Source organism: Lactuca serriola, chromosome 6 (genome assembly GCF_051521515.1).
Source record: "Lactuca serriola cultivar US96UC23 chromosome 6, Lser_US96UC23_V15, whole genome shotgun sequence".
Classification (NCBI taxonomy): domain Eukaryota; kingdom Viridiplantae; phylum Streptophyta; class Magnoliopsida; order Asterales; family Asteraceae; genus Lactuca; species Lactuca serriola.
The window spans coordinates 73536706-73608794 of NC_136413.1; the positions used below are offsets into that span (position 1 = coordinate 73536706).

A 72089-nucleotide genomic window follows, 5' to 3' on the forward strand; every position below is an offset into this window, starting at 1 on the left:
TATATATATATAGGCTTAGGTTATTTTATTCAAAGTAATTATTGTGTTATTGTATGCATAAATGTGGGTTAATCATTTTACTTATTTTAAGAAAGTGATTAATACATACTATTGAATTAAATATAATTGATAAATATCATCAAATTTAACTAGAAAAGTATTTTAGTCAATTAATATAGAATTAATAAAGGAAATTTGCATATTTTAAGGGATCATAGATTCTATTAATTTTAAAAATATTATTTTACGAATTATAATGTTTTTAATTCGAACATTCTGATAGAATATGTTTGAGTATGTTCAAAAATAAAAATATTCTAGAACCATAAAATAATAAAAATATTATTGAACACATTTCTTGATCATGACTTTAAAAATTTCTTGTAGAATAACAAATTCTCGAACCAGCAATTGAAGAATTAAAACTAAAAATTACATTATTTCTTATAGAATACATGTAACAATTGCTAGGAATTACATTTATTGTTAAAGAATAAAACTAAAAACTTTCAAATTAGGAAAAAAAGCATCAAAATCTAACAAAGACAGTAATACATTGTAAAAGAATAATGTTGCTAAGAGGCGTCGTTCAAATTTCTCGATCCGTTCTTCAAACGTTAGCTTCTATGGAAACAAATCCAATTAATAAATTAGTGAGAAAATATCCATATTCCATTCCAACATAATTGGAATTCTGATAGAATTGGAATTCCATTATGATAGAATTGGAATTCATTTATCAATAATTATATTAATTATGGGCATTCTAATAGAATATGTTCATGATTATTATAAAAAACATTTTTTTCTGATAGAATACTATAAATGAAGAAATGTCATTTAGTTGAAGCATTTTAGCGAGCGCTTGGTGTGCATCAAAACAACTTTCAATTTCCTGTAAAAATTAAACAATCAAAACAAATTCCCAATTCACCAAAAATATTATACCTTGAAAGAATTAGACAATAAACCTAAACACATCCAAAATTTCTTTCATTTCTGTCAAACAATCAACCCAAACATCCATTCTATATATTGAAATCAAATCAAATTATAAAACCCATTTGAAGATTAAACTTCATTGGTTTTACAGTAAATCAGTCAAAATAAGAAGAAGAAGAAAGAAATTGTACCCATCAACCTCCTTGTCTCTCGTTCCCACCTCACTAGAAAAAAAAAAGGAAGAAGTGGCAGAGCCGCCTATTGGCACCGCTGATTTTGCTTGTCCCTGCCTAATCGATTTTGTTGTAATGGAATACATTGTGGTGTAGGGAAATGATCAATAAGAGAGCCACTGGAGAAGGGTGCCTGCCCCTCTCTTTCTCGTCTTTTCTTCTTCCTGTCAAACACAACAATTGAACGCCCCTGGATCGGTGCTGTCTCGATGCTTCTTCCCTCCACACCTCCTCGTGATTTCCCAACTATCACAGAAGCTCCGTCGACATGCCCTGTTCCTTCGTTTCCCTTACCGTCAACGTTTTCGACTGATTAGAGGGGTAGGGCACCGATCGATAACTGCTTCCTTTAAACCAACTGCCGCCTCTTCATCCCGTCGATTGAACCACCCACCTCTCTTCCCTTCACACACTATGTCGAAAAGTGGAGAGAAGCAACCGAGAGCTGCTTGATTGTTAAAGGTTGATATTTATGTTTAGGGTTTTAAAGTTGTAAATGTAAACGATTTTGCCTAAATTAAAGGGTTTATGATTTGAATAATTAATTACCAAAAATAATTAAAATCTAAGATTACAATTTTACTCCTATCTAGGTTTTCAAAATGATTGGACCACATTTATGCATACAATAACACAATAATTACTTTAAACACCTGAACCTATCTATCTCTTTCTCTCTCTCTCTCTCTCTCTCTCTATATATATATATATATATATATATATATATATATATATATATATATATATATATAGGGCTAGGTTAATTTGTTTTTTATATTTATTATGTGCTAGAATGCACTAATAGGAATTTAGTAAAATTAACTAATTCTTTAATTAAATAAAGATATATATTAAATGATTTCCATAATTGTATGTATATTAAATGATATCCATAATTATAATTCTCTTTTTATGGAAACTAATTAAATTTGTCATTAATGTCAGCAATAACATTCTTTCAGAATGAATTCATACCTAGGTTTTTATGTATGAGTTCGTTGTTTGTTTAGGCACTCACTCACTTAAAATATAATAAAGTTGCATGGAATATGAAGAACGAGAGTGCATTCTACTAGAATAGACTCTCATTCTTCTAGATACGAATTCATTTTGAAAAAATATTATGGTTGACATTAATAACGAATTTAACTAGTTTCCAGACAAATGAATTATAAGTATTGATATCATTTAATATACATATAATTTTTACTAAATTTTTATTGGTGCATTCTAGCACAAAATAGATGTGAGAAACATTTGAACCTATATTTCTTTCTCTCTCTCTCTCTCTCTCTGTATGTATATATATATATATATATATATATATATAAGAAGGAAATTTTTGGTAGGAAGGTAAAAAGTTTTTTTTTCTACATATTTTTTTCGCAAGCAAACAAAATGAATCATTAGATGATTCAATTGTTATTCACTAAAATTATCATAAAAGTGAAATTTTTCTTAATTTACTTAAAAATGAATCATAAAGATTTTTTTTGGGAATTTTTTCTTATGAATCATCTTACAAATGAATCATCTAGTGATTCATTTATTTTGTTCATCAAAAAAATATATAGAAAAAAAACTTCTTACTTTTCTACCAAAAAAAATTTCATACCGAATCTATATATATATATATATATATATATATATATATATATATATATATATATATATATATATATATATATGTGTGTGTGTGTGTATGTGTGTGTGCGCGCACGTGTGTGTGGGTGTGTTTAATTTGTATAAATACATTTTCTTTTATAAATACCTTTAAAATGTATTTATATATTTAAAAATATATTTATATGTTTATAGACCTATTTAAAAAATACATTAATAATAATAATATTATTATTATTATTATTATTATTATTATTTTAATCACGTTAAAATTTGAATTTTAAGTCTTCCAGTATTTTAAAATATATATTACAGGTAACAGGACATAAAAATTCCTTTGAACTTAGTGCTAAAGTTCTTAGTTTTTATATGGGTGGTTGGTGGTTCCAATCCCACTAGGGATGAGCAAAAGGACCGAACCGGCCGGAACCGGCCCGAACCGGACCGGAACCGGGAACCGGCTTCGGCCAAAATCAAGAACCGAACCGGCCCGGCGGTTCTACCGGTTCTGGTTCCACCGGTTCCCGGTTCCTACCGGTTCTTGTCGTAATTTCAAATGTTGGAACCGGTCCTTGAAAAATAACATCATACGGTTCCGGTTTTTGCCGGTTCTACCGGTTTCGGTTATATTGGTTCCGGTTCCTACCGGTTCCCGGTTCTAAAAATCCACAAAAATAACGTCCCGGTCCCGGCCCGACCGGTTCTATCGGGTAAAACCGTCAATTTCTACAAAACTTAAGAGCTTTTATGTTGGTATCCCAAATTAAAAAAATCACATACTTAGGTCTGAACAAAAACATGGAAAAAACAACATTTTTTGGTCAACCACGTGGACCATTTATGCAAATTACTTAGAAAACAATGATAAAATCCAATAATTGCTCGAGAAAAAGAATGCACAAGCCAAGATCTCAGGGTTAAGTAGCTCAATTTGCTAAATTTATTAAAGTTGACACATATTGAATAATTTTGTGTATTGCGGTTATTATTTTTTTAAATATAGTATCCTCCGCAATACATGTGATGGATTCTATTGAATGCATTGGTAATTGCTAAATATTTTACTACACGATTTTACAATTTCTTCTTAAATATACAATTAGCATAAACTGGTATAGTCCAAATACGCCAAGCTATAAATTGGTATTACAATCTTTGAGAACAATTAACATAGAAAATGGACAAAGTTAGTGTTTTGTGAATCTGGAATACTCATTTAAACGAATTATTGTCAAGTGACACTTGACTTGTTTAAAAGTGTTGGATACGAGGAACAAAACATCCTCAAAGCAATCTTCAAAGTGAATGAGGGTAGACTAGAGCTAGGGTCAAAGTAAATGGGTATCCGCAAAAAAAAATGGCGTAATATAAAATAAGATAAAAACAAAAACCGCAATTTCATTAGACATAAAGTTCAACTTCCATAACAAAGTTATATATATATATATATATATATATATATATATATATATATATATATATATATATATATATAGAGTCAAGATCAAATAAGAAGGAAATTTTTGGTAGGAAGGTAAGAAGTTTTTTTTTCTACATATTTTTTTCGCGAACAAACAAAATGAATGATTCATTTGTAAGATTATTCACAAGAAAAAATTCTCAAAAAAACATCGCGATGATTCATTTACACAATGATTTTGTTGTTATTCACTAAAATTGTCACAAAAGTGAATTTTTTTTCTTAATTTACTTAAAAATAAATCATAAAAATGTTTTTTTAGGTATTTTTTCTTGTGAATCATCTTACAAATGAATCATCTAGTGATTCATTTCTTTTGTTCGTCAATAAAATATGTAGAAAAAAAAACTTCTTACCTTCCTACCAAAAAAAAATTCTTACTGGATCTATATCATATATATATATATATATATATATATATATATATATATATATATAGATATATCAATCCTTTTTCACTATAGACATGTACAATTAGCAATAGTAAGCAAGTCAAATTGTTTATCTTTTGAGGTAATTTGAGTTTGAACCAACTTTACGACCTAAAAATCATTTAGGTAATCATTATATATATATATATATATATATATATATATATATATATGTCACACCCCAAAACCGGAACGGCGGAAACGTTCTGGGGTGGATGACGTCATGTCAAGTATCACAACACATGCATTATAATAATCAAAGTACAACAAAACATTGCATTAATAGTAATAGTTTTACATGGTTACATTACAATACATCGAAGTAATACAAGTAAATATAATAAGTATAGCAAGGTACTAAGCCATCTTCATCAACAGCTCCGGAGGTGTACCTGTCTAATTGCTGACCTGAGAACACAAGTTATTTGAAAAGCGAGTATCAGCATTTTTACAAATGCTGGTGAGTTCATAAGTATTTAGTGACATTTATTCAAATAACTTTATAAAGTAGTAGTTTAAGTGTTTATAGTGCATTAGAGTTCTTTCCAGAAAATCCTATATTTTCTTTAATAAAAGCAGCCTTCTACCAAGACTGGTCAGTGTTGTGTGGTAAAAAGTAGTTTTCCCTTAATTGCTATGATTATCAAAATACTGAATTTGATTAATAAAGAAAGCAAGATGACCTAAGGGAATATCATATGCCTCAACAGTGAGGACTGCTGACTAAGGCAAGGAATTCATAGACTCCACGAGAGTATCGAACAAACGACACGCTTGGTTCAGTCTAACAAGTGGAGACACAGACCCCAGAAGGTACCAAATGAAAGGTACAGCTGGTAAGGTCTAAAAACAGTGAACACAGACCCCAGACAGTACCAACTGAATGATATGTCTAGCAAGGTCTAAAACAGTGAATACAGTGGATACAGTGAATATAATGGATATGTCTTGTAAGGTCAAAACAGAGAAAACAGACCCCAAACAGTATCAAATGAAAGATACGTCTTGTAAGGTCAAAACAGGGTGACTCTGAAAATGAATTACCAGCATACAGTGTAAATTGTCGGCGAAATACCGTTACCTTAAGGCCAATGAATTATAAGGTAACCCGGGATACTCGTAACCATACTGACTAGAGTACCAGACGCCCTACAAGCGTCTAAAATATGACATTTGTCACCCGTTGGCTTGGTAGGCCGGGACTGTAGCTAGCAGTCTGGGTGCGGGGTTGTCAATCCCGTATAGATCTATACACACAATGTCCGCTCTCCCTACAGGAGATTCTGGTTACCAACTAGACGACGGAGAAGGCTGTGTCCTGAAGATGCATCCCAAATAGTGGGTAGAGACTTCCGAATAGTGGGTAGTGTGTAAGTGCCGGACTAAAGGTAGAGACTTCCAAATAGTGTGTAGTGTGTAAGTGCTGAACTAGAGGTAGAGACTCTTAAATGAACTGACTAGAGCATTCCTGTATGTCCATACTCATATACATACTATATAACTAATGAATCAAACGACCTTCGGACGGCCATCCGATCCCACCAGACCACATCTCAACGAAGAAAAGGAAATAGGGCGGACGAGCCTTCCTAAGTCTTTCAATCATTACTTATATGTACCTATATAAGCACATACATACATCTAACTACGACTGAGTGTGTATCAAATAGAAGTGATTCTTGTGAAGTAGGAGTGTCGAACAAGTATAAGCGTATCACGAAGTAGAGACGACAATAAGTGAAGTAAGAGCGTCTATCAGGTATAAGCGACTACAAGTATAAGTGAAATAGAGACAATAACAGGTATAAACTCATCACGAAGTGATAGCGTTATCGAGTAGGAGTTTGAAACTAAGTGAAAGCGAAGAAGCAGTATTTAACAAGTAAAAGTATATAACGTGAAAGAGAACTTTGATGAAAATCTTGGAAAACCTTTATACTTAGGAAAATCACATTTGGTATCCTTCGTAAAATGAGTTTGAAAACCTTTAGAAATTCTTTGAAAACTTTCCATAAACCAGTTTAAATGAACTTTGACAAAGCAGTATAAGTGAGAGTTTTGAAACAAATGAAAACCTTTTTGAAAACCATTATAGTGTCCTACTCGGTAAAACAGTGTACAGTGTGGTAAAATCTTGTGCATGCGGGTTATCAATCACATATGATTGATATGATAACTGGCATGTTTAACTTGTATTCCCCCCCCCCCCCACATAAAACATGTAAAAGCATTAAAAGGTTCATTTAGGGATATGAACTCACCTGGTGTCAGTAGGTCCGACGAAGGTGCCGTTTGGGCGTTCAGTGTCATGTAAGGACTCGAACACACTCATTGACCTATTTAACATATGATAACATATGTTCACATACAATTAGTATATTTAATACTAATTAAACAAATATACACGCTCAAAGGAGCGGAAAAACACTTTAGATAAGTGTTTGGGTGTCCCGAGTAGCGTTTAAAGGTGTGTATGGCTTAGGAATGGAGTTTACTCTCCGAGAGTAAACTCTTATCTCTTAGTTTACGGCCCAGGGACTACTCACCATGAGTTTACGGCCGTAAACTCATGGTGAGGGGGTTCTAGTGTGTTTTAAGGCTCTATCTTGTTAGTGGAATTTTTCTAAGTCCAAATCCAAAAGGCATGAGTGAGTTTAAGGTCTTTAAGGGCTTCATTAGGGATTTTATGGCCCAGGGACAACTCTTAAGGGAGTTTATGGCCGTAAACTCCTATTCCTTGAGTTTTGTGATGTTTCAAGCCCTTATATCACTTCTAGTAATTATTCAAGGCTATAGGGGTGTTTGGGGTTCCAAAAGGGCACTCCTTTAGAGTTTATGGTCCAAATGACCATCCCTTGGGAGTTTACGGTCGTAAGCTCTATGGCTTGGCCGTGAACTCTCATACACCCACAACCCTTTGATTTTAAGCCCCTGTTTCCACCCTAGCATTTTCTAGTGAAAGTATAAGGCCATTTAGGGGACATTTACTATCATTTTGGCTTGGTTTGGGGAGTTTACGGCCTAGGCACTTGCTTGGGCCGTAAACTCCATGTTACCCCATATTTCCTTGTGTTTAAATGATCTAAACCCAAAATACCAAGTCCCTAAATTATGTATGAAGCCTAAGGGTGGTTTGGGAGTGTTTTTGGGGAATTTTAGCATGGATTAGAGGTGTTTACGGCCTTGGCATATGCCTGGGCCGTAAACTCTCTTTTATGCTCCAAATCCTTATGTTTTAATGTTTAAACACTCCTAGGATAAATCCCCAATTTAATTCCAAGCCTTTAGGGACATTTTAGGGTCATTTTGGCCTCTATTTAGGGGTTTACGGCCTAAGGATGAGCTTAGGCCGTAAACTCCTCTTTCACAACTTCTAAGTCCGATTTTTGGGTTACAAACACGAATCATAATGTTTAGAATAAGCTAGAGTAAGTGGACTTACGATTTGGAAGCGTTTGGTTGCGGATTTGGGGCGAAAACGAGCCTAGAGAGAGAGAGAGTATAGAGAGAGAGGGTGGAAAACCTCCAAATGGAGTTTACTCCCCCCCTTATATATGGGTGGGAGTTGGAGCTCAGTGGAAATCTACTCAATACTGCCGTTAGACGGGGCTTTTGGTCGCACCCGATTTAGTGGTCGTGATAATAAACTAATATTTTCCAATTTAATGGAAATATGTGTTATGTGTTTTTATTTCTTTTTATCACGACTTAACGGCATATTAAACATAAACAATGAAATGTTTATTTAATTGACGACCTCTAAATAACGGAACTTTTATACAGTGGAATATTCCGTTAACGGTAACGGGGAAATGTAACGGAACAACTTGGGTTGTCACATCATCCCCCGTTAGAGGGAATTTCATCCCGAAATTCAGGTCTAGGCAAGGAAGTAGGTGTGAATGACCGAGTAGAGGTAAGATGGTACTTCCTATTCTGTTTGTCCTCGCATTCCCAAGTGATCTTTGGTCTGTGTTTGTCATTCCAACAGACCCTCACGTACGGGACGCGGATTCTGTCTTGTGTAGCTAGTGGGTTCCAACTGGTGTGTCTACAAGGTTAGGGTTCTCAATGGATTCTATCAAGATGAGTGAGGCATGAAGAGTGATGTCAGGAGATCACATATCAAGTCTAAGAAGTGGATCGATCGGGTGTGAATCTTGTGGTATATCCGAAGGTAGTAGCGGCCTGAAAAGGGTTGGACCAAGTCTCCATGGCGATTCTCATATGGTCCTAAGCTCTCGGAATGGTAGAGCTTTTTAGTACTTAGAACATAGTGTACTTCTATGGCAAGATCATCACTGGCGTGATCGCCATTCCGAAGTTCCTAACGTTCTCACTCGTACTGTGTGTGTAGTCCTTCAGGTTGGTTCTTAGAAAGCTCGAGTGGTCTTTGGTCTCGTGTTTCCTATTAACTGGTTGATAGAGACTTTCTAGATCGTCGAGTGGGTTGTGTGACTATGGTTATCTGTTTGGTGTAGAGTGTCTATCTCAAGCCTGTGCAAATGAACCTGCACTAACGAATCTTGAGATACGGAAACCCTGAGGGTCGGGGAGATAGGGTTTCACCAGACGAGCGTTGGACTATCTCAGGAGATGGTTCTACTATCTCTACGTGAGATGGTATTCGTGGAATACCTAATAGTCCAAGGATTCTCCAAGACTTTGTTTTATTCTAGTGCGGAAAGCGCATGTTCCTGCATAACCCTTCGACTAACACCAAGGTTGGTGTTAAGTCTATAATCTCTTCGGGATCTGGGTCACGATGCTTAACGCAATTACTTTCGCACTTGATCAAGTATTCTTGGCCGCGAAGGTTATCCTGTGGTTCTCGGTATCCTAGTGTTCACTTCGGAGAATGTATTTTATCGTCTACAGGGCGACGACGGTTTCCTCCATGCGAGAGGGTGGAGGGTGATAGGCACTACTTGTCTATAATAGGATGGACGAAGTGTCTGAGTAGTGCGAGCATCTACTGCCACTACTCTTCCGAAGGTTCTGAGTTTTCTCGGTCTAGGTCAAATCTAGTGAGTATAGGGTCTCATCACTCGGAACTTGAATAGATCAATTCGCAGTGATTCTCTTGACTCCAACTCTTATTATATGGAATAGGATGAAGGGCTTTTCTAAGAGGTTCATGGTAGAGCTCATACTTAGCTTAACCACCAATACTTGGTGTATGCAAGCAGTATACAATTGAGTTCGGCAGGATGTTCAGCTGTGCGACTTCACCCCAAACCCACAACCCAACGAGGAACAAGGAATAGGGAGGAAACACACACCTTAAATCTTTTTTATCTCAATTATATGCCACCTTTATGCATATACCTAGTTATAGTGGTCAGTCTCATGAGTTCTGTTCTCTGGGTTCACGAACCAGATGTGCGAGGTGCGAAGGGTCTCCCGGGGGAATCTACGGAGTATGCTCCAGATGGTTATCGTCTACTGGAGTTTCTACAGTGTCCTTCGCTTCGGTGTTCATCTGACTACGAGGGGTCAGTCGACGGCGCGTGGTACCCTCTCTTAGGTACTTCGGAAAGTTTGAGACAAGAGGGACGATTGGCGGATTGCATTAGGTTTGATTATTTGTGTTAGGTTTAGGTTCGGAAGAACCTTTATTTGTCGACATGGCTATGGAGAAAGTTCTTTTTACACAACACTAAGGATGTACACATGGTTGCACGAAGTCGAACCACGATCAATAGAGTCGTCGAAGTTGGCACACTCTGACATGATATATAATGAAGATCGATAGAGTCATCTGCCGAACAGGCACACAAGTTCTAGGCGTCTCGGGTTTCGTCCTATGTATCACTACCGCGGATACTTGGACCGATAGAGTCGACGCGAAACTATAGAGAGTCCTAAGTGTTTCAGAATAGAGTACCTTTTCATGAATGGATTCTCACGAGGCATTTCTATAATCACCTCACATATACTAGTCATGTATATTTAAGGTGGGGAGGACTGTTGACTGAGCGACCCCGCCCTAAATCCACAACCAAACGAGGAACAGGAAATGAGGCGGCTGATATGTGTATTTTTATATAACATATCTTAATATTTTAGCCTTTATTATTATTATTTAGAACTAAAATATACTTAATATGCTTTGAAATATTTAATTACAGTTAAAATGGGAGATGGAATGCAAAAGAAAGAGAATGGAGCTGAAAAGATGCAAAAAGGATATTGTTGGCAGATTGACCCCTCTTCAGTGTTTCGGGTATATCTGCTGACTCACAAGTCCAATTGACGAGATTCAAAATGTTCTAAACACTAGACGAAATTTCCTACGACTTATGTGAGAGGGACTTTTGGCTAATTCGACACTTATCTTATCGAAAATCGGCCTTGAAGATGAAGCATAAAAGTTGGACGGAAATTCCCTCCAAGTTACTTATTCCCCAAGCACCACTTTCCTTATCTTTATTTGCTTAATCCCTAAGCCACATTAGTTTCCTTATTCCAATCCAACTCTAATATTCCATATAATTCCATCTCCATCAACTATAAATACCCCATATCGTTCCACCAGTTTGATAATCTATGATATTCCACTTCGACTTGTGCAACAAGAAAACTTCATAGTTGCCGTTTTGAGGGTCTAGGAGGCGGCCGGAAGGCCGTTAAGCTAATGGGAGCGGAGATCGGAAGGATTGGAGAGCGGATACGTGTCGGTAATCATATGGGTTGCTAACATGACCATGTTTAGCATTCCATTGTGGTACTTTTCTGTATTTAGTTTCTGATTTGGGTGTAAAAACCTTTTACTTTGTGTTTATGATTGAATGAAGCTTTGATTATTAGACTAATTGCTATATTGAATTGTTTATTTATGTTCAATTTATCTTGCCAAGCTTGTTAAAAGACCCTTATGTATTAATGATAATTATTTGCTTTTAATTGTTAAGTAAATTGAGTTGTATGAACATCTGCTTGATTGCTTGTCTCTTATGATTTTGATGACCATCGAGATTATAAGTCTAGGAATAACGAATGTGAAACTAGGATTAACTTGGGAATAAGTAAGTTAATGTGTGAGCCTTGTTTGATGACCATCAACAAGAGGTTAATTGAATGACTAATTTGATTAACTATATTTACAAGTCTTGCTTGATACGAACTGAACACTAGGAAGCATGTTAGTTTAACCAACTGATCACTGTTTGAATTAACTTGTTTGCTAAAGGATTAGTTATAGTGAACGCGAATCTAATCATTTTAGGAATCGGTGAACATGAATAAATGAATTTGTGTAGGCAATTGTCTATGTTTTAAAGGTGTAATTTGTCTAAACCAAAGTACCTGAAGAGATTTGCTTTCTTGTTAGTTTATCGAGAGTAGTTAATTAATTGTTAGTTTGATATTTATTTATTCTTTTCGTGTAACCTGTAACCTATAATTAAATATATTAAATTAATCCACCGTTCCCTGTGATCGACACCCGACTTACCTAAGTTATACTGTAATCTGACTAGGTACACTGCCTATAAGTGCATAGTTAGTCTAAGTTTGTTAGGTTATAAATATTAAAATTAGTGGGTACTTTCGTGCACATCAGCGGCCTTCACTCACTCTAGGTCTTTCCATCTTAACTATACATGGCCGTAATGTATATGTTTAGCCATTATAGTTTTACCTGATGAATGTTAAATTTTTATAACAGTGCTGTGACTTTCGCCTTAGTGGGGAAGTATTTACATTTTGAATTAATCTTTTATTGTTTTTAGTTTAGTTATCCGAGATCGAGAGACGTAGCATAAATCTACCGAGTTCCTTGACGCTTCTCCCTAAGCTGTAGAGTCAGGCTCCTCCTGTGTCCTTGTCTTTCCCTCCAGTTGGGCAGTCCTTCTTGAAGTGTCCCATTTCACCACATAGGTGGCAAACTGTACGGGTCGCCACAGTGGTGGTTGATGTAATGAACTCAACCGGGGTTCTGCAGACGAGAGCAGTATGCCCCAACATGTGGCACCTAGCACAATAGAGCTCCCGGCAGACACCATGATGATGGTAGTTGCACTTGTTGCAATGGGGAAGGTTTCCTAGGTATGGTCTCCTAGGTGTAGGGATGGAAGGGTTGGTGGGGAATTTGACCATCTCAGCTCGTTGCCCTTCAGAAGGTCCTTGAGCCGAGGTACTTCCCTCCTCGATCTTGAGTTTTCTCTTTAGTGGATTCGATTGAGCTTCCTGGGTGACTGGGTATGAAAGTGTTGGTTGTTGTTGTTCATTGCCAGGATCGGAATTCCCGACAGGGCCCTTGCTAACAATTGCGGTGTTAGCATTCAGGTGAGCCATGACAGCTGCTACGGCTGCTGAGACTGTAGCTTGGAACGTAGCTTCATCGAATAAGAGAGTAGGTTTCTTGCTTGTGGACTGGTTGCGTTTCTTTGGAGGCATGGTTTTCCTACATGGAAAGGGATACAAGATAATGAGAGACGATGGCTATCCCTAGACATATCTGTCCTGACTGTATTAGGCATAAACTTTCCCGTGCCTCGGGTACTGGTTGTCTGAGTGTCGACCTACATCCCTATGATGTAGTCCTGGTGATCAAGGTAGGAGTATGAGTATCAGAAAAAGGCCATAAGATGCGAGTCATTCCTACTACGTTACCTTTATACTGGGAAAGGTTTCACTCTCCGTCCTGGAGAGATTTGAGAACAGTTCGGAACGAAACCGCGGAAAGAGAGGCTCATGAAAGCTCATGGCTAAACACTCTCAATAAAGGTGCGGGGATCCTCCCTAATCGTGTATCTGGCAACGGGAAACGACGATTTACCTAACACATAGCGTGAGTAGTGTAACCACTAACTCACTAAATTGTATTATTTTAAGGGTGTATTAGTGTGACGAACACGAGGAAAAGACAATTCTCAGGTTCCATGTACTGGCTCCCTCTGTCTGCCTCGTATCTTTGGCTGGAATCGGCGTTGGTTTCTTTCAGGTAGTTACCTAGGGTTCTCTCCTCGTATGGACATATTGAATCTCTACTCCGCCTTACCTTCTGAATCTGACTGTGGGTGTCATCACTTCATGATGGGTGACTGGAAATCTCGGAAGTTTAGGCGAATCTCTCACCACTGTCCATAAAAGATATAGGCACTTGGTGAATTCAATAGTATCAACCCAGTTCATTTATTTCCAAACAGGAAATCTTCTCAATGAACTTCTTCGGGGTCGGAATCAACTCTTCTGTCAAGCACCGCAGAGGGTAGGGTTTTCTACCGGGTTCGTGCGAGAATTGGAAATGTCTAAAGAATCCTAAGAGATTATTATCATTTCACTGGATGATCCATATCGAGTCCTGCTACGATTACACAGGGTATACAAATCATATATAACTTAGATCCGATAGGCCTTCGAATATGTGATACTACTCTATATCCACATCCCAACGAGGAAAAGGAAGTAGAGCAAAACCACACATTCTTAGCCTATGGGATCCTTATTATATATAACCTTGGGAGTACACCCTCTGTAGTTGTAGGTATATCAATAAGGATCTTTTTAGTTCTTCACACAAGGTTAGTTATGGATCCTAAAATACCCCTATGGTATTTTAATTCTTGTTTGTTTCCTTATCTTCTAAATATGAATTCTGGGATTAGTGTGAATCTTTTAGCGTTCTAAAATACTCCTATAGTATTTTAACTTTATGTTTGGCTCTAGCAATCCTAGTTGGTAAGTTTCAGACCTGTTGTACACCACTATCACTCCCAAGCACATGTTCATCGCATCTCGGATAAATGTAGTTGATCAGGTTACATTTATCCCAACTTACGATTACATAACTGCCCAGGTTTGACGGTAATGCTCAACATCCGAAGACTTCTATTCTTGTTGTTCTTGTGATACTTGTGTTCGAGTGTTTAGGTTCTGGATGTTCTTATACTTTGGTAAAATATGGTTATATTTTAAAGTATAATTCTTGGTCAGAGTGTTTTATCCCTTTGTGTTTATAGGTTGTATATCTTTTATGAATTGATATACTTAGCTCACTATAAACAATGCTCTGATACCAATCTGTCACACCCCAAAACCGGAACGGCGGAAACATTCTGGGGTGGATGACGTCATGTCAAGTATCACAACACATGCATTATAGTAATCAAAGTACAAAAAAAACATTGCATTAATAGTAATAGTTTTACATGGTTACATTACAATACATCGAAGTAATACAAGTAAATATAATATGTACAGCAAGGTACTAAGCCATCTTCATCAACAGCTCCGGAGGTGTACCTGTCTAATTGCTGACCTGAGAACACAAGTTATTTGAAAAGCGAGTATCAGCATTTTTACAAATGCTGGTGAGTTCATAAGTATTTAGTGACATTTATTCAAATAACTTTATAAAGTAGTAGTTTAAGTGTTTATAGTGCATTAGAGTTCTTTCCAGAAAATCCTATATTTTCTTTAATAAAAGCAGCCTTCTACCAAGACTGGTCAGTGTTGTGTGGTAAAAAGTAGTTTTCCCTTAATTGCTATCATTATTAAAATACTGAATTTGATTAATAAAGAAAGCAAGATGACCTAAGGGAATATCATATGCCTCAACAGTGAGGACTGCTGACTAAGGCAAGGAATTCATAGACTCCAGGAGAGTATCGAACAAACGACACGCCTGGTTCAGTCTAACAAGTGGAGACACAGACCCCAGAAGGTACCAAATGAAAGGTACAGCTGGTAAGGTCTAAAAACAGTGAACACAGACCCCAGACAGAACCAACTGAATGATACGTCTAGCAAGGTCTAAAACAGTGAATACAGTGGATACAGTGAATAAAGTGGATACAGACCCCAGACAATATCAAATGAAAGATACGTCTTGTAAGGTCAAAACAGAGAAAACAGACCCCAGACAGTATCAAATGAAAGATACGTCTTGTAAGGTCAAAATAGGGTGACTCTGAAAATGAATTACCAGCATACAGTGTAAATTGCCGGCGAAATACCGTTACCTTAAGGCCAATGAATTATAAGGTAACCCGGGATACTCGTAACCATACTGACTAGAGTACCAGACGCCCTACAAGCGTCTAAAATATGACATTTGTCACCCATTGGCTTGGTAGGCCGGGACTGTAGCTAGCAGTCTGGGTGTGGGTTTGTCAATCCCGTATAGATCTATACACACAATGTCCACTCTCTCTACAGGAGATTCTGGTTACCAACTAGACGACGAAGAAGGCCGTGTCCTAAAGATGCATCCCAAATAGTGGGTAGAGACTTCCGAATAGTGGGTAGTGTGTAAGTGTCGGACTAGAGGTAGAGACTTCCAAATAGTGTGTAGTGTGTAAGTGCTGAACTAGAGGTAGAGACTCTTAAATGAACTGACTAGAGCATTCCTGTATGTCCATACTCATATACATACTATATAACTAATGAATCAAACGACCTTCGGACGGCCATCCGATCCCACCAGACCACATCTCAACGAAGAAAAGGAAATAGGGCGGACGAGCCTTCCTAAGTCTTTCAATCATTACTTATATGTACCTATATAAGCACATACATACATCTAACTACGACTGAGTGTGTATCAAATAGAAGTGATTCTTGTGAAGTAGGAGTGTCGAACAAGTATAAGCGTATCACGAAGTAGAGACGACAATAAGTGAAGTAAGAGCGTCTATCAGGTATAAGCGACTACAAGTATAAGTGAAATAGAGACAATAACAGGTATAAACTCATCACGAAGTGATAGCGTTATCGAGTAGGAGTTTGAAACTAAGTGAAAGCGAAGAAGCAGTATTTAACAAGTAAAAGTATATAACGTGAAAGAGAACTTTGATGAAAATCTTGGAAAACCTTTATACTTAGGAAAATCACATTTGGTATCCTTTGTAAAATGAGTTTGAAAACCTTTAGAAATTCTTTGAAAACTTTCCATAAACCAGTTTAAATGAACTTTGACAAAGCAGTATAAGTGAGAGTTTTGAAACAAATGAAAACCTTTTTGAAAACCATTATAGTGTCCTACTCGGTAAAATAGTGTACAGTGTGGTAAAATCTTGTGCATGCGGGTTATCAATCATATATGATTGATATGATAACTGGCATGTTTAACTTGTATTCCCCCCCCCCACATAAAACATGTAAAAGCATTAAAAGGTTCATTTAGGGATATGAACTCACCTGGTGTAAGTAGGTCCGACGAAGGTGCCGTTTGGGCGTTCGGTGTCACGTAAGGACTCGAACACACTCAATGACCTATTTAACATATGATAACATATGTTCACATACAATTAGTATATTTAATACTAATTAAACAAATATACACGCTCAAAGGAGCGGAAAAACACTTTAGATAAGTGTTTGGGTGTCCCGGGTAGCGTCTAAAGGTGTGTATGGCTTAGGAATGGAGTTTACTCTCCGAGAGTAAACTCTTATCTCTTAGTTTACGGCCCAGGGACTACTCACCATGAGTTTACGGCCGTAAACTCATGGTGAGGGGGTTCTAGTGTGTTTTAAGGCTCTATCTTGTTAGTGGATTTTTTCTAAGTCCAAATCCAAAAGGCATGAGTGGGTTTAAGGTCTTTAAGGGCTTCATTAGGGAGTTTACGGCCCAGGGACAATTCCTAAGGGAGTTTACGGCCGTAAACTCCTATGCCTTGAGTTTTGTGAAGTTTCAAGCCCTTATATCACTTCTAGTAATTATTCAAGGCTATAGGGGGGTTTGGGGTTCCAAGAGGGCACTCATTTAGAGTTTATGGTCCAAATGACCATCCCTTGGGAGTTTATGGCCGTGAACTCTCATACACCCACAACCCTTTGATTTTATGCCCTTGTTTCCACCCTAGCATTTTCTAGTGAAAGTATAAGGCCATTTAGGGGACATTTACTATCATTTTGGCTTGGTTTGGGGAGTTTACGGCCTAGGCACTTGCTTGGGCTATAAACTCCATGTTACCCCATATTTCCTTGTGTTTAAATGATCTAAACCCAAAATACCAAGTCCCTAAATTATGTATGAAGCCTAAGGGTGGTTTGGGAGTGTTTTGGGGCATTTTAGCACGGATTAGAGGTGTTTACGGCCTTGGCATATGCCTGGGCCATAAACTCTCTTTTATGCTCAAAATCCTTATGTTTTAATGTTTAAACACTCCTAGGCTAAATCCCCAATTTAATTCCAAGCCTTTAGGGACATTTTGGGGTCATTTTGGCCTCTATTTAGGGGTTTACGGCCTAAGGAGGAGCTTAGGCCGTAAACTCCTCTTTCACAACTTCTAAGTCCGATTTTGGGTTACAAACACGAATCATAATGTTTAGAAGAAGCTAGAGTAAGTGGACTTACGATTTGGAAGCGTTTGGTTGCGGATTTGGGGCGAAAACGAGCCTAGAGAGAGAGTATATATATAGAGAGAGAGAGAGTGGAAAAGCTCCAAATGGAGTTTACTCCCCCCTTATATATGGGTGGGAGTTTGAGCTCAGTGGAAATCTATCCAATACTGCCGTTAGACGGGGCTTTTGGTCGCATCCGATTTAGTGGTCGTGATAATAAACTAATATTTTCCAAATTAATGGAAATATGTGTTATGTGTTTTTATTTCCTTTTATCACGACTTAACGGCATATTAAACATAAACAATGAAATGTTTATTTAATTGACGACCTCTAATTAACGAAACTTTTATACAGTGGAATATTCCGTTAACGGTAACGGGGAAATGTAACGGAACACCTTGGGTTGTCACTATATATATATATATATATATATATATATATATATATATATATATACACACACACACACACACACATCCCATAAATTTTGGGCCCCCTTGAGACTTGGGCCCTGGGCGGTCGTCCGGGTTGCCCACCGTCTGGGCCGACTCTGGCTACTTACCTATTCATGAATTTTTGAGACATGGTACCAGATCTTAGAGAAGATATGAGTTATGATCAATATTAGGCTTGAATTAGGGATTTTATAGTGCTGATTTCTCTTTTGCCTGGTACTTCTGTTTCACTTTCACAAGTTCACCCTCACCGATGCCTTGGTAGCGGAAATTCATCGAACCAAAAAACAATAAGACGAAGTGGCCCGCAAACAGTCTAACCTGTTCTTGCTAGGAAAATGCGTCAGGGGCCATGAAATTCAAGCCCCCTACATAATGAATGATTACAATTACTTAGCAACAAAAAATATGGGCCATATAGAAAGAAAAAACTACCACCACCTATAAAGAAAAATGAGATAATTATACTGGCTCATTCAAAAAAAAAAACAAAAAGGTTAAAAACTTTTTATATTGATTATGGGCAATGATTTTGTCAAGTAAGTCTACTTCCACTTTCTAAATATATTTTTATAGTTCAAACCACTTAATTTCTAAGATGACCATTTAGAATTTTTTTTTTTTGTTATTGCTTTAATTTTATCTATTGAGGATTGGGCCATGATTGTTTGATTATCTTGGATTTATATGTATTTAATATTTCTTGAAGTCGTAAGTTTTTTGTGTGTATATATATATATATATATATATATATATATATATATATATAGCCGGTTTATTGATTTTGAAGGTCTTATGCGAAAAGTGAAAATGAGCCCCCTAAATACAAGTTTTTTATATATAAGAAAAATAAATCTTAAAATGAAAAACTAAAAACTAAATTAAATTAGTTAAAAATGAAATTATGCAAATTTATAAAATTTGAGGTGACTAACTTACTAAAAGAACTGACCTTATGAGGGACTTAAATGTAACTTTAGAAATGAATTACCTAAAAAAAAAAAAGCATGCCAAATGTAACACTATGGAATCAAACTGCCATTATTTGCCAAAGGATAAGGCGCTTTCCCAACTGAACTACAAATGTTTCTTTTTACATAACTTGCAAATGGTTTTTATCTTTAAAAGCAAATAAAATAGAAAAATAATAAAACATTAAAAATTTGAGGTGGGCCTAGGCTTACCCATACCATTGTATTTTTTTTTTGTTTGCTGTTTTTCTTCTATGGGTTTAACCACGCCATTTGGATTGATTTTCCTTTTGAGGGAGAGAAGTCGTTTTACAATCACAACTACCAAGACCGAAACAAATCTCGTATGCACATTAGCAGACCCAGACCGGTCTAGAAAATGTTCAGTCTTTTCTAATGATGTTTGTGTACTTCTTTCTTTGTTGAGTCAATGTGGGACACACAACTATCCACCAAAATGCTACACATGCCCTTTGATCTCTCTTCACATGTTTTTTTTTTATAATTATATTAATCACATTATTTAGAAATAAGTAAAGATGACTCTTCTTATATATATATATATATATATATATATATATATATATATATATATATAGACTAGTCGTTTACCCGCGCAAAACGCCGGACGACAAATAGTTTGTTTCGACAATTAATTTCTTTTCGATGGAGAATGATTATTTTCAATTCAATCATTAGTTTGTTTTAGGAAACATGTCATATTAAAAATAAAGAAAATTAATGAAATGACCAAATTATAGGGTGTTAAGTATTTATTTGATGAAAAAAGATCTGGTCAAAACTTTGGAAGAGAAGATTTATAGGAGTTTGTTTAAATTTTAATATTATTTTATTAGTGATTAATTGTATAATTAGTTTAATGATTTGGACGTCTTAAAAAATATTATTATTTTATTCAATCTATTTTTAGAAATAGTGGGATTTGTTTTATAAGATAGTAAAGATATATAGTGAAACTTTCATTCACCCGCTGCTGCAAGGAGGTTATTTTTATATTTTGTATTTTTTTTATAATTTTGTATTTAATTATAAATAATAATGATGTCATCCGGGTTTTTGGACCGGTCCGACTGTTTGACCATCGAACCACTAAGATGACCAATCCAGTTTTATAAATATTGGCTATGATGGATTAAATAGTAATTCAAACATTTTAAGATTATTGTTTTTGTGATTATTTTGTAAATTAAATACTAGTATCATATAAAAATGTCAAAAAAAAAAAAAACTTTTTGGGAGGTATTATAACTAGAATGATGGCTATCTAATCATATATCTAATTGTTACTTGGAATTTGGATATATTTTTCTAATAAACATTCTTACCTTACAACACAAAGTGTAATTTGAGAATATACATAGAAAGACATCTTAACCTCATAATCTATATGAAATATAGTCTAATTTGAGGAGTTCCGTATTAAACCTAATGCATGCCAATTAAATTCAATAAAAAAGACATAATTATTCTAGTATATAATGAAATCCTGCTTTCATAGAAAGTCTAAACTGAAAATCCCAAATTTAGAGTTCATGTCCTTTGTTTATCGATCAGTTAGTCCACTTTAGCCAATCTTTTGTAAATTACCCACAAATTAAAGCATGTGAGTAACAAGTGTATATGGATGGACCATATTTTAGTATCACTTCCACAGATAACCAACATTGAGATTTGTCCTATAAAATTGTTCATTAAAAATATACAACATTAATTAAATAGATTTAAAATATAAAGTTTTCAGGTTGCCTTAGTTGACACAAATAGAGAAAGGCCACCCATGGTGTTGGTGGTAATTTTATTGATATTAGGGACTTAAAAGTTAAAACCCTGTCAAATACAAGTGAAGCATGATTTAATTACCATACTATCTATGTTCAACCCTTCGCAGATTTGCAAAGAACACCATCACCTTCACATAAACCAAATCTTTGAATCTATCGTAAAAATGAAAAAAAGCATGTCTCCCACGACGGTTGAGAAGTAAAGCACCACATGCAATCCAGAATCCTGTAACAAAACCAGTGCCTTCACCAATATAGAACCACCCCCAAAGTTCATCTGTGTCTTCCCCACCATCCTCACTCTCACCAATGACAGGTGGTGCTTCTGATTCTTCATCTCCATCATATTTTTTGGTTAGGGGAGGTCCATATAGTCCCGGGTTTCCATAGTATCTTGAAGGATCAATAGACTGCAGCTGAGTGCTGGATGGAATTCTCCCTGACAAGCTATTATATGACACGTCAAGAAGATCTAAAAAATTCAAACTAGACATGCTTAATGGCATCTCTCCAGACAAATTGTTTCTAGATAAATCCAAAGTTTCAAGTTGTTTCATTTGACCAATTGTTTCAGGAATCTCTCCAAGCAGACCATTCTTTGACAAGTTGAGTGTATGCAGTCCATAGAGATTGGTAACTTCAGATGGAATTTGTCCTGTTAGGTTGTTGCTTGACAAGTCAATGCTCTTTAACAATCTCAGAGTACTGGTGAGTTCGCGTTCATATCCTTTCCACTCCATCATTGCATGGTCAACATACTTATTAGGAAGTACAAAATACATACCAGCTACTGAGTAAAACCATTCGATTGAATAGGAATGCACATTATGTGTTGCTAATGAACCTTCTTGAACCATGTTTGTAAGATTATCCAAACACGAGGGGATGGGTCCATGGAGATTGTTCAGTGACAAATGCAGAATTTGAAGATTAGCTAACTGACATAACTGTAAAGGGATGGTTCCAAAGAACGAGTTTGACCTTAGGTTAAGGACATACAACCTAGATAAGTTTTCCCCAATCCAAACAGGCACGTTACCAGAAAACTTGTTGGCCTCCAAATTCAAAAAACTTAACCTTTTGCAATTCTTTAAAGACAAAGGCAATTCTCCAGATAAGTTGTTCTTGTACAAATACAATACCTCTAATTTTATCAAAGATCCAACAGAGGTAGGAAGCGTTCCAGATAGTTTGTTGTGTTCTAGATTAAGAATTTTTAGTTCTTTGAAATGCCACAAACAGTCTGGAAGTTGTCCGCTTAGAAGATTATGGGAGAGGTCAAGAACAAGTAAAAACCCATGGACAATTTGGCATAAGAAGGAGATTCCACCATAGAATTTGTTTCTAGAAAGATCTAGTAATGCCACAGTGGAAGAGACGTTTGTTATTGGACCATAAAATCTGTTGGAACTCAAATCTATGATAGAATTGTTGCCAAAATTTGATGATAAATCTGGTGTTTTCCCGCTGATGTTGTTGGAAGAGAGATTGAGATATGTTAATTTAGAAGGCCACATGTCCCAAAACCCCAGAGGAATTGTGTCTGAAATTCCATTGTTGGCAATGTCAAGATATGAAAGATTTTTCAGAGTTTGAATCCATCTGGGGAAGTGAGGCCCTAGATTGCAAGAGTTCATATCAAGACTGGCAAGATTTTTCAATGATAGGGTCTCATTGGAGAGTGTCCCTATCAATCGGTTACGTGGAGCAAACAACTCTTGTAATGTAAGCGATGTGCATCCAGACGACAAGTTGTTGAGAAAATCAGGAAAATTGACAACAGCAGAGTTGTTATCAAATGCAAAATATTCCAAACTACAGAGGTTACCAAGATATTTGGGTATCCCATCTAACATGTTCCCAGAGAGAGAAAGAATATGAAGGCTATTGCTGGTTAATGAGAACATCCAATGATACATGGAAGAGGTGAGATTGTTGTTTCTGAGATTTAGGAAATATAAAGATGAAGAAGAGTTGAGAAATGAAGAAGAATATGGATACATGACCTGCGAGAGCTCACATCCCCCTAAGCTTAAAAATGAGAGATTTGGGAGACTCAGAATCACATCTACCCAATAATTTTGTTTGGCTAGAGAAATCCCATCCATTTCAAGTGACTCCAAATGAGAGAGATGAGATAACCACTGTAGGTTCTCAACTCTACATCTGCCAACAACTCCAAGGTAAAGGTATTGCAAGTTGGTGAGATTTCCAAACTCTGGAGGAATGATTCCATAAAAAGAGTTATAGGAAAGATCAAGGTACATCAATTTGGTCAAGGAACCAATGCATCTGGGAATGGTTCCGTTAAGATCATTATTGCCAAGGTTGAGGTACCTTAATTTGGTCATGGAGCAAATGAACCTGGGCATGGTTCCATTAAAATGATTCAAACCAAGGTCAAGGTGCCTTAAACGAGTCATGGAACCAATGAACGTGGGAATAATTCCATGAAAAGAATTAGAGAAGAGATCAAGATGAGTCAGGTAGCTTAAGTTAAGCAAAGAATTGCTAACCTCACCTTCAAGGCCACCAGAGATAATACTTAGCTTGATGATACGACCTGTTTGGTTGTTGCATGTGACTCCTCTCCATTTACAACAATCTTCTTCTTCTTCAGATCTCCATGTAGAGAGAGTTTCATCAGGGTCTTGGAGGCGAGCTTTGAAATCAAGAAGTGCACGTCTCTCCTTATCGGAACACTTTTTCATAACAACATTGTCATCTCCTCCACCCACTTGGTTGGAAGTTGTAGTCTCAAGGCGTAGTAAGAGAAGTGGGAAAATTATAAAAACACAAGGATTCATTATGTATTAATGTTAATAAAATCTTGATGATTTTTTTTTTTCAGTAGTGATGCATATACAAACTGCCCCTCATGAGGGTTTTATATAGTCTCAATTGTGAAGTTGAAAAATTCAAATGAACAACCTCAAACTAGTGGTCTATTTGTGTGAGGCCTACCATACGTAATTTCTATGAAATTTCAACGAAAATGTAAGACAGATTAAAGATGAATTGAAACAGCTTCCCCCAAATTAGACATTTAAAGACTTACAAGTCTTGGAAATTTGTACGTATGATTTATATCTTTTCCCATCTTGTGATAGTTTTTGATCCTTTAGTTATATGACATGCGTCCCTAAAATCAAACTGATGAAATCAAATATAGTAGATATCAATGAGTACAGTGATAGATATCATTTGGGTCCAAGAATTTTAATGACTATGAAATGAACTTATCTCACTTTAATTAATTAAGTCGTAAACTAGTTAGAAACAATCCAAGTTGGTCCGTTTCTTCTTTGATCCATGGTCTCCTACATTGTTAAAAATAACATCTTTTTTTTTTTTTTTTTTTTTTTTTTTTTTTTGTAAAAAGTGCTACACTGGTATTGACTCTAAAACAAGAGGGTAGCACTAACAAACTTGCAATTTATATATTTTGAAAAGCAATCGAACGCAATTCTTTTTAATAATCAGTCTATACTAAAATGTTTTACATCTAAAAAATTAAAGAATGGACAACCACACTTTCTAGACCTCCCTAGCATTGGTACTATGTTAAACAAATTAATTTTTTCTTTTCACACATAAACCAATATAAAAGAGGCAACAGAACTAGTACACCTTTAATTGTTATATATATAAATGAATGAATAGTTAAGAAACATGGGACCATAAAAGATGTTTGGTCATATCATTGTCTTTGCACAATATAATGTAACGTACTTGGTATAAAAAAAATGAAGTGTTTGACTAAATATGTAAAAAGAACAGAATGTTGATTCGACAATATGATGAGAAGAACAAGACTTTTAATGAATTGTGTAGCTGGTTGCCATGCTAGAGTAAAATCTAAGAGAGGCGTTCAGAAAAAACAGCTAGATTAGATACATTCTCTTATAGCTAAATGAACATGATCATAAGATCCATAAGCGCTGTAGAGTGGAATATACAACAATAAATCAAACTAAGAGTCTCACAGTTACCGAATTTTAGGAAAAACATAAATTTGAGAAAGATAATCCCGGATTTTCGACGAGAAACTTGCTATCAACGCTTAAATTTGGGGCTTTTAGTGTTGATTCCTCTTTGACTGCTTCTGCTTCTGTGAATGTTTCAAAGTTACCGGAACCTCTGTACTGTAGTCGGAATTCAGAGCGTTTTTGGAGTAAATTTCGAGGCAGAGCTTAGCTAGACGCCCGACCCACAAAAAGCATAACATGAGCTATTTAGGCAAGCGTCCTGGCCCATCAAAAGCAAGCCGTAAATATACTAGTATACTATAATAGTATAGGCCTATTTAGAAAACATTTATTTGTGGACAAAAAAAATGGTGTATATCTATTTTCACTTTCATTTTAATTCAGAAATATTTTTATTCATTCAAACGAAGTAACATATGTTGGTGTTTATATAATTTTGTCAAAGTTTCTTATCCCACATAGGAAGGAACATCAAACTTTTGGATGTTTAAAAGGTTTGTTCTCTTAATATTACTATAATGGACTAAGAGCTTAAGATGGGCTAGTGTGAGGTTGTGGGCTTTGAATTCCTAGTAAAATAATTATATATTAAATGGTCAAAAGACGGTCTTGAGCCTAGGGGTCTTATGAGATAAATCCAAAATTATTTTTATTTATTATTATTTGTTTAATTTCGGTTTTATTGGGATAAAATTAGTTTTGAGAAGTTATCAAAACTGAATTTTGACGGTTTCATGTCGATCCTATTATAAGGCGTCAAATCTGATTTGCGGATGAACGACTAAAAAAATCAAACGTTTCCCTCTCTAAATAATTCCATGGACGCATACAGTAAATTCGCCAAAGATCAAGTTCTAGTGCAAGAACTTGATTGAAGATAGTTGTATCCTCTATTCAGGCGTTCATATACTATTGTACTAATAGGGACAAATTTTTATTTTAGGACATTGCTTTGCAAGCCTCTATCTTGTATTCAATATGTAATGTTCATCTGTAAGTTTCTTGTTTATGTTTATTGATAGTGTTTAAATTTGATTTCTGTAATATATATTCATATTTATACTGTTGGTTTACACAAGTTCTAACATAAACAGTAATGAAAAAGTGACTTAAACATAATTATTAGAATTAAATCAAGGTAAAACCAAGAGAAAGGTAATTACATCTCAGCCGTTATTATTTTCTGAGCAAGACATTAAGAAGATGAAATCCATTAGCTAAACAACAATGAAGACAAAGAAATAGAAAATGGGTTTAACGTTTATGAAATTTTGGGGGAATAAACTTGGTTGGTGTATGTGTCTATTAAAAGAAGGAAACATTGGGGGTAATTAAACAAAGTGACAAAATAACTTAGGGATTGTTTGGTAGAAACTTAATGATTCAATGTTAAGAGGTCTAATCATTAAAAGGCCTGAACCACTGTTGTTTAGTATGGTTGGTGAATGGATGTGAGAAAAATTAAACCATATTTTGACTTCTTGTTTATTTTTAAATTATGTAGTAACCTCTATTTATATCAGTAACATTAAAACACACACACACAAAAAAAATTATTAGAACACTACAACTCAAAGCAACAATTTTTTTTTTTATCATTGATTAACTTTTTTTTTTTAATTCTTATATCCATCTATAATGTTATGAAACCCATTTGCAAACTATAGATGTGAGTGGAATGTCAAGATTTTATCCGTGAAATGGCCAATAAAATGCCTAAGAACCTTAAGCCAAACATAACTCATTATCTCCATAAAAATTTAGATAGCAACTTACCAAAATTAAGGGAATTAGAAAGAAGTATTCTAGAAAGCCAAATAATATGTTCTTCCTTTTTCTATTCATATTTTTCATTAAAACTACAACATATAGGTAATTTTGACTATCCCAACTACACCAAGACATCATTGAGGATTCAAAAACAATTACAATTAGAAACAACACCAAGCCATTAACTATCATCCTGCAAAAGCTTCTAATACAATGGAACAATGAATACCATGAGGTTCCAAACTAAAAGTGTAATATAGCTACAAAATGATAGATTGTAATCACAAATACACAAAGGTGATTGTCATATGTCTGCATAACTGCAGTTGGTCTTTCAAATGTCACAGGGACTAATTTGTTTGTTTCTTACTCGTCTTGTGAGATTAAAAAAAAAAAAAAAAAACATTGATTTCATTCAAGCATTATATCAAACACTTCATATGCATGTAAAAGTACAAAACATAACTGAAAAAATTAATCATTTTGAAACATCCTCTTACTTCCTAAATCCAAACATAACATGGATAGCATCAGAAACTTGACATCCTCATATTTCAAATCATAGAAGAATTTGTTAATTTTCAACATCAATCAAGAAATACACAAAAAAGGAAGGAATTTAAGATGAATTAGGATGCAGTAGCCAACGAAAATATCACGAATGCTTGACCTTTTGGTTCACTTTCATGTTTTTTTGCAAGTATTACATCATAAAATCATTCAAAGATAACACGAATGCCTCCCAATATCACTACAATTAAAGCTTAACACAAAATAACACAAATCAAAAATTGATGTCGAAGTCGAATTGGTACCACAGAGATGCAGAGACGAGATGGCAACGAATGAAGAGGCGCTATTCAGAAATACGAGGAGGAAGGGGAGCGATTGTTGTGCCGCCGGAGAGGAACTCCGATGGGAAGGTCGGTGCAGGAGGAGGGGCTCCGATGGAAGGAACAGTCGCCAGGAGATGGGTGTCGCTCAGATGGTAAAAGAAGGAAGCAGGCGTCAAATGTTTCATTCAGCGATCACCTAAATCTGATCGATTGAAATATTAAAAATAACGAACCAAACGACCTGTTTACAGAATACCAATAATAGCTGTTTTTTTTAGACAAAATTATATAAATGATCCATATAGTTTACCAAGAGTGACAAATTTAGTCATTCTTGATTTTTTTGAAAAATATAGTCCCTCTGGTGTTTCAAAACTTGCATGAATGATCATTTTTACTAATACCATTAGTTTTAATCAGTGAGGGTAATTTGGTCATTCAGTGATTGAGTTTGTGATACATGTAATTTTTTGTGGCTTTTCCACCCTTTACTTTTTTTAAAATGTCCCTTTGATGATTTCATTTTGATCTTTATAAAATGTTATTTTGGTTTATTTATTTTCTAAACTTTCGTTTTTACCCTTAAACTTTATATAATTTGATTTTTTTAATAATTTTGGTTCATTAACTTGAAAAACCTATTTTTTACATGTTTATTTTTATATATGTTTCAGTTTAAATTCATGATGATCTATGTTTCAATGGGAATTTAAACCTTCCGTTTCATTAATTTCTTTTTCAAAAATTTACTTGTTTTTTAATTTACGTGTCGTTTAAATTCGAATTTGTCTACGTTTTGATGTATTTTTTTTTTACATTTTCGTGCTTAAATTTATGTAGATTTCGTGTATATATATATATATATATATATATATATATATATATATATATATATATATATATATATATATATATATATATAAATTAATTAAAAATCACATGGGCACTCTTCATTTCATTTTCCATTTGCACCTCCTAAATTTCACTTCTTAAACATTTTTATCCCTAAACCATTTTTGGTTTAATCGTTTTTATTCTTCATAATTCCAAAGTTAAATTATTGGTACTTTATAAGTTGCAATTTTGATCATTTATTATATTTTAAAGTTAAGCATTTGGTCAGTTATATAATTTGTTTTTTTATAGTTTTCATTTTTATTATTTATTATTATTATTATAACTTTTTAAATAATTGTCATGTGTGTATCTATTCTTAATAAAAGAGTACTTTGCAAGCCACGTATCCCTCTTTTGCACCTCCCACTTGCCACGTGTCCTTACCCGGATGTCTTTTTACTCAAATTCCCGCTCAATTGTTGTTTAGGGTAATATATCACATCCCTTAATATCAGCAATTCAGTTTTACATATTATCTGATACCAAAAATAACTCTAATAAACATAATTGAAACGCATTTCCTCACTGTAATTCTGCCATCGATTTTGAGAGTTGATTATCATGAATCTTCCATACAAGAGAAAGGATGCCTATAACCACCCTTCTTCTCTTCTAAATCACTCTTGATTCTTAATTTTCTTTGGTATTTTGAATTTTCTAGGGTTTTTAATCGAACCATAATCCTCACCGTGAATAACATCAAATTGACGACATCATTATTATTGATATGGGGTTAAAGATTTGGATGTAGTTTGCTGGAAAGGGAGGTACATTGTCTTTTTTTTTTATCCTTGAGTAAATTGGATCTGATGAAGAACACCAAAAACATCCCAAATTTGAAGTCTCATTTTCATTTTTTTATGAATTCCAAACCTTCATATTACTCTTATCTTAGGAAAGTTCTACTTTGAACTTTGAAATGTACAAGGTCTGCCATCAAGATTCAAGGTGCGTATTTTCTATACAACTGTCGGTGTATATACTAAACATTATACTAAGACACAAAGTTTGTGGCTTTTTGAGATTGCAATGAGAAAAGCTAAGATGTCGATCATAAGTGTGGTAGATAGCCCACAGTAGGGGGACTTTATGCATTTGTATATGGAAATTTGTGGTAGTTAGAGATGTGCACTTTCAATATCCCTTTCGAGTATATAAAAGCACTGCAAAAAAAAATTAGGAAAAATGGTATTTGAGTTCACAAGGAAAGTTATCTTTTAATCTATGATTGGTATGATTCAAGCACAGAAGCACTTATAGGAGAATTACAACAACTAATGTGATATATATATATATATATATATATATATATATATATATATATATATATATATATATATATATAAAAGCACTTATAGGAGAATTACAACAACTAATGTGATATATATATATATATATATATATATATATATATATATATATGTATATATATATATACACACACACACACAAAGATTCTCCAAATGCATCATTATTTCCATGGTGCTTAGGTTTATTCAGTTTCTTAATTGCATCTTATCTTCTCATGTGACTATAATATTATAAACAACCATGCGCATTCGGTTGTGGTTCTCTAAGTGTGGCTTAAGTAAAGATGGTGGGGGCAATAAGGTCTTTTAGTCAATTAGGATATGTCGATGTTGTTTATCTTTAAGTGGGAGTTTAGATTCAGTCGGTCATCCTCTTGGATCTATTTTTGTTAAAGTTAAAGCTCAAGGAGAGAACTAGCCTCTTGAAAGCTAGGATTCCAATTTGTAATCACTCTATATATATATATATATATATATATATATATATATATATATATATATATATATAAGTGTACAACAGAAGTATACTTTGCTTCTTTACTTTAAAAGTAGATAGTGTTGTAATTGGTGTTATTATTTATATCCCTTTTAATTTGATAATTGAACTTGATTTGTGTGGAATGCAGTGGTGATGGTGATGAGATAGAAAAAGAGGAGATCAATAGACCAAGATTCTCTCTTGGGAGCCTACAACCTTTTTCTATCATAGTTTCTTGGGGGTATGATAAGACCTGTTATTCAAGAAACATGGAAAACAATCGGTGAATCAACCTCGATTTGTCGAGGTAATGCAACGCTCATTTGATAATTCTTCAATTTACAAATGTTTTTCCTTACTGCATAAAGTTTAAAGATGATAAAAAAATATAATGGTGATTTACTATTTCATATAATTTGCTTTCTCCTGTCAATCATTAAGTTGGATTTGGAGTTGTGAAGAAAAAGTAGAAATAATTAGTGATAATTACAAACTTCTACCTATTTATTTAAGGTATGCACAAAGCTTAAATGAGCTCATATTGGGGTATGTGCTAAAGCATCATTACTGAAAAGAATAAGGTAGTGTTTAGTATAATGGATCAGAGAAGGAAGCAATGGAATAAACTACTGCCGAAGGAAGGTGATTCACTCCATTTGTTAATTTCCGTTCCTTTTTTTCTTCATTTATCATGTAATGGAACAGAAAAATTGCATTCTAACCCAATTTTGTTTGTGGAATTTTAACATCACAAAATTATCTTTTTATCACTTAATTGGGTTTTAATGAGCCTCTATTGTCTTTTAATTTTTTTACATGTGAATATAAAAATTCTTAAATTACAATTAAAATGGTGTAAAGAATAAGACTTAGAATTATGCATTGTACATACATTTTTCATATATATGTTTTTATATGTTATCATTTTATTTTCCTACAAAACAGATTCTTCCTGGTGATGTTTTTGGGTAGTAAATGATCAGAAATTTAGAGGTTGAATTACTCTCTTTCAAAGTTGGTATTTACTTATTTAGTTGACCTTTTTGAAGTATAAATATAAATGTCTAATAATTTTTCAGATGTCATTAAGATAAATGCTTAAAATATTGTCAAAAATACATTCAATACTTCAAGCAATCATTACCCTTCTGGACCTAACACACAATTTATTTTTGGCAAAATTAGGAATATGGTCTCATGAAAAGCCTCATCTTGGTAAATTCTGCATCTAAACTTGCAAGATATCCATATTTAGTCAATTGGCATGTCATTTGCTTCCGCATAAACTTGAACAACCTTTAAATTACAGAAATTTAAACAACCTTTAAATTACTTATTACTACTTTTGATTTAATATGTATGTTAATAACCACTTTCTTTCTTTCTTTTTGAATCTAGGAGGGTATAATTGGTAAGTTGACCATTAACTGTACTCAAATTTTATATTGTATCATGCAACTTTGCAATTTTATCAAATATCTAAATATATAAAAAGTAAATCAGATATTCATAATAGTGTATGTATTTATTTTAAAAGACAATTATAAGTAAATTGGATATTTATAACATTGTATATATTAATTTAAAAATAAAATTATAAAATTACTGACAAAGCTTTAATCTTTGTAAATTAATAAATTAATAAATCTTTGTAAATTAATAGTTTTAATCTTACACAACCATAATTTCTATGGGTTTAAACTAACAATTTTATAGTTACGGACAAAACCTTTAAGCTTCTAAAAAATATTTGTTTGCAAATGTATTATTAATTATAACGTCTATTAACTTCTAAAATGATTTTACGTTAGTTCCGTGTAGTACACGGGTTATAACCTAGTTGTACATATTCAAACCTCTCTCTCTCTCTCTCTCTCTCTCTCTCAAACACACACACACATGAAATCAAAACAACCCCTTCATTCACAAACTCACTTGTTATATCCAGATCTGAAGAACCCAAAACAACCCCTTCATTCACAAACTCACTTGTTTAATTTTGATTTTGTTCCTAAAGAGAGGAAAGAGAAGAAAGAGATCTCAGATCCACCCAAGAATACCTTGGCATAAACATGTTCTTGAAATGCAAACCTATATGTTTGTTTTCCATAATCGACTTCACACACCCATACATGTTTAGGGTTTCAGATTCAAACACACACACACACACACATGAAATCAGATGAGCACACACACTCTCACGCGCATAAGAAATCATATGGAATACCTCAAGCCTTGGCTTGACTATCTTTCACCTCCATCAAATATATCCTCACAGCTCTCACACCAAACGAGTTTGACTCTGATGGCCGCTGTTCTCCTCGTACGCTGTCGTTAGCCAGCTGATGGGTGCTTCGAGGCTCCCCCTAGCTTGTTTTAGTAGACAAGAACACGACGCCATTGGGTTTGGGTAGCTCAAATGCACCACCACGCTACAATGGACCTGCAGGTTCTCCAGGATCATATGAATCGGATCCTTACGCCAAATCCGTAGTTGGGAAGATTCAAAATTTCTGTTTTGGGGGGTGGATTGATTGATTGATTTTGGAGAGAGAGAGAGAGAGAGAGAGAGAGAGAGAGAGAGGATGTGTGTGGGCCCCCTTCTATTGTTTTAACTATTAAAATATTAAAATAGATATTAAAAATATGTAAAAATAAGAATAGAAGGGTATAATAGTCATTTAAATTTTCAGAGGGACCATTTCCACATAAAAACATGGCTAAGAGGACTATGAAGTCAAAAAATTCGAAGTTTGGATGAAAACCAGGAAAAAATGCATACCACAGGATCATTTTTGCAGTTTTGTCACAAATTAATCATAATTTTAAAAGATGGGTGGGGGGTTTTTAATTTATAATACAAATACTATTGCCAAATGGACCAACAACTATGCTCTAGGCTATAATAATAATTCGATATCAAATTCTAACGGGGCCTTTTTTTTCGGGTTTGGACGAAAACCCGGAAAAATGCACACCACAGGACCATGTTAATTTTTTTATAAATAAATGCAAATAAAGCAATTTTTAATTAAAGAGAAACCAAGGAACCTGATTCCATTGGTATGTTGAAGTATACATGCCTCACATTTGCCTAGCAGAGCACCTGATCACTAATCAACTGAGATTAAAAGACAAAAGATAACATCATTTTCAATAAAGAAGGGCTTCGACGAAATAATAACATAATTCCATTAGTCTATGAATGCATAGTATTAAACAGACTGATATAATACAAAGCATGAATGGTCAACCAATCGGTTGTACTCAAAGAAATAAGATTGCACGTACAACTTAAATTTATTACCTTTCGAAATGAAAGTTGCAGCCAAGGCCACAAGCTCAAGAATCGCATACAATATATTTGAAAATCTGCAAAAAAGAAAAAAAAAGATAGGAGTTGATTTTCTGATTTATTCATAATCAGAAAATAGAAGTCACAAACAATATCTACGCTAATGACTATTGCAATTGATCCAAATCGATAAATAGGTCTATGACAGCCTACTATAATTATAAAAGGGTTTTTGTAAGATAGAACAAACAGAGGGCACTACAAACACGTTATCACTCAACTTTTGAACTGTGTTTATATAAATCTAATTTAGAGTCAGGTTATTGTAGTTTGCAGTTTGCGCAAACAGAAATCTCAGTTGAAACCCCCAAATTTAGAGCTCATAGATTGCATCTTATCCTTAGTCTACATAATGTGTCAATGGAAATTCTCCAATTTTGTTGTAAATAACCTATAAAAAGACGCCTGAATATAAGGATTGATTATCTTTCGAGTGCTAATTTTGCGAATAACTTACATTGAGAATCAGTTAAAAGATAAAATAAATTAATAAAATAATAGGTAGATACTGAAATAATGAACTTTACAAAATATCGCATTCCACACAACGGGAAATTGCCACCCATGGTGTTGATGGTAATTTTATTCATAAATGGGACTTAAAAACCCCTGCCAAGTATAAGTGAAACATGGTCTAACATTACTATATACCTCTAGTCCTAAAATAAGAACAGTAATAGGTTTTGTGAAGCAACAGACATAACGGGAAAGAAGAATTAAATATAGACAACTACATATGTGCAATCCACCACAATTTTGCAATGAACACCACCACCTTCACATAAACCCAATCTTTGAAGTTATCATAAAACTGAAAAAATGCATGCCTCCCACGACGGTTGAGAAGTAGAGCCCCACATGCTATCCAAAATCCAGTAGCAAAACCAGTTCCCCCTCCAATATAGAACCACCCCCAATCTTCATCTATGTCTTCCTCATCACCCTCACTTTTACCAAATTGTGATTCTTCATCTCCTGGACATTTTCTGGAAAGGGGAGGTCCACAGAGTCCTGCATTTCCATCGTATCTTGAAGGTTGAAAGGATTGGAGTTGAGTGCTGGATGGGATTCTCCCTGACAAGTTATTACACGACACGTCTAGGTAACACAATGACGTCATCTGAGACATGCTGGTTGGTATCCCTCCTGATAAACTATTTCTAGATAAATCCAAAGCTAAAAGATTTTTCATCTCACCAAGTTGCTGTGGAATCTCTCCGAGTAGAGCGTTCTTTGACAAGTTCAAGGCAAGCAGTTCATGAAGATTAGTGAGTTCATGTGGGATGTTTCCTGTTAAATTGTTGCTTGACAGGTCAATGCTCTTCAACAATCCCAGATTACGGGTGAATTCACGCTCGTCTCCTTGCCACTCGATCATCGCATGGTCAACATACTCCTCTTCATCATACTCCTCTCTAGTGCCATTGTACATTTTAGGTGTATATGAAAGATATCGATGTGAATATGATGGAGCTGTATAGGGATGCACGTTTGGTGGCGGTAAGAGTCCTTCTTGAGCCATTCTTGTAAGATTACTCAAACACGAGGGGATGCTTCCATGGAGATTGTTCCTCGAAAAGTCTAAAATTTGAAGGTTCGGTAATTGACATACTTGTAAAGGGATGGTTCCAAAGAAATTGTTTGATCTTAGGATAAGAGCATACAACCCCGATAAGTTTTCCCCAATCCAAGCAGGCAAGTTGCCAGAGAATCTGTTGGCCCCCAAATCCAAGAAGTTTAAGTTGGTGCAATTCTTTAGAGACAAAGGCAATTGTCCAGAGAAGCTGTTCTTGTATAAATACAACACCTCGAGTTCTATTAAAGATCCAATAGAGGGAGGAAGCCTTCCGGATAGACTGTTGTGACCTAGATTGAGAACTTTTAGTTCTTTGAAATGCCACAAACAGTCTGGAATTTGTCCGATTAGAGAATTATGGGAGAGGTCAAGAAATTGTAAAAGCCCATCGACAAATTGGCATATGAAGGAGATTCCTCCAGAGAATTTGTTTCTTGAAAGATTTAATGATGCCAAACAGGGAGGAAGATGCGGTATTGGACCGTAAAAGCTGTTAGAACTCAAATCTATCGTTTTGGCAAAATCTCTTGATGATAAATCTGATACTTGCCCACTGATGTTGTTGAAAGAGATATTCAAATATCTAAATTGCATGTTCCAAAATTCTGGAGGAACTGTGTCTGAAATTCTAGTATTAGAAATATCAAGACGGGTTAGTTTTTCCAGTTTTTGAATCCATCTGGGGAAGTGAGGCCCTAGGTTGCAAGAGCTCAGATCAAGCTGCTTTACATAAGAAAGGTTTGACATATGATCTGTGGAAGGAACTCCTTGGAGTGGGTTTTTTGAAAGATTTATAATAGAAGCCATCGAGTTTCCAATGTTTTCAAAGATGGCACCACTAAGATGATTTTGAGAAAGGTCAATATGTTTAAGGTTGGATAGTTCCCAAAATTTCTTGCTTATGGTTCCATTTATGTGATTATCTGCTAGGAGCAATCTTATAAGGGAACTAAACTTTTGGATGTCATCAGAGAAAGACCCTGTAAATTGGCTTCTTTCAGCATACAAGCTTTGTAATGTAAGTGATGTGCATCCAGACAAGTTGTACAGAAAAGAAGGAAAGTTGACAACATCAGAGTTATAATTGAAGTACAAACCTTCCAAACTACAGAGGTTACCAAGATATTTGGGTAACCCATCTAACTAACATGTTCCCAGAGAGAGAAAGAAAACGAAGCTTATTACTTGTTAAGGGAAACAACCAACGATACATGGATGAGGTGAGATTATTGTTTCTGAGAGAAAGGGTATGAATAGATGAAGAAGAAGAGTTGAGAAATGAAGAAGAATATGGATGCACGACCAGTGAGAGCTCACATCCATCTAAACTTAAAAATGATAGTTTTGGGAGAGTCGAAATCATATTTACCAACTGGTTTGCTTTGGCAAGGGAAATCCCACCCATAGCAAGTTCCTCCAAATGAGATAGATGGGACAACCATTCTAGGCTTTCACTTCTACATATTCCAACATCTTCAAGGGAAAGCCGCTGCAAGTTGGTGAGGTTTCCAAACTCTGGAGGAATGGTTCCATAAAAGGAGTTGTAGGAAAGGTCAAGGTACCTTAATTCGGTCATGAAACCAATGGACCTGGGAATGGTTCCATGAAAAGAATTGAAGGAAAGATGAAGACGATTCAAGTAGGTTAAGTTAACCAACGAATGGCTAATCTCACCTTCAAGACCAGCAGAGGGAATATGAAGCCCTGTGACATGATGACCTGTTTGGTCGTCACATATGACTCCTTCCCATGCACAGCAGTCATCATCTTCAGGTCTCCACGTAGAGAGACTACCATCAGGGTCTTGAAGGTTTGCTTTGAATTGAAGGAGAGCATCCCTCTCCTTATCCAAACACTTTTTTGCAGCACATTTATCATCTCCTCCTCCTCCTTCCACTGCTAACAATTGGTTGGCAGTTGTATTCTGAAGGCGTAGCAAGACAAGTGAAAAAATTATAAAAACACAAGGATGCATCATGGTAATACAGATTTTTGTTTGTGTTGATGTATGTACCAAGATGTCCCTATGAAGATTAAGGTTTATATAGTGATAACTGTGAATGAATTGTTAAAGTGGATGTACTCAAATTGGTGGCCTATTTGCATGGGGCATACAACACTTACTTTCCATGAAATTTAAATTGGCCCAAAGTAAACCTTCAAAGACTTGCAAGTATTGAAAATTTGTATTTAATATTAATATCTTTTCCAATATTCTGATATTTTTTGGTCATCAAATTATGTGATATAATTCTAAAAAAGAACAAAATGATGGAATCAGATAGAGTAGCCATCCATGAAATACACGGATATGACGATTTGGGTCTAAGAATGTAATGACTATGTAAAGCATTTTGCAACCAACACCAATTTCTCATCCACACCCTCTTTAAGTCATTTGCATTATAACAAAATCAAATCCATCAAAATAACCATCGCGAAAAATACAAATTTGAGAAGAAAATATTTCATCTAAGCCTAATAAATTTATTTTTCGAAACCTCTTTTGTATAATTATAGTTCATGTACATTAATGCTTATGATTACGATCAACACACACACAAACATGTAACTGATGCGATAATAATAAAGAACACAAGGGTTACATGCTTCATACAATCAGGTCGTCTTACATTCAAGGCTCTCCATCCCTCCAAGTCCTTCCATCAACCATCACACCCCAACTCAAGAGCCAGGAAAAAATATTCCACAACTCAACAATTACAATAATTATATTTTACTTACTAACCAAAAATAGAGTTCTATTATTTAATAAAAATATCTGTACAAGGGTTTTTTTTTTAGTTTCACATTTAGATAGTTCATAAAATTACAACAAAAAAATAACATTTAATTATAATATTATCATTTTAGAATACTGAAATCCCATGGGAAGTGAAGAAGGCATTATGGAGAATTGAAGAGAATGCACTGATTGAAACAATAATGTAAAAAGAAAGCAATGTGACTCATGTAAAAAGAATGCACTGATTGACTCAATAATGTAAAAAGAATTCAATGCTGACTCAATAAGATAAAAAGAAAGACGTCTTTCTTTTTTATAAAGTAAGAAATGCTCTAGACCGATTTAGACAGCAGTACAACTTTTTTTTATGTCATAAGAATCATCCTTCTCGATTTTTGAATCTGATATCAGAATCTAAGAGAAACATAAGGACAAAACAACAACTACTTTTGATTCATTCATTTATAGCTAACTGAATATTATCAGAAACGATGAGATCTATTAAAATTACACTACGGAAAATAAAATATAAAGAGAAATATTAAACTAAGAGTCTCACATAGCAATTAGCATCAATCAACCAATGTACACAGGCTAAACTTCGTAGAATTTCGGAAAAACGGACTTATAAGCTTACAAGAAAAAAATTAGTGTAAGTTTAAGAAAGAGGTTACCGGATCTCTCGGAGACGGAGTTTGATATCCTCGGCTTGAATTGGGGATTTTTATTGCTGATTTCTTTTTTGCCCTGCTACTGCTTCACCATCACCATCACCGGCTGAATTAATAGTTGTTCAGTCATCTGTGTAGTTTTCATCTTCCGATCGGTTTGCTGGACAGTAAGAAAGTCACCAATGTTTTTGCTATTGGCAAACAGGCTACAGGCCTACGGCCATACAATATAAGGCCCATGCCCCATGCTCCATGTTTGCTCAAAAAAAAAAATGTAGGCCCAATGATACCATGAAACATGGTTTTTTGTTTACCATTTTATTTTCTCAAAATGCATAAGTATTTGTTTATATTATAAAAGAGAACTAAGAGTGCAATAATTCAACTAGCTATAAGTTAGGTTTTTTGTATAAATTATTAGTAAGATCTACATTTTATTTTAAATAAAACAGTAAAAATATATAACAATAGGAAGTGGGCAAGATGCATTATTATATACAAAATAAATTCAAGTACACATTTGAGATATGTCATAAACATATTTAAGAAAAAAATTATAAGATATAAATTATGTAACCAAAAAAATGTGAACGTAATTCATTTAGTCATCATAAAACTTTAATTAAATGATAGATAATGAACTCGTGTTTAACATTTTCATAATAATAACTTGAAATTTTAGCAAATTATAACAAGACGACATGCTATAAGCTCGTCTTTGTTTATAGATTACATATTTCATGATACATATTTTAATTGATATGTTTGTCGTGTCATTAACTAAGGTAAAATAGGGTTAATCTTGAGGGTTGAAGTTGAGATCATCATAGTGTTGTAGTAGCATTTAGTCGATGTTGTGACAACTTTTAACTCTAGGGTTCTAGTTATTCTATTATTATTTCACTAGTTACTCTATTTTATTAAATATTAAATAACATTTCACTTTCTTCAACTTCAAATATTAAATATACAATGATTATACAATATATTCATGATTTTTATTTGAAAAACCATTGTTGCAAAAACCGCTAATCGTTAGATAGTCGGTGGACTGTTGATTAGGGATTAATTGTCTGGGCGGGAATTAATCAGGGACCATTAATTATTAAGAAAATTATTCAACAATGTATAAATCTAACTTTAATCTTACGAATATAAGTAAATAAGCATAAAAGTTTAATAGTAACTTAATAAGTTTAACAAACACACAAAATCATCATACAACAAGTCCACAATAAGTTTAAATATATAACGTCCCAAAAATAAGACCCAAAAATATTGTTTTTAATTTAATAAAATCAATATTCCAAAATATCATCAATACAATCCACATAGAATAAGTGTATCAAACAATATATCAGATCAGAGTGAATAACAAAAAGCGGAACGAGGTGGTGTGTGCCTTGCAATCATCCCAAACCTTTTCCTTTAGAAGTGGAAATATCTAAAACATAACTGCAAACCGTAAGCACAAAGCTTAGTGAGTTCCCCAAAATAACACATACCATACATAATAAACACATAAGGGGCCCCGTCCATCATCAGGCCCCACCCGATAAGCATACAAGAACATAACATATGCAAGAGTGACGCAGACAACTAGCATACTAACATAGCATAATCATGGTTGCATTGGTGTCTTCGACCCGCTAAACCCAGTGAGGAAACTCACCTCGCACTGTTGAATCACACTCATAAATCCCTGGCTGCTAGTCCGACAAATCCCCGAGCTATCAATATCAAATAACACCTAATTAACAATTGGATTCCAATCTATAACTATCAGTCCATACTTAGGGTAAAAAGACCATTTTAACCCTTACATAGTTTGGTCTAAGACTAAGACCCAAACTTACAATCCAAAAGGCCCAAAAACCAACTAACCATCCAAGGCCCAAAATTCTTGCATGGGCCTTATCCCAAGGCCCACCATTTTTTTTAGTCCAAAACACTTGCATTCAGATGACCCAACAAAACCCCAAGCATCTAGGCCCAAAAGATTGGCCCAAACCCGAAGCCGAAAATATGAAGCCCATCAGACTAAGTACACGGGGCGTACTGAGCTGTACGCTAAGCATACACACTAAATGGCTTGTACACGGCGTATACAGACTTGTACGCCCATCGTACGTACATATTCAACGAAAACTCACTTTTAACCCTTAATCGATTAAGACATTGCTCCAAAACATAGATATGACATCCTTGAGCTAGATTATCATGTAAAGTTGCTAACTTTACATTCATGAATGTCTAAATGAAGCTCTTAAGCATAAAAAAGGAATGCGTAACTTAATGCATGCATGAGACTCAATACCTCATGTTGGCATCTTTATGCTCAAAGAACTCCTAATAAGCTCAGATCTAAAAGAATAAGTCCTTCAAACATCTTAGCTCAACAACCAACTCAAAAGGGACCAAAAACATAACAAATCAAGCCATAAATAGATCTAAACATCTACAAGCCAAGGTATGAACTTCATACCTCAAAAGTCTTGTAAAGAGAGTGATGATTCTAGATCTATAGACTCCTCACCAGGCAAAGCACATTCAGTCTTCTTTACTTCCTTCACAAAGGCAAAAATAACCACAAAAAATTTCTCAAGAGCTCAAGAATACCACCAAGAAGGTTTAAGGGTCGATTTAGGGTTTTAGGAGGTTTAGGGGCTGGTAAAAAGGCTAGCCCTAAGGACTTAAGGTCCTTAAATAGGGTGCAATACCCTAAAATTAGGGTTTCATATCCTCTTCGTACACTAAGTGTAACCGTCGTACGCCCAACATACGAGGCCTCGCAATCCCATCTGCATCTGCTTAATACACTAAGTGTACCATGTGGTACGCCTCGCGTACTACCCCAAAGGATAAAATGTAACTTTTAACTAATAAAGGACAATAATGAAACATACCAGGATCCATGTGTTACAATTCTCCTCCACTTGAATCAGACATCGTCCTCGAAGTTCGCTGCCCCGAACAACTCCGGATAGTGCTCCCTCATCTCATCCTCAGGCTCGTAAGTCCACTCCGAACCCTTGTGTGTGCTGCCGTTGCACCTTCACCAGCTCGACAACCTTGTTCCTTGTTTGGTTGTCAAACCAACAAATGATGGGATAAAATAATATTAATATAACTCAAATCACTGCTATTTCTAATACTAAAGATAGTATAGAGTAAGCAGGGTCGGTCCACAGAGATACGGGACTTTTTATCTTGCCATATTTTCACACATAATACAAGTAATATTAAAATGGGGGTTTGTATTTAAACTTGAATTAAACTTCATAAATAAGAAAGATTGAAAACAAACGTAGTAAAAGAAGTACATTTCCGATTCTGACTCTTATATATGTATTATGTTGAAAGATGTAATATGATTATAACTCATGTTCAATCTAGGTTGGTAAGTTGGATATTAATAAACTCTAATATCCAAATTAGCAAAAGTATTTTATTCAAAATAAGCTCTTTAAATAAAACTTCATTTAATTGATTCAACCCAAATAAGCTCTTGCATTAAATCATTAAATGACATTAAGTTCTTGCACTAATTACCAACAATGTTTAACATTCCTCTTAAGCTTGGGAATATAAACATTTAATCTTTGATTGCACTAATTTTGATCTAATTACAACCAAGTAAGTGAGTGTTACTAACATTAAATCATAAAACATATACGAATTTCATGATTTGATTAACTAGATTGAATAGAACCCTAGTTCATTGATCAAGTGAAAAAGAGAACTAACCAAACACATGATTAAGATCAAATCAAAGATTACTAGATGTTAAACATAAGTCAAATTCAAGTTACAACCTAACAACACATACTTAAGAGTTCAGATTCGGAAATGATAATAAAATCAACCACACATATCTAGGTTGGACTACAAATCAAACAAGTTTAAACTTCAAATTGACTTACAAAAAAAGAAATTAAAGTGTTTCCAAGTGTTAATCTACTTGCCAAAGTTCTGAAAATCGCCTTCCTTTCTCCCAGAATCCGACCTAACTCCCATCAAAACTGATTGTCTGAATTATAAGAAGACAAAACCACTTTAAAAACTGCCAATACGTTTACACGGCCCGTGTAAACCAAAGGGTTCCATTTACACGGCCGTGTAAACAAGAAAAGTTGAATGCTTAATTCTTCCAGGTCTTCGAAGTAGAATGTCCTTGCATATACGTTTACACGGCCCGTGTAAATTATAGGTATACATTTACACAGCCGTGTAAACTCCTGTGAAGCCAAATTCTTCATTTCTTCATTTCTTCTCTTCAAAGCTCCAAAACTTCTACAACTTTGTCTCCAACTCTTGATAACTTCCTCCAACAAGATCCAACCTTCATAAGTCCCTGAAATATCCTAAAAGCGTGTGAATGGAATTGCATCATGAAAAATCCCGAAAATATACAAAATGCATGAGTTTAAACCTAAATGTAATGCACTTTTATGAACTAAAACTATAAAAATGAATGCATGAAATGCACCTAACAAATCTCCCCAAGCTTGAACCTTTCTTGTCCTCAAGAAAGAACAAGGAATTTAAACCGGAGAAAATAAAATAAAATAGAAGAAAAGAAATTAAAGTTAAAACTATTTGAAACTTAATGAATGAAATTAAAAACAAACATGAAAAGATCCAATCCAATTACCTTGTTTTGTACTATAGTTGAGAATGTACCTGTCATGCCTTGAGTTAACTTGACTTTAATCTCAAAATATTATATGATAATAGAGATAAGACTATAGCCACTCCCTAGTACAACTCAACAGAATCAAAGATCACAACACTTATTCCTTTTCAATATCATCAAATCAATTTTTGGAACAAATTATGGTCTTACTCTCGTGAAATTATATGTGACAAAACATGCTCAACCATCTTTGTTTCATAAAATATAACAATGTCCGATTCCAACTATTTGTTGGTTAACAACAATCTTTTTCTGAAAAATATTTTATAAAAATTCCCTAATATTTATCCAGATTGGTTACAAACTTCAAACCACTTACACCAGTCGAAGTAATTAACATTCAGTCCCATGTCATAAATTCAAATCCAAGTCCAAGGAAATCTTTTGATAGCCAAGTATTTTTCCTAAACACAATATCTAATTAAACTATAAACATAACTATATACAAACTTCCTAATTACATTTTTTTTACAAATAAAGCTCATGGCTTTCTTTGAAATCCGTGTAACGGGCTTCCAACCAACACATCCAAATCAAATGACCTTAGTGTGCTAGATTTGAAGAGATCCCTCGGGTTTACTTGCCCGAACCGCAAAGGCCACAGATTAGCTTTATTTGCTATTATTAAGTTCATGACTTTCTATGGAACCCGTGTAGCGAACTTTCAACCAATCAATCCCAAACAATTTAGCTTTAGGTGATTAAGTGTAGAACACCCCTCAGATTGTTCGAATCCCAAAGGTCACAGATTAACTTAATAATAGTTTTTTTATTTTATTTTATTTTATTTTTTTGATATTATTATTATTATTTAAATACAAATAACTAAGCTAACACATAACACTTAATTTATTTATTTATTCGGCCGATTTCTTTATATTTTCGTCCTTGACTTTTTTTGTTATGGGACATCTCACGGTCTATTACCGTGAGGACTTCTAAGACATTTTTCGGGGGACTAAATGTCAACATGCAAAAACCCGTAAGTATAGTTGAAAGCTATGTCCTCAAGCAGGGTATATAAAAGGGAATAAGTAGAAAGGACTTTTAAGAGCGCTGGAAGGCGGGACATTGAGATTTTGCATTCTTTTTATGAACTTTTGAATTTGGCATTTTAAGTTCAATTGAGCATTACTACTCATAAGACCGGTCATATGTCCCAAAGAATCGACTCATACCTGCTGTTATGCTCCAGTGTTGACAATCTTCTCATTTTCTGCTTTGCACAAGTAGCTTCGGGAGATGTGCTCGTGTGATTAACTTGCTTTTAGATTTTTTTTATAAAAATAGCAAGTAAAATCTCAAGGCATACAACTCACTTACCATCTCAACTGTTTTGAGAAGATTTGGCTGCTTGGAATTGGATCAAAAAATTTTACTTTTTTTTTTTTAAATGACAAAGAAAAATAATGCAATGCAATCATGCAACAGGATAATGCATGGATGGATGCCCCTCCCCAAGCTTAAAATAAGCATCGTCCTCGATGCTTGGAGAGAGGCATAGCTGTCCTATTGAGGACCGGGCGGTTGAGATGGAGGGAACTGTGAAGGATAATCTGCAGGATAGTAGGGCGGCCATTGGGGTTGAGATGTTGATGGTGGTTGCGGCTGTGTGGGGAGGACAAGAACTCTATGGATATCGCTTAGCAGGTGATGAATGTTGCGGTTGTGGTGCTCTTGAGCGGCCCATCTTTGATCCTGCTCAGCCCAATGCAACTCTTGTTGGGCCCAATGCTCTTCTTGCAAGTTACGGTAGTCTTGAAAATCAGAAGTGATTTCAGCGACACCCGTATAAATTTCTCCGATTTCCTGTTGTATACTTGTGTAACGGTGGTTCAGACGTGCAAACTCACCCATATAAAGATTGTGTTCAGAAGAAGAATTGGGGCGAGATGAACTAGAGGCACCAGCAGTAGGAGCAGGAGGAGGAGAGGGTGGAGGACTATGATCTACTGTAACACCTAAATTGGATTTGAGCTTCCAAGTGGTTGATGGAATGTCATTGGCTAAATTGAGCATCTTCTTGTTTCTGCCGTCGATGCGTAGATACTCTTTCCCATCTACTGTCCAATGAACATCCCCAGTGGGAAGGCGGTGGAAAAGATGCATTGTTTCCATAACATCAATGGATAGACGAGTACGACCCATGACTATGTTTGTTGGGTTGTTGGGTAAATGGAGGCCAAGATGCTCAGCAATAACAGAAACCATGCCTCCACAATGTAACTACCCACCATGGCTCGTAGCATTTCTGAGCATTTTTTGAATAACCCAACAACCAAAATGAGGGACTTCAGCAGGCTTATGAATCATACACCACAAGACTTCTAGCTCTTTCTTATTAGCCTTGCTAATCTCTTCTTGAGGGAATAAGAGAGAAGCAATGATCCGGTGGGCGACTTTCAAGACCGGATGGATAATGATAGAAGCTTTGGCTGTTCTTGACTGATAATCATACTCACAAGAAATGCTTCTCCAAAAATTTGTACAGTTTTGCTCAAAAATGATATTTTTTTCTGCCCTTTGCTGTGTATACATCTCTTTTTGCTTTGGGAGCACCAATCATATCACAGAGAATGTCAGCATGAAACTGATGGGTTTGATTGAGCAAACGGAAAGTCAGGAGATGAGTTTGATAGTCAAAGGTAATGGAAGACAAAAGTTCCAACATCGGTGTTTGGTAACTAACTGCATGAAGATTCAAAAGACCCTCCCATCCTATGTTTTTAAAGAGCTTGTGGACACCCTTATAGATATGCAAATCTTTGAGGGCTTGGATATCCACAAATTTTTGAGCACCCATGGTTCTTGTAACAAGATTTGCATACAATATCTCTTGTCTATTGGTCTCAAAAATTAGACCAAATTCATAAGGGTTGTCCATGGGGTGTGGGTCTTGTTCATCTTGTGAATTTCCAATTCTAGGTCTTTTACCCCGAGAAGCCATTACCCAAATGAATCAACAAAGAGTTGCACACAATTAAGACAATAGAAGCACAAGAACTAGCAAGTCTCACCAAAAAAAATCACCCAAAAAAATGAGGTTCTATCTAAATGCACAAAGTAAGAGTGTGGAACAATTATACCAATTTGTGCTTGATAATGGTGGTAAGATGATATCCAATGCTTCCCCAAGCTATCCCCAAGCTTATCCTACAAGAAATTTCAAGCATTAGGTCGAAATTTTGAGGTTCAAAAATTCTAGGGTTTTGCTCAAAAACCCCAAAATTGGCCATGAGAGGTTGAAATAGATGTGAAAGATAAAGAAGATGAAGAAAAGAGAAGAATTTCATACCTTGGAGCTTGATTTTTTATGCAAAATTGAGGAAGATTGAGTATTTGGAAGGTTTTTTTTTCGAAGGGGGCAGTAGGAAGAGAGGAAATCGCAGGTATTGAGTGAAGAATGAGTTAGAAAAATCGAGATTTGACTTTAAAATCGTTCAGCCCTGTTTTTGCGTTTACACGGCCCGTGTAAATCAAAGGAGAGGATTTACACGGCCATGTAAACGCCTGAATCAAAAATACCGTGTTTAATCGTTTACACGGCCCGTGGAAATGGAAAGCATAAGTTTACACGGCCGTGTAAACTTCTGAGAAAGCCAAAAAAACTTGATTTTTTTTTCACTTTTTGAAATTGCAACCCGCTAAATCTCTACTACCCGAAAAATGATTTTTAACCCTTTTTAGCATGAAAAACAACTTGGAAGTTTGAAAATAAAGAAAATACAATGAAAATATACGAAATGACAAAAATACCCCTGGGTTGCCTCCCGGTTAGCCGCCCCTTTTTAATGTCGTTGGCTCGACTTGGACCCCAACTATTTGTGCTTCAGTCTCGATACGTGGGACTCTCTAACATATCATAACTCCTCACATGCTTCTTGTCATCAATAAACTCTAAAATCTCCAACACTTCATTATCCATATCATACTTCTTTGCAAGCTCTTTGGCTTTGTCCCTGTCTAGTTTTCGTGACAAAACTAACTCCAGAAATTCATTGTTAGACAAGTTCAAACCCTTTTTTGTTGAGGGATGGATCAAATTGACAAAATTAACAGATTGAACATCAAAAGAAGTCTTTTTTGCTTCATGCACATTGAAGTTGATAACTTCACCATCAAATTCCATACTCAAGGTTCCATTGTAGACATCGATTTTTGTTTTAGAAGTTTTAAGAAAAGGTCTACCCAAAAGAATGGAACTTGAACTTGGAGAGTCATCGTCTCCCATATCTAAGACATAAAAATCAGCCGGGAAGACAAATTCATCAACTTGCACTAACACGTCCTCTAATACTCCCTTTGGGTGTACCAAAGACCGATCAGCAAGTTGGATGATCACACCGGTTTTGCTCAATGTTCCTACACCAATTGATTTGAAAAGAGAATATGGTAGGACATTTACAGATGCACCTAGATCAAGCGTAGCTCGGGGTACATAAAGATTTCCCAACTTGCAAGGCACGGTAAAGACACCAGGATCCTTGCACTTTGGGGGCATCCTCTTTTGCAAAACCGCGGATACATGCTCCCCAACCGTTACGACTTGATTTCCTTTTAATTTCTTTTTAGATACACAAAGATCCTTAAGGAACCTTGCGTATCTAGGTACCTGCTTGATGACCTCGAGGAGTGGAATGTTGATTTGAACTCTCTTGAACATTTGCATGATGTCATTCTCCTCCCGTTCTTTCTTCGTGCTCTTTAATCTTTCGGGAAATGGAGCAGGTGTGACTTTGGACTCGGCGATGAAAGGCTTCTTTTCGCTTGTTTTCTCTTCCTCCTTCTCTTCTTTGGTTGCCTCTTCAACCACTATTTCATCTTCTTTTTGATCAACCGAAAATTTTGGACCATCATAGCTTTTCCCGCCTCTCAATGTGATGGCACACACATTGTGCTTTGGGTTTGCTTCAGTTTGGGCAGGCAACTTTCCTTGAGATTCTAGTTTGCTTACGGAAATAGCAAGCTGTGAAACTTGTTTCTCTAAGTTCTTTATGCTTGCTCTTGTCTCTTGTTGGAAAGCTTGTGTACTAGTTGCCAAACTTTTTACTATGTCCTCTAAAGACATACTTGATGAATCCGCTTGTTGAGGAGGGTGTTGTGGTTGCCTTGGCTGAAAGTTTTGTGGTGGAAAAGGTGGTCTTTGTTGGTATTGATGTGGTTGACTTGGTTGATAGTTCCCTTGTTGATTTCCTCCCCAACCTTGATTGTTGTTCCATCTTTGATCACCTAATGGCTGCTCATATCCCCTTTGACTAGACCTAAGAAAACCTCCCATGGTTTTTGCTTCTTCATAATCTTCCTCTTGAAGTTGAGGGCACATGTCGGTTGGATGCCCCACTTGAGTACAAATACCACATGGATGGGGTGTGGGTTGCACACCTTTGTCTTTGGCTAGCATCATAACCACTTTTGTAAGTTCGGACAATTGAGCTTCAATTTGAGGAGTTTGGACCTCCTTTACACCTCGGGGTGCATCCATGTACCATTCTTCTTCTTGGACTGTATGCTTGGACTCTTCTGCCATATTCTTGATAAGAGCTCTAATTTCTGTTGGAGTCTTATCAGCTATAGATCCACCACTTGATGCATTAAGTAATCTCCTATCCCAAGATGACATTCTTTCACAAAAATACTGCAACAATTGATATTCGGTAATCCCATGTTGTGGACATTTTGAGCACAATTTCTTGAACCGTTCCCAATAAGTATGCAAGGCTTCTCTCTTTTGTTGCTTGATTCCAATTATCTCTCTTCGTAAAGCTGAAGCTCTCATTTCGGGAAAATATTTATCCAGAAACATCCTTGCAAGTTCATTCCATGTTGTGACTGACCCCGGTGGTAAGTCATACAACCACTCCTTAGCTGAATCTTGTAAAGCAAAGGGGAATGCCCTTAACTTGATTTGATCTTCTGTGACTTCATGTGGCTTCATACCCACACAAACAACATGAAATTCCTTAAGGAATTTATGTGGGTCTTCATTCTCAAGACCACAGAATGAGGGTAACAAATGGCTGAGTCCAGACTTGAGTTCAAAGTTGATTGCTGCAGGGTAATTTATGCACAAAGGTTGTTGGATGACATCTTGAGTGGCCCATTGTCTAAAGGTTTGTTCAGGTGGTGGATGTGGAGGATTTTGATGTCCTCCATGGTTGTCTGCCATGGTAGGAGTAGGTGAAGATGGTGGGGTGATACTTTTGGATGTTGGAGAGGATGTAGTTGATGGATTTGATGAAGAAGCTCTGGATTGTTGTTGTTTCTTTAAAAGTTTGGCTTGCTTCCTTCTCTGTTTAGCAGATTTTTCTATCTCCAAATCAACTGGTAATGGTGTACCTGTGCGAAAAGATCTTGGCATAAACAATTAGTACTACCGTATCCCCGGCAACGGCGCCAATTTGTTTGGTTGTCAAACCAACAAATGATGGGATAAAATAATATTAATATAACTCAAATCACTGCTATTTCTAATACTAAAGATAGTATAGAGTAAGCAAGGTCGGTCCACAGAGATACGGGACTTTTTATCTTGCCATATTTTCACACATAATACAAGTAATATTAAAATGGGGGTTTGTATTTAAACTTGAATTAAACTTCATAAATAAGAAAGATTGAAAACAAACGTAGTAAAAGAAGTACATTTCCGATTCTGACTCTTATATATGTATTATGTTGAAAGATGTAATATGATTATAACTCATGTTCAATCTAGGTTGGTAAGTTGGATATTAATAAACTCTAATATCCAAATTAGCAAAAGTATTTTATTCAAAATAAGCTCTTTAAATAAAACTTCATTTAATTGATTCAACCCAAATAAGCTCTTACATTAAATCATTAAATGACATTAAGTTCTTGCACTAATTACCAACAATGTTTAACATTCCTCTTAAGCTTGGGAATATAAACATTTAATCTTTGATTGCACTAATTTTGATCTAATTACAACCAAGTAAGTGAGTGTTACTAACATCAAATCATAAAACATATACGAATTTCATGATTTGATTAACTAGATTGAATAGAACCCTAGTTCATTGATCAAGTGAAAAAGAGAACTAACCAAACACATGATTAAGATCAAATCAAAGATTACTAGATGTTAAACATAAGTCAAATTCAAGTTACAACCTAACAACACATACTTAAGAGTTCAGATTCGGAAATGATAATAAAATCAACCACACATATCTAGGTTGGACTACAAATCAAACAAGTTTAAACTTCAAATTGACTTACAAAAAAAGAAATTAAAGTGTTTCCAAGTGTTAATCTACTTGCCAAAGTTCTGAAAATCGCCTTCCTTTCTCCCAGAATCCGACCTAACTCCCATCAAAACTGATTGTCTGAATTATAAGAAGACAAAACCACTTTAAAAACTGCCGAGACGTTTACACGGCCCGTGTAAACCAAAGGGTTCCATTTACACGGCCGTGTAAACAAGAAAAGTAGAATGCTTAATTCTTCCAGGTCTTCGAAGTAGAATGTCCTTGCATATACGTTTACACGGCCCGTGTAAATTATAGGTATACATTTACACGGCCGTGTAAACTCCTGTGAAGCCAAATTCTTCATTTCTTCATTTCTTCTCTTCAAAGCTCCAAAACTTCTACAACTTTGTCTCCAACTCTTGATAACTTCCTCCAACAAGATCCAACCTTCATAAGTCCCTGAAATATCCTAAAAGCGTGTGAATGGAATTGCATCATGAAAAATCTCGAAAATATACAAAATGCATGAGTTTAAACCTAAATGTAATGCACTTTTATGAACTAAAACTATAAAAATGAATGCATGAAATGCACCTAACATTCCTCAAGGTTTTCGTCTTCCGATCCAGAATCGCCACCAGTTTATCAATATAATTCAAGCGGTCATCCACCGAAATATCCTCCAATGGTACTACTACGGAATCATCCACTAAGCACTTCCGCAACTGAGAGATGTGGAATGTGCTATGAATTATCCGGAAGAAAGCGATATTTATTGTATGTTTGTATGTTTGTTTGTTTTTGCTAGAAACCTATTACACTTTTAATTTTTGGTTGTGTAAGTTGGATTTGTTTACAAGGAGTTGTAATCTATACCTTCTATTGGGTTTAACTATTAAATCTCACTTTTGTTTATGTGTTTTTCATTGCGCATCTGATTAAATTGAAATATAACAGTTGTATATATTTTGAATTTGTTAATTTTCAGGCACCGAAAATTGTAGAGAGATAGAGGTAGTTAGGGGTAGGGATGAAAGTAGGTCCAAACTCAGACCGGATGGACCCGGACCCAGAAAACCTGGAACCGTTTAACGGAATTTTATCGAACCGGAAACCGGACCGATATATAGGAATTGGTTCTGGTTCGGTTCCTGGTATGCTACCGGGTAGAGTGGGTCTAGAACCGGAAAACCCAGAAACATAAAAGTGGGTATGTTGGAACCGGATAAAGTGGGTTTAGAACCGGAAGGCCCGAAAAAACCAGAATTTTTTGGCAATTACTTACTACTTAGTGGGTTAAACTTTGAAAATTTTCATATTGATATCCCGATTTCGGGGGAGTGTAAGTAATTGAATATGAATCCAAAATTGACAAAATTATAGTCTAAGCTCATGTACAAACTCTAAACTATACTCCAGAGAAAAAACGTATGTCAACCCGACTTTAAAAGAATGATATATGCATGTGTTAATGGTTTCACATAATACAAAGTACAAAACGAATAGCTAAAAAGTTAAAAAAAATCAGCTTTGATATCTCGACTTGGGAGGACTGTAAGTCATTGAATATTAAACCAAAAATGACAAAATTATAGTCTAAAATAATGTGCAAAGTTTAAGCTATAAGTTGGAAAAAACCGCATATCAATCCGACTTCAAACGAATAAGATATGCACGTTTTAAAACTTTCACAAAATACAAAAAAGTTGAAAAAGTAAAAACTTCCAGCTTTGATATCTCAACTTTGGGGTACTGTAAATCAATGAATATAAAACTAAAAATAACAAATTTATAGTCTAAAATCATCTACAAACTCTAAACTACACATTGGAAAAAACCGTATCTCAATCCGACTTAAAACAAATGAGATATGCATGTTTTAATCGTTTCACAAAAACCGGTTCCGGTCCCTAAAAGTGGTTCCGGTTCTTAACACCGGTTCCAATTCTTAGACGCGGTTTACCCGGACCCGATGGACCCAAACTAGATTACCCAGAACCCGGATAAAGTCAATTTTTAAACCCGGAACCGGAATCGGTTCTATATATTCCGGTTCTAACGGTTCCGGTTCCGGTCCAATTCCGGTTCCGGTCCGGGTTCCAGTTTTAAATCTCATCCTTAGTTAGTGGTTAAATGAGCGATAAATTACCACCAGTGAAGTAAGAGAGAAGGACATCTTGAACTTAAAGCTTGTTATATGATTTCTTTTAATGGGTATGGACATCGCATGTTTGATAAAAAGTGTAGGAGAACATTCTTTTTTCTTTTTTTGTCTTTTTATTTGCTAGCTCTAAGCTAACCTTTTAACATGTAAAATCATTTGTTGTTAAAAAAAGATTGATTTTATAATTTTTAAAGGGCTTCTTTTTTGTATTTGCGTTGGGCCTCAAACTTGCTTTGGGCCGACCTTGTTTACTAGGTGGTTAGATATTTCCGTCGGGGTAGAAAGGGATCATTTTTTATACATTACATATTCTACAAAGAAGTTATGACAGACCCTCAAAGTTCGGTACAAGAAATGCTTTTTGAGATCCTTTGGCTTGAAATCAATATGCAATTTGGTGAATATTTTGCAGTCATGCCTTCTGATCAGGCGTCTTTCCTAAGGTTAAGACAACCGAGTACGTAAAACTGCAACATGTTATTGATGTATTCCAAACATTGCTTCATAAGTTATCGAACGGTGATACGGTTTGTGTGTCTATTAAATTTGTTGGAGACGGATTCCAATGGTCGGTTGTCTCGTCAACCTATCTTATTTGAGTTTGGTATCGTGATTTGATGATTTCAACATATATCATGTCATTAATTTATAATTATCATTAGTAATGTTTTTATGGAAATAATTGTGCACTTTTTAGTGTCGAAGATATAAGTGGGGGAGTATAATTTAGGATCAATATTTCTCTCAACTAGAGAAAGTATTTGAGATAGATAAGACAACCATTCTATATTTTGCAACTCTACACCTTCTACTGGAGTCAAGGGAAAGCCTTTGCATGTTTGTGACGTTTCCAAACTCTAGAGGAATGGTTACATAAAAAGGGTTATAGGAAAGGTGTTACACCCCCAAACTGAAACGGCGGAAACGTCGGGGGTGGAGGACTTCATGTGTAGTATCACAACAATTGCATCATAGTAATCATAGTAAAGACAATTATTATGAAAAGGTATTTACATCTGTTTGTATCTTGTTCTTATACATCAAAAGTATAATAAAAAAAAAGACGTGACTCTATACGCTTCGTCTTCTCAAAACTCCTGGAGGTACCTGTCTACTGATTTCCTGATAATACAAGCAGTTTTGAAAGAGTATCAGCATAAAGCTGGTGAGTTCATAAGCATGTTTTGTAGTGAAAACATGTTAATAAATCTGAAAAATGTACGCATGTTTCCCAAGAAAATCCAATATTTTCTAACATGTTTGTTCGTTACTATATGTATAGTATGTTCTGTTTGAAAACCCTAGCTACCACCAGTATGTATAGTATGTTCTGTTTGAAAACCCTGGCTACCACCAGTATGTATAATAGTTTTATTACTTAAAATAAAACCATGTATTGTATCCCTGGAAACCCTCTAGTGTCATGTGTAGTAGTTATATTATTTAAAATAAAACTAGTAAAGAATGAAATCCCGTAAACAAAGGTTAGTTTATACTATTGTGAGTTCGTATAACCATGCTTGATATGACTGATGACCTTAGCGACGTTTCTTCAGGCATCGTATGGTATGATATTTGTCACCCCAAGCATGCCTGTCTAACTGTAACTAGTAGTTTAGGTGTGGGATTGTCAGTCCCGAATAGATCTATTCAAAAATCTCACGCTCTACCTCCAGGAGACTTTGGCTATACTAAATGTTGAGGATTTAACCAGTACCCTGAAGGGTACAAATGAAGAGATGTCTCACAATTATGTATTAACTAGTTTAGATGTTGTTATGTATCGTGTTCTCAAATATGAAATCCTTTATATACTTGGTAGAGTATAAATAATTATATGTAAAATAATTATTTAGTGTTATACTCTTGTTATCTGAACGTAGTAATGAATAACATAAACTAAATTTGTCATTGTTTATATATTTGACCAAGTAAGTAGTTCGTATTGGAAAACTGGTAATGTATTCCCCAAACTATACCTATTATAGTTTGTCTGAAAAGTTATGTTCTTAGTTCGTGATTTGTTCTGAAAATTATGCAATTATGATTTGAAAGTGTCCCTTATGCTCCGCATAATACAAAAGAGAATAAAATATATGTATATTTTATGAAAATCGTTGGACTGAATCAATTGCATAAGTTTTAAACTGGTTGAAAACCTTTTTGTTTCCGTTCACAAAATCATTTGTGTTTGGCTTGTATTCCCCCCTAAAAACATATAAAAACCATAAAAGCGTAGGGGTATGAACTCACTGTTTGTTGTGGGAAAGCGTCGAACTGGAAACGAAGATCCTCGAGTTGTTGTATGTGGCACTTAACGGAATCCGAATATCAAATAAATACATACATGTATCTAAATTAGTGGTTTCGATAGATAAAGTGTTAGAAAAACACTTGCCTTTGGTTAAGGAATGTTAGCGGGAGTTGATTGAATCGAGGAAACGAGTTTTTTACTACTTAGGAGATGTGTATGGAATGGGGGGTTTATGGCCATAAACAAGGTTTACGGCCGTGAACTGTTTTTCGAAGGGTTTACGGCCTTTGAAGGTTTGAAGGGTGTACAGCCGTAAACTCAAGAACAAAGGTGTTTGATTTCGAGGAAAACGTGTGCCAAATGTTAACAATCGACCGCAAAGGATGATTTTCGGAAGAAAATAGGTGTTTTTGTGAGTTTACGGTCAAGAGTTTAGAGAGAGAAGGAGAGAGTTTCCGGCCAGAAAAGTCTAAATGAAGGGTAGGGACTTGTATTTATAGGGGATTTTCATGGTCGGTGGTGGGGTCCACCTGGCACCAACTATACATGAGTTTACGGCCGTAAACTCGTTCTGGCCGCAAACATGTTGATTTTTGATAAGAATTCGAGTTTTCGCGTGATTTCTGGTTTCGACTCGTATGTAATCTAATAATATATATATATATATATATATATATATATATATATATATATATATATATATATAACGTAATAATTTTTCCAAACCAACGAATTTGACAGACACCCAATAAAACTCAATTTTTATTAATGAAAATCGATTAAAGATGACGGAAAAAGTTTCGGGTTGTCACAAAAGGTCAAGTTTCCTTAATTCACTCAACAAACGAATAAACTTTGGAATAGTTCCATTAAGATTATTATAGCCAAGGGGAAGGTGTTGTTATTTGATTAAGGAATAAATAGATCTAGGAATGGTTGCATTGAGATTATTGCAACAGAGTCTGAGTCACCAAGGTGCCTTAATCGAGTCATAGAACCAATAAAGGTGGGAATGGTTCCATGAAAATAATTTTCTGAAAGATCAAGATGATTCAAGTAGTTTAGGTTAGCCAATGAATAACTAATCTCACCGACAAGATCTGTCATATTATATATTCAGGAAATTATCAAGCTTTATGATTTGTTTGGTTGTTGCACCAGACATCGAACCAACTAAATCAATCATCATCTTCAACTCTCCAAGACGAGAGATGACTATAGGATCTTGAAGGTGGGATTTAAAATGAATGAGAGCATATCTCTCCTCATCGAAACACTTGTTAATAACACCATTATTACCCCCCCCCCCCAATCATCCCACTACTACCAAATGGTTGGCAGTTGTAGTCTCAAGAAATAGCAAGAGAAATGAGAAAGTTATAAAAACACAAGGATTCATTACGTAAATGAAAATATTAGCCGATGATTTTTGGATTGTATTGATGCATATACAAACTGCGCCCATCAGGATTTATATAGTCTTGAGTGTAAATATGAAAGATTCTAAGTGGATGGCGCTAAATTCATGTGGCCTACTTGTGTGGATCATAAAATACTTTCTTTCTATGAATTTAAGATTTAACAATTATTACACATGGACACAGTACATTGGAATTACATCAAACATGTGGTGGGCATAAAGAAAATAATGTAACTACAACTTATGTTCAACTCAAAACAAAACAAAAATCATTATGTACACATAAAAGATACTAGAATTACTAACCTTCTGTAGCTGTTGTAATCGCTGATGATGATTTCGTAGAGTAAACACTTTCAAATTCAACCAAAGTAATGGTGGTAATGCAATAAAGAATGAAATGAACAACGAAGTCATGTATACATTAAATTGAAATTATTTTTGGAAGGGATTTGTAAGATTGAAACATGCCAGAAATCTAGTGATTGATACCGTTTCCGAATGATATCAATATAAGAAATGTGAATATTTTAGAAATGATAGCACAATATCAATGATATTGGCCTTAAAATAAGGACTTAGAACAGGAAGGAAGAATGTAATAATTGGAATTAACCAGCACATTCATATCATTTAAAACATTTAATACATTACAAATAGAAGTATTATGTGGATTTTAATTAAAAATTTGAAAATTTCCAGAATTTGACATGTGGATTTTATTAATCTAAAAAAACCACAAAATTACAAGTGTCAAAATTAATGAGAACATGTGACCAATTTGATCTTTATTTATTAGTATAGATTTCTCATATATACTAACTTTTTTACATCTTCATCAACAAGAAAAATTAAAGAGTGGATGATCGCACTTTCTAGACCCTCCCTAGTTTTGATACTATGTTAAACAAATTACTTTTTTCACACATAAAACAATGCAAAAAAGCCATCAGTATTGAGTGTGGTGTTTTGCTATATACTATGTAACTAGGTGTGAGACCTATGTACTACACGGATTGATTAAAAAAAATCAAATATCAAGGTATAAATATTAAGCATTTTCTAAAATAAAATTTTGAAATAAATAGACATATTCAACTATTGAATCAACAGGGTCAATAGAATCACTAATGAGAAAATCATCCAGAAAATCAATAATTGTCTTGTCATTATTTAAACCACTAATATTTCCTTCTCCTATATCTAATAGCTAGTTTGCAAATATTGTTGTTTCTTCAAATGTTTGAACACTTAACCTCATGTTTTTTTTTTGTTAATCTTAGAACTTTGCATTTTGACAAGACATGGAAGAACTTCATGAAGCATTCACAATATCTTGTCTACTTCCGTTAAAACCCATGTATTACATGAGTTGATTTAAAAAAGAAATGTTAAAAACTAAGGATTAAACATCACCAGATCTTAAAACATTATATTTCAATAGGATTTAACTAATGAGAAAATCATCCAGAAAATCAATAATTGTCTTGTCATCATTTAAACCACTAATATTTCCTTCTTTTATATCTAATAGCTAGTTTGCAAATATTGTTGTTTCTTCAATATCTAATGTTTGAACACATAACCTCATGTTTTTTTTTTGTTAATCTTAGAACTTTGCATTTTGACAAGACATGGAAGAACTTCATGAAGTATTCATAATATCTTGTCTACTTCCGTTAAAACCCATGTATTACATGTGTTGATTTAAAAAAGAAATGTTAAAAACTAAGGATTAAACATCAACAGATCTTAAAACAATATATTTCAATAGGATTTAACTGAAATATGGAATTATTATGGATTTCAGTAAAAAAGAAAATGTTGAAGAGTTAACCATGGTTTTCAATAACTTCAACCACATCACTCTATTTTTTTAACGGTCGGTTAGCAGTCAGAAGTTAGTAGAATTCATCAACGTCTAGATTACAGGACCTCCAATCTAAGATGTAAAACATCTAATAATTGGGCTAGTCCCACATTGGCAACCAATTCACTCTAGTAATCATGAAATGAGGAATTAGAAAGTACTTTTAGTAAAAACAAATTGTTGAAGCATCAGCGATAGTTTGTTATAACTTAAACTAAATCACTCTATTAATCATGAAATTGCAAGTGGTCATTTCACACTATGCTTATGTATTTACATCATCTATGAAATGATTTATTTGCATTATCATATTCAAATAAATATTCAACTTTTTTACCTTATAAATGAAATTGACACTAATTGTAAAAATAAAAATTAAATGATCATTATTGGTTATTATGAACCAAATGATAATATTACATATAGAAATATTAGTATGATGTGACATATTAATTGAATTTAATTCAACAAACCACAAAATGACATTTAGATTTAAATTTATTAAAAAAAATCAAAAAATTATATGTGGCAAATTCAATAAGAAGATGACATTTGGCAAAAAAATAATCATTATTTATTATGGTAGATTTTTTCTAAGATTTTTTGCTTTTATTGTCATATTCAATGTATTTAATACGTTACATATATAGATATAAATATTAGTATGATATGGCATATTAATGAAATTTAATTCAAAAAAACAACAAAATGATATTTGGATTTAAATTTATTCAAAAAAAAAAAAAAACTCACAAATTACATGTGGCAAACACAATGAGAATATGACATTTGTCAAAAATGATCTTATTTATTAGGGTAGATTGAGACGATAACAATATCAAAATGTTTTTCTGTTACCAAGAAAATATTATTATGAGAACCAACTTAGACGCTTTTCTGAGCCATAGGCTAAAGAAGAAAACTGCACGACAATTTTTAGTCTCACATTTGTATTCTTCTAAAAATAAGTAGCTGATACAATTACAACCATATAAAATATTTAGTCATATCATTGTGGTGATAGAATATGGAAAGCCCATGACAAATGACAATGTGTATTTCATAAAAGGAATGGTGTTAGACTTATAATGTAACATAAAAACACTATTGACCCAATAATGCATAATGAGCGATTTCTAATTAATCGTCATCGATAGTTCTAAATTAAAAGAGGTAATAGGTGGACGTCAGCTACACCTATTTAAAACAACACACTTTGATAATGTCTTTTTAAATAACAACCAGCATCTGTGTCTTTAAATTTGAAGAAGTATCGGCTTGAAAGATGCAAAAAAGGGAATCCTGATTTACCATTCAACATCTGTGTCTTTTTAAATATTACTAACAAAAAAAATGCACCTATATTTCGGGAACTTCATGATTAGGTTCCAACTTATCTGGAATGTCAACATCTACTGATACCGAATTACCATCAACCAAATGGACATGCATGAAACTCTATCAGCATTCCACTTTCATTCCATTTCTTTTTCTTATTCTTATTAAGGCATTGTATTTAAAAAAAAAAAAAAAGAAAAAAGTTACGTGCTTAGGTAGATTTTCACAAAGTTTTTGTGAAGGTTCCTGCCCATCGAGACTTTTTTTTGCTATCTATCATGGTTGAAAATGGCATCTATATTTGTATCCTATGCACTATTGATGAAACTTGGTTCAGATTGTTCATCATCCAATTCTGTAACAGTTTCCTATACTAATTTCATATTAATATTGATCAGACTCGGAAAGATGATGGGAAAATACAAGTATATAATATAAATAGCAATGTATTTCACTGTAGCTACCAATATTGGCTGTGTACTTTAACTCTTATGCACTTTTCATAAAACTTGGTAAAGATTGTCCATCATCTAATTCAGCAAAAGTTGCCTGTAAAGCATAATACATAATAACATGAAAACAACACATCTATACCAAAAAAACATTATAGTTTGAAATCAACACCACTGTACCTGTGGTATAAATGAAACATTAGAAATCCAGAACCAAAATTAAGCATGTGATCTTGATTCGTGGCCTACAAGAATGGCATTTATGGAAAAGGGAATTGTGAATTTGATACAGGGGCTTCAAGAAATTGAGATTCCAGATGCGTAGGCGACCTAGCAATCACAAATTGAATATTCAATTGACAAAGAAAACCATAAAATTACCAGAAAACTGTAGCCGATTGGAACAAAGATTTGGGCGAGAAGGCATAAAGAAGACGCACGCAGAAGGACTAAACACGATTATCATCTGTCAATCGATCATAGCAGCAGCCAACAGGCAAAAGGAGATTCCTGCGATTTAGAGGTTAAGGGTATTGTAGTCTATTTAGATATTTTTTCAATTTTAATGACTTCAAAATGCAAAAAAATGATTATCTCTAAATATTATTAAAAGATAACCTTTAATTCTACACTGAAGAAATCAGGACCATTGATTGCATTTCAATCATATTTTTTCCACCTTTGGATTATTTGATAACATCATCTTTGTCAACCCATTTATTTTTGTCAATAGATTTTATAAAACGTATATTACGTTTTAAATTAGAATTCCATTAATGACACTTAAATCTCACCAAAAATAAAATTAATTAAATTAGGAATTCTTTTAATGATAATTAAATATCACCAAAAATAAAATGAATTAAATTAGGAATTCTATTAATGACAATTAAATCTCACAAAAAATAAATTACAAAAATACCCCGCCTCCCTCAATTCTTTACATAATATATCTAACTTAAGTTTTGTAGTGGAGAAGAAAATTGAGGAAAACAGATTGTTTTGATTTTTACTTAACGATTTAGATTTGTAGTTGAACGACTGAAATTATAAATACATCAGATAAATGTAAGAAAACAAGTAACTCAAATTCCACTTGACAACTTTTTAGTCATCTCATATATGCTTATTTCTTGATAACTAATATTTATACTATTTATCGATATTTATGCTAAAGTTGTGACAACATTAAAATGATTGTTACTCAAGTTGCTTTATTTTTTTTTAGATTTCTTGTAGGTCGAAATTGGAGTTGACAAACAACAAAAATGGTCGAATTCATCTGGGTTCTTGTGAACGTAAGTAAAATATATTTTGATTTTTATGTTATGAGGGTGTCAAATTTTGTGGTAGAAAATTAATTGTCACAGTTGTGTTATTTAGAAATTTGAATCGGATCTTTCTATGAGATTCCCCATTTTTTTCTTACTTTCGACGAATTGTTCAATAAGTTAAGCAGTCAAATTATAAATGATAGACTCATACACAATGTACGTCATATCCTTTGCTTTTGGTTGTTAAAATCACAAATTTGTTTGTTTGTTTGTTTGTTTGTTTTTTTTTTTTTTTTTTTTTTTTGATGTGTTAGGATTTAAGACATTGATTTGGATACTTGGAAATTTTGTTTGGTCTACCTGTCTACTACCTGTTCGATGAAATGCTTAAGGGAACAATATTGGGATAAACTTGTGGCCCGATTTAAATTACTTTAAAAATATATTGGTTTAAATTACTTAAAAAATATACTTGTCGATTTTTGTTGTCCTTCACGGTTTAAATTTGTATGTTTCTTCTTAAAGTTTCATGTTTCATCCATAATAGTTCTTTATTTATGTTTTAGTTATAATGTCTTCTTTGACCCTTGATCACATTGGTTAGTTTCTCATACTAAGTTTTATTTGAAAATTATATTTAATTGCAAGTTATTACACTATCTAATACCCTAATAATCTCTAACATTTGTATAAGATGATGACAATTATTATTTTTTATTGCAGCTTCTCTTCATATTGATTATCGGATGTGGTTTGAGTTATGGAATGTTGCGACTGAGGGGATTCCACATTGTGGGGCGTTGGAATTCATTACAGAAGGAGGCATGATTTATATACTTTATTGGGTATTGATGGAAACGTTTAATTCTTGCTCATGTAAATCGATAAATATTTTACAATATGTTCTTTTAACCTTATATTAGGATCTTTTTTGGAAAAAAAATTGCTTTTAATATTAAACTTTGAAAAAAAGGTTCATATATAGCATCATACTCTTAAAAATGACTTTTTTTTTTATTATTTTTGGTTGATATGGAAAGTTATATTTTTTGTATATTGAAGCTCATTTAAACGATTGTTTTCTGGAATAAAAATCATTAATAGCATTAAACTTTGCAAAAAAGTTCATTAATAGCATCGTAGTTTCAAAAAATGACTTTTCCATATCTAGAACAATTTTTTTTTCTACATTAGAGCTAATTAATAGGATTTTTTTGAAAACATTTTATTAATGGAAAGTACATTTTCATTTTCTTTTACGTAATAAACCATTTATGTAAGAAAAACATTTCAAATATGGACCATTTGTGTACTTTTGTTCACATGTGAACCATTTATGTAATATATAAATTTAATTGTTAATTAGTAGGTCATTAATATGACAATTTTCTAGGGAAAATTTGTTTTTAGTATTGAAATTTGCAAAAAAAAAAAAAAAGTAGAATGATAACAATATATTAATTTATTTTGTGTGTGTGTGTGTGTGTGTGTATATATATATATATATATATATATATATATATATATATATAACTTATGAGTTCAAATTGTATCCATCATTTATCTATCCTTTGAAAATCATCTTGATGATCAATCATATTTTCAAGATAAAGCTATTTTGGTCCCTACAAATGAAGAATTTGATGCTACCAATGACTACATTCTAGGATTGATGAAAGATGAAGGGAAAACATATGAGTTCAAATTCTTTATGTGATACAGAGTTACTAGGTTTTTTTTAGGAATCACTTTACTCTTCGGTTGTGTTGGACATCTAGAATTTTCAACCATAAACTTAGACTAAAAGTAGGTGTTCCTGTCATACTACTTTGTAATATCGACCAAACCAAAGGACTATGCAATTGTACTAGATTATAGATTGTTAGGCTTGGAAGAAACGTCATTGAAACCTGAATCATATATGATAGATTCTTTATGGAGACTATTTATATACCTTGCATGAATTTAACTCCGTCCAATGAAAGAATCTTATTCTGTTTTCAGCGGAGGCAATTCCCTATAGTAGTTTATTTTGTTATCGCCACTAATAAAAATCAATGACAATAATTATCAAATGTTGGATTATACGTGCATAAGCTTGTCTTCACTCATTTTCAGTTATATATTTTTTGTTTCTCGCGTCACAAGTGAAAAGGGATTGAAGGTACTCATATATTACGAGGAAGGTTATCCAACTAATAAAACAAAAAGTTATGCTTACAAAGAGGTCCTTCAATTATTATAGATATTCAAGTGTTTCTTTGTTTTTTTTCAAACATTTAAATGTTAGCAGTAATGCTAAGTCTGTTTATGTTACTTTATTTTTTTATAGTGTCAACTTTTTTATACATTTACATTTACATTTTTATATGTTCCCCGCGTTATACGCGGGGTCATAATCTAGTTATATAATAAAAACTATTTAAAAAATAGATTGAGTAAAATCCGATATTTTAAGATATTAAGAATGATAAATATGATATTCAGATTTTAGATCGGATAGATATCATATTTAAGGATATATACGAAATAAACATTCTTACCTTATAACATAGAATGTAATTTGAGAAAATAGTGAAATACATAGAAAGACATCTAAATCACAATGAAATATACTCTAATTAAATGAAGATAATTTTGCCATAATTCTTTCATTAATTTGAACAAGTGTCATTTTTTGGTATTTTTGAATAAATGTTTATTCCATTTGTCATTTTTTCATTTGCTTTAATTGTTTCTAAATTAACACATCATATTTACATCTCAATTAGTTATTACCTTAATTGAAAATAACTAATAAATTACAATATTACTATTAATATAATATTTTAATATGTTTCCTTTTAAATTCAAATTTTAAATTTTAAATTTCAAATTTAAATAATTTTTGTTTAAACATTCATATTTAATTTTTTGTTTTATCCAACCCGTATAACATACAAGTCTCATAACTAGTTATTCTAGTATATAACCAAATCCCACTTTCATAGAACGCTAAACTGAAAATCTCAAATTTAGATTTCATGTTCTTTGTTTATCGGTCTATTAGTCCAGTTTAGCTAGCCAATTTTTGTAAATAACCCACAAATTAAAGCATGTTAGTACCGAGTATATATGAATGGACCATCTTCAAGCATCAATTCCACAGATAACCTACATTGAGAATTGGCCTACAAAATTGTTTATTAAAAAAAAATACAACATTAACTACATTTCAACCCTTTGCAGATTTGCAAAGAACACCATCACCTTCACATAAACCAAATCTTTGAAGCTATCATAAAAATGAAAAAAAAACATGTCTCCCACGAGGCCACGACAATTGAGAAGTATAGCACCACATGCAATCCAGAATCCAATAGCAAAACCAGTGCCTCCACCAATATAGAACCACCCCCAAAGTTCATCTGTGTCTTCCCCACCATCCTCACTCTCACCAATGAAATGTAGTACTTCTGATTCATCATCACCATGACATTTTTTTGGAAAGGGGAGGTCCACATAGTCTCGGGTTCCCATAATATCTTGAAGCTACAATAGACTGCAATTGAGTGCTGGATGGAATTCTCCCTGACAAGCTGTTATATGACACGTCTACCTGATTTAAAAAATTCATTCTAGACACGCTTGATGGCATCTCTCTGGACAAGTTGGTTCTAGATAAATCCAAAGGTTCAAGTTATTTCATTTGGCATATTTTTTCCGGAATTTCTCCAAGCAGAGCATTCTTTGACAAGTTGAGTGCACGTAGTCCATAGAGATTGGTAACTTCATATGGGATTTTTCCTGTTAAGTTGTTGCTTGACAAGTCAATGTTCTTCAACAATCCTAGATTACTGATGAATTCACGTTCATATCCTTTCCACTCGATCATTGCATGGTCAACATACTCATTAAGAAGTTCAAAATAAAAAGCATCTCCTAAGGAGAACGATTCAATTGAATAGGAATGTACATTATGTATTGGTAATGAACCTGCTTGAACCATGCTTGCAAGATTATCCAAACACGAGGGGATGGTCCCATAGATATTGTTCCTTGACAAGTCTAAAATTTGAAGATTTGCTAATTGACACATAATTGTGAATTAATGTATCCAAAGAAGTGGTTAGATGTTAGAATAAGAGCATACAACCTTGGAAAGTTTTCCCCAATCCAGACAGCCACGTTACCAGAAAACTTGTTGCCCCCCAAATTCATAAAACTTAAACTTGTGCAATTCTTTAAAGACAAAGGCAATTCTCCTGAAAAGCTTTCCTCGTATAGATATAGTGGCTCGAGTTTGATCAAAGATCCAATAGAGTTAGGAAGCCTTCCAGATAGATTGTTGTGTTCTAGATTAAGAACAATTAGTTCTTTGAAATGCCACAAACATTCTGGAAGTTTTCCGCTTAGAAAATTTTGGGAGAGGTCAAGAACAAATAAGAACCCATGGACAATTTGGCATAAGAAGGAGATTCCACCATAGAACTCGTTTCTAGAAAGATTTAGTAATGCCACAGTGGAAGAGATATTTGTTATTGGACCATAAAATCTGTTGGAACTCAAATCTATCCTAGAATTGTTGCCAAATTTTGATGATAAATCTGGTGCTTTCCCGCTGATATTGTTGGAGGAGAGATTCATATATGTTAATTGAGAAGGCCACATGTCCCAAAACCCCAGAGGAATTGTGTCTGAAATTTCATTATTGGCAATATCAAGAAATGTAAGATTTTTCAGAGTTTGAATCCATCTAGGGAACTGAGGCCTTGATTGCAAGAGCTCATATCAAGTCTGGAAATATTTTTCAATGTTAGGGTCTCATTTGAGAATGTCCCTATAAATCGCTTATGTCAAGCAAACAACCCTTGTAATGTAAGCGATGTGCATCCAGATGACAAGTTTTTGAGAAAATCAGGAAATTAGACAACAACATAGTCGTTATGGAACGCTAAAGTTTCCAAACTACAGAGGTTACCAAGATGTTTGGGTATCCCTGGTATGTAATGAGTATGTAATTTAAATAAAATCCATTCAATTTTATATGAGGACTCGACAAGTTGGAAGCCCAAACTCGTCGAGTAGGGAATATTATGGGACGCAGATTCGAGGACCTACTCGACGAGTTGGGAGCCCCAACTCGACGAGTAGAGCTGTCTAGATGAAACCATAATTTCGGGGTTTTACACCCTATTTAAGTATCCTTATCTCAACCTTCTGACCCCATTTCCATCCTCCAAGTCCCAAATCCTAATCCACAAAAACCTAGAGCCTTTTGTGAGTTTATGAGCCATTTTTGAGAAAACTTTGTTTATTTGAAGCTTGTGAAGAAGAGAAGAAGTTTGGAGTTTCAAAGGGAAGATTGTAGATCCAGAAGCAACATCTTATTCCCTTCTTTTTCTGGTAATCAAACTTCTAACTTGTCTATTAGCTTATTAGATCTATTTATGTCCATTTTATGGGGTTTTGGATCCAAGAAGCTTGAACCTTGAGATTTGGACGTCCCAAGCAAGGATCTTTTAAGATCTGGGATCATTAAGGGTTGTTAAGGCATAAATGTGCAAACTTTATGCCATTAAAACCCCCATGCAAGCTCTAAGGTGTTGGTTTGTCCTTTGTAAGTCCAAAAGGTCATGCATGGAAGAAAAGTTTGAGACTTTACATGTTCTTTTGTTAGCTAGGGCCTAGATCTCAGTTCTCATGCTTTGGTTTGGAGTAGGATGGTTTTTGGATAAAGATATATGACCTAAAGAGCTAGGGTTTGAGCTAAACCCATTAAGAAGGGCTATTGACGGGTAAAGTTAGAAACTTTACCCTTAAGAGGGCATTACCAGTATGTAGATGTAGTATGGACTTCGGATCTGGAGAGCAAGGGCTTAATCCTTTAAGATGGCCCAAACAGCAAGGGAACTCGTCGAGTCCATGGAGGAACCCGACGAGTAGAGATGAGTTGTCTCGAGTTTGGTTTTGGTAGGACTCGACTAAGTCTTAGGATGACTCGACGAGCTGACTCGCCAAATCGCAATTATGAGTAACTAGGGAACTCGGTGAGTCAGGGGGTGACTCGAAGAGTTGGATCGCAATTTCAGGGAATTGACTGATAGAACTCGTCGAGTTAATAAGTCAACTCGGTGAGTAGGGTCAAACCAGAACTTTGACTTTGACCAGAAGAATGACTTTGACCCGGGTAAAATTAGGCCTGGCAATCGTGTCGTGTTTGGGTCGGCGTGTCGCGGGATGGCGGGTCAAAATATGCCAACCCAAACACGACCCATTTAAATATACAGGTCACGGGTTCGCGGGTTTGGAAGATAAACCCATATATGACCCACCAACCCGTTTATTTATACGGGATCACAGGTTGGCGGGTTCGTGGGTCAGATTTGGGTTCGTGGGTCAAATTCCATAAATAAAATTGACAATTAAACATAAATAAATTTTTGATGGTTGATGCAAATATATCCAAATTTTAGACAGTTAACTACTTAAGTCTTAAAGATCCAAATGAAAATCAAAAACATTCGTAGAAACATGTTCAAATAAAAAGTTAACACAAACATAGATAATACTTATTAAATATTAATACTTGATACATCAATACACTTAAAAATAAAAATATATATATCTTTTTAATTAAAAATATAAACGGGTTGGCGGGTCAACCCGTTTATTTTTTGAGAAACCCATATATGACCCGTTTAATAAACAGGTTGGCAGGTTGGCGGGTTGGCGTGTTGGCGGGTTGAAAAACTCAACCCGAACCCATTTATTTCGTGTAGTGTCGTGGGTCGTGTCGAGAATTGCCAGCCCTAGGTAAAATAGTAATTTCACCCTAAGAAAGATTATCAGATTTTAATTAAGTATTATTGTGATATTGATAGTCGGGGAGTCGTTAGAGCAGTTAACAGTTATTCCTCACCGCGAGAGTTTTCTGTAACATCCCAAAATTTCAAGCCAAAAATTTCATTTTTAAATAAGTTATTACATAAAACCATCAGTATAAAAACATTCATTATAATATCTCGTGACAAACCAAAGTGTCGGTAATCAAAACATATTATCATAAAATCATATCAGAGTGTAATCCCAAAGATCTCGTGTGCGGAAAACATAGTGTGATGCGTTGCGATCGAGCCGACTCCATACCTTGAAAACAAAATACCTGAAAACCAAAACTGAAAACCATAAGCACGAAGCTTAGTGAGTTCCCCAGATACCACATACCATACAACCCAACTGATCCATACATGCCATACATAGCCATGAGCCATACATAATCAACATATCCATAATCAAGTAAGGTGCTATGTGCCAAACATAGTCTTGCTAAGATGCTATGTGCCAAACATAGTCTTGTAGTTGTGCCACGGGCCGCACGTGGTCTTCCTGGTCAAGCCTGGGGCTACTCCCTGGGTCTTACAGACAGGTACCAAGGGCCACCCATGGTCTTTCATGTAAGTATCACAAAGACAACTATACATACTACTCTACTAGGCTACTCCGCATATGGTGTGCCAAGAGCCACCTCCTAGTCCTTCACACACAATGACGTACAGTGTGCCAGGAGCCAACCCCTGGTCTTTCATACATATTGCCTAGGGCTAACCCCCGGGTCTTCCTATCATACATAATAACATACTGTGTGCCAGGAGCCACCTCCTGGTCTTTCATGCATAATGCCTAGGGCTAACCCCCGGGTCTTCCTAGCATACATAAACTAAATGGGCCGACATTGGTGCCTTAGACCCATACAAACAGTGAGGAGACTCACCTCGCACTGCTGAACTTTGCTGATGATCCTCTGGCTGTTGACCGACAACTCTCTGAGCCGCTGCTCCACTAGCTCCACCAGCTACTAATATCAACATACACTTAGTTCCAAGCTGAACCCTAGAAGCCAAACTAAGTCAACTCTGGTCAAAGTCAAAGTCCTGGTCAAAGTCAATCTTCCAGGTCAACCCTACTCGCCGAGTCCGCCTACTGACTCGTCGAGTTCATATGCTCAGAGTCCATCCATTCGCGACTCGACTCGCCGAGTCAACCCATGACTCGCCGAGTCCACCGATTTCAGAGTCCTGTCCTGTCCAACTCGCTGAGTCTCCACCCGACTCACTGATTCGAGTCTTAACTCGAAGGGTTCGGGGTTTTGCGACCTGACTCGCCGAGTCCAAGGCAAATGTAACGCCCGCAAATCCGGGCTAGTCAAAATAGAGGCAATAGGGGTCGAAAACGACTTTTTGACAAAAGATTATTTAGAATAAATAATCTTAACCAAGTTGTAGAGTATGTCACAAGGTTTCCGTACATATAAAGAACGCCGAAATCCAAGTTATAACGAAGAAGTTATGACCCGTCGAAGTTTCGCGACGGAACCGGCACGGCACCGGGAAGCGTAAATCGTGAATTTACGATAGAGCGAGATTTAGCCTTAGAGATCTAAACGAAAGTCGTAGAATATGTTAAACTAAGAACATTGATAAAAAGAATGCCCAAATCTGACTTCTTATGAAGAAGTTATGATTTTTCGAAATTTCAGAATAGCAGTGTACAACCCGAAATTCGAATATTAGATCGAGTAATTTTTAGCCGACACGACCTAAACGAGAATCGAAGATCTCATTAAGAGTAGCGTAACGAGAAAAAGATGGGCAAAAACGGATGTCAGATGAAGAAGTTAAGAGGATTTAACGGACCAATCATGTCCCGGCCCGTTAATAATATAAAATTTAAAATAGAGTCAAAATTAGCCGACGTAGTCTAAATGAAAGTTGTAGAGTACGTTCCCACCTTCGCGTGGATATAAAGAACATCAAAAACAGAGATCGTATGCGAAAGATACGAATTTTTAAAGTTTGTAGTGAAACTTGCGAAGCTGATGCATGAAATGATGACGTGGCTGAACTCCCAGCCGTCGGATGAAATCGCTTCGGATGGTGACACCTAGTGCGAGGGTTACGCCCAGCGTAGCGAAGAGACGCCTAGCGTCCGGAGTATGCCCCGCGTCTGAGGCCAAGTACGCCCCGCGTACTTCGGTTCTTATCCGTCCGATGGAGTGCAAGACAGCTGGTCCGAGGCTGGCAATCTTATCCGAGGAGTACGCCCAGCGTACCCTCGGTACGCCCAGAGTAATGACCGAGGCCTGACCCTATAAATTGATGTGCGAGGCTGCCATTGTTCTTCTCTCCAAATCCACTTCTTTCTCTCACTAGTTTCTCTCTCTAGCTCATCTAAACCCCCCTAAACCCTAGAAAAACCCCTTAGCACCCTAGGGAAGCCCCGAGGCTCCCGGAGTCCCGAGAAAAAGGAGTCTTTCGGTTTCGAAATGCTGCTCCAATTAAGTTCTGGTTTTCGATAAAATTCGCTGTAAGTGTGCTACGCTTACGCAATTTTTAATATAGCTTTCAAATAATTATAGGAATGTTATTAGGTCCTTAAAATAATTATTTGGGCTATTATTATGAGTTATATCGAGTATTATTAACGCTTAATAATACCCGGACTAATTAATTTGTCGCGGTTATCGTTAAACTAAACCCTAGTGGTATCGATACTAGGTTTTATCGAAGGAATATCGTTTTGAGAGTATCGAAGCGTTGTCCGAGTGCTGAGTCACCACCGAATCAGGTGAGTGCATAGTCCCTTTCATCTTACACATAGATATGAAGTATTTTATATAAACTACGTGCTATGTGTGCATATTATCTAAATACTTGTTGTCCATGTTGGATGAACGTTTTATACATGTTTTAAAGGATTTAAACTGTATACGTATTTTATATACACGAATATGTTGGGTATGAGATGGGTAGAAGAATAATGAGAGATAGAAGATGACGTGAGTATACATTGGCAGCTATAGACTTAGTGCCTATGAGACGAACACCGGTAGCTATGGACTTAGTACCTATTAGACGTTGGTAGCTATGGATTTAGTACCTGTTAGAAATTGGTAGCTATGGACTTAGTACCTATTAGTTAGACGCTGGTAGCTATGGATTTAGTACCTGTAGGAATTGGTAGCTATGGACTTAGTACCTGTTGAACACTGGTAGCTATGGATTTAGTACCTGATGAGTAGGATATAGCAGCTATGGAATTAGTGCTTTACGAACGAACATCGGCAGCTATGGATTTAGTGCCAGTCCTATAACCCTGAAAGTAAGGAACTTCGGAATAAACGAATTCAGGATAGATGACTCTTAGGTTAAATCCTTAAGAGTAAAGAAGATAACGGGGATGGGTAATTGGGTTAATTGTTTGATGATTGAACCTAACAATTATATTATGGTGGGTTGAAAACCCTATGTACTCACCAGGTCTCCCAACCTGACCCACTCAGTTTATGTATATCACAGGTGACGAAGTGAAGTGACATTACACTGAGAGATTTAAAGAGATGTAGATCACTAGTGTAAATCATTGTAAGTTCTGTTTATGCTTATGTTTCGGTATTAACGATGACATCCCAAACGTTTTAAAATGAAATAAATACGTTTCTTCGAAAATGTTTTAATAACGTATTTACCATGTTTTTCTGGGAACAAATTCCGCAACCTTTTTATAAAAT

General features: G+C 34.8%; 2 protein-coding genes, 2 long non-coding RNA genes and 1 pseudogene across 6 annotated transcripts; all 5 read right to left on the reverse strand.

Annotated features, from left to right (window-relative positions):
- Window positions 1–21313: 21313 nt before the first annotated feature.
- On the reverse strand, window positions 21314–24037 carry LOC145059897 (receptor-like protein EIX2). The gene has a single exon (XM_079007661.1). It carries the CDS (start codon window positions 24035–24037, stop codon window positions 21314–21316), a length of 2724 nt encoding a protein of 907 aa, XP_078863787.1.
- Window positions 24038–32499: 8462 nt separating this feature from the next.
- On the reverse strand, window positions 32500–39034 carry LOC145059103 (uncharacterized). 3 transcript variants are annotated; one of them, XR_013686629.1, is made up of 4 exons: window positions 38862–39034; window positions 33818–33882; window positions 33562–33631; window positions 32500–32953 (listed from the first exon to the last, which is right to left on the reverse strand). It is a non-coding gene; the product is annotated as an uncharacterized LOC145059103 (long non-coding RNA). The 3 variants fall into 3 exon arrangements; XR_013686628.1 differs by having other exon boundaries at window positions 32500–33125; XR_013686627.1 differs by having other exon boundaries at window positions 32500–33631.
- LOC145059102 (receptor-like protein EIX2) lies at window positions 34388–38850 on the reverse strand (annotated as a pseudogene).
- Window positions 39035–47383: 8349 nt separating the features above from the next.
- LOC145059898 (uncharacterized) lies at window positions 47384–49912 on the reverse strand. The gene has a single exon (XM_079007662.1). The coding sequence runs from the start codon at window positions 49910–49912 to the stop codon at window positions 47384–47386; it is 2529 nt and encodes an 842-aa protein (XP_078863788.1).
- A 10181-nt stretch (window positions 49913–60093) lies between these two features.
- LOC145058358 (uncharacterized) lies at window positions 60094–60784 on the reverse strand. The gene is made up of 2 exons (XR_013686353.1): window positions 60447–60784; window positions 60094–60363 (listed from the first exon to the last, which is right to left on the reverse strand). It is a non-coding gene; the product is annotated as an uncharacterized LOC145058358 (long non-coding RNA).
- Between the last annotated feature and the right edge of the window lie 11305 nt (window positions 60785–72089).

Excerpts from the sequence above, each read along its gene's own strand:
- LOC145059897 (XM_079007661.1), bottom strand. The coding sequence starts at position 24,037 with ATGAATCCTTGTGTTTTTATAATTTTCCCACTTCTCTTACTACGCCTT.
- LOC145059898 (XM_079007662.1), bottom strand. The coding sequence starts at position 49,912 with ATGCCAAGATCTTTTCGCACAGGTACACCATTACCAGTTGATTTGGAG.